Source organism: Mustelus asterias, chromosome 3 (genome assembly GCF_964213995.1).
Source record: "Mustelus asterias chromosome 3, sMusAst1.hap1.1, whole genome shotgun sequence".
In the NCBI taxonomy this organism is placed as follows: Eukaryota; Metazoa; Chordata; class Chondrichthyes; order Carcharhiniformes; family Triakidae; genus Mustelus; species Mustelus asterias.
Window position 1 is genome coordinate 69008575 of NC_135803.1, and position 72089 is coordinate 69080663.

The 72089-nt window shown below is 42.3% G+C and overlaps 1 protein-coding gene and 1 non-coding gene across 3 annotated transcripts; one reads left to right on the forward strand and one right to left on the reverse strand.

Annotated features, from left to right (window-relative positions):
* The first annotated feature begins 26360 nt into the window (after nucleotides 1-26360).
* Nucleotides 26361-52080, forward strand: fam168b (family with sequence similarity 168 member B). 2 transcript variants are annotated; one of them, XM_078209107.1, is made up of 7 exons: nucleotides 26361-26472; nucleotides 37070-37154; nucleotides 37820-37903; nucleotides 40867-41009; nucleotides 45289-45466; nucleotides 48319-48450; nucleotides 51321-52080. In XM_078209107.1, exons 2-6 carry the CDS (start codon nucleotides 37085-37087, stop codon nucleotides 48429-48431), a joined length of 588 nt encoding a protein of 195 aa, XP_078065233.1. In that variant the 5' UTR covers nucleotides 26361-26472; nucleotides 37070-37084; the 3' UTR covers nucleotides 48432-48450; nucleotides 51321-52080. The 2 variants fall into 2 exon arrangements, with proteins under 2 accessions (XP_078065233.1, XP_078065234.1); XM_078209108.1 differs by having other exon boundaries at nucleotides 37823-37903.
* On the reverse strand, nucleotides 36390-36588 carry LOC144491996 (U2 spliceosomal RNA). Its single transcript, XR_013497553.1, has one exon. It is a non-coding gene; the product is annotated as a U2 spliceosomal RNA (small nuclear RNA).
* Nucleotides 52081-72089: the final 20009 nt, after the last annotated feature.

The window sequence follows — 72089 nt, forward strand, 5'->3', positions numbered from 1 at the left end:
TGGTTCTGCACTCCCCCACCATTGGGAATATCCTCCCTGCATCTACCCTGTTTTATTTTTTTTTACCCTGTTCCCTAGTCGGTTCCTCAACATTCTGGTCTAAAATAAAACTTGTACAGAGTCCAGGAATTTATCCATCACAATGTTCTTGCTAATTTGATTTGCCCAATTTGTATCAGTGCTTGGTCCTCTGCTCTTTGTGATTTTTATTAATGACTTGGAGGAGGGGGCTGAAGGGTGGATCAGTAAATTTGCTGATGACACCAAGATTGGTGGAGTAGTGGATGAAGTGGAGGGCTGTTGTAGGCTGCAAAGAGACATAGATAGGATGCAAAGCTGGGCTGAAAAATGGCAAATGGCGTTTAACCCTGATAAATGTGAGGTGATTCATTTTGGTAGGACTAATTTAAATGTGGATTACAGGGTCAAAGGTAGGGTTCTGAAGACTGTGGAGGAACAGAGAGATCTTGGGGTCCATATCCACAGATCTCTAAAGGTTGCCACTCAAGTGGATAGAGCTGTGAAGAAAGCCTATAATGTGTTAGCTTTTATTAACAGGGGGTTAGAGTTTAAGAGCCGTGGGGTTATGCTGCAACTGTACAGGACCTTGGTGAGACCACATTTGGAATATTGTGTGCAGTTCTGGTCACCTCACTATAAGAAGGATGTGGAAGCGCTGGAAAGAGTGCAGAGGAGATTTACCAGGATGCTGCCTGGTTTGGAGGGTAGGTCTTATGAGGAAAGGTTGAGGGAGCTAGGGCTGTTCTCTCTGGAGCGGAGGAGGCTGAGGGGAGACTTAATAGAGCTTTATAAAATGATGAAGAGGATAGATAGAGTGAACGTTCAAAGACTATTTCCTCGGGTGGATGGAGCTATTACAAGGGGGCATAACTATAGGGTTCATGGTGGGAGATATAGGAAGGATATGAGAGGTAGGTTCTTTACGCAGAGAGTGGTTGGGGTGTGGAATGGACTGCCTGCAGTGATAGTGGAGTCAGACACTTTAGGAACAATTAAGCGGTGATTGGATAGGCACATGGAGCACACCAGGATGATAGGGAGTGGGATAGCTTGATCTTGGTTTCAGATAAAGCTCGGCACAACATCGTGGGCCGAAGGGCCTGTTCTGTGCTGTACTGTTCTGTGTTCTATGTATGTAGATTAAAGTAATTCATGATTACTTTAGCACCCTTACTGCATGCATCTAATTTCCTGTTTAATGCCATCCTTACCTTACCACCAGAGTTTGGAGATCTATAGACAACTCCCACTAATGTTTTCCAGCCCTATTGCTACTTAGCTCCACCCAGACTGATTCTGCAACTAGATTTTCTGAGCCAATACCCTCTCTCACAATTGCACTGATTTCATCCTGAACTAACAACACCACCCTGCCTCCTTCCTCTTTTGTCTTGTCCTTCCTAAATATCAAATACCCTTGGACATTCAGTTCTCAGTCGGGTCACGCCAGAAACAACTGGTTGAGCAGCACGCACCTCCAGGAGGACACGAGGCTTATGCAGCAGGATCTTCCATAGCATTACGGAAACCAAATTCATTCCAAATGCACCCTCCCAATTCATGCAATCAAACAACTACCTGTGAGTAAATGGTGTTTAATTCACGGCCCAATTTCAGGCAACTGCAGGCACTCAGCCAAGCGATATTCTGCTGAGTCTGAGCATGAAAACAGGACCAGATCTATTTTTTCCTGTGTCTCTTGTGTCATTTGAAAAATTGACAGACTTAAGTACATTTATAAAAGCATCTCAAAAAGCATATCATCCAGAACAAAATATAGTGACTGAGACACCATGACCCACTCACAATTTATTCAAACACATTTATTCACTCAATGCACATTTGAAGGACATAACTGATACATACTCACTAACTGATTGAGTCTGGCATCTGACGGATTCATACAACAACCAAGGACCATTAGCTTTGCATTGCACCCTGTGAAGCATCAGTTACATTTTTAGATTTAAAATGAAGCTGAATAATATCATGTAATAAAAATTCCTCAGCCAAGCTTGGGCTCATTGGACTTCCCGCGCATCATTGAATATATTACATTATTAATGATCATGTTGTGCATCTCTTGGTAATTTTCAAAGGATCAAAGGTGTAATATGAATAATTTAAGGACATAAAATGAATTTGGACCAAACTGAAATAAATACATGTAAAAAGCAAACTAATAAAATTAGGAATGGGTACTAGCAAATTACTGGGGAAATATAACTTACCTTTTCCAAAGGCCACCTGAAAGATGAGTGACAAGCATCTATACAAAAACCTGATAGCAATGTACACAAGGATAAAGGTTATCTAGTTTGTAATGTCAACAGAAAACTACTGGATGACCTGCGCTTTTGTCTGATTCCAACAATGCAAACATAGCCAAGGCTATTCTTGTATTTTTAATTGATGCATAGCAAGTTAAATCAAGATCCAACATACCAGATTGCTAATTAATCTCCAGTCCCAAGCCCCCTTCAGTAATTCAGAACCTTACCAGAATGTGAAGAGGTCCCAGCTTATTTAATGGGGCACTAATTGTAGCAAGTCCAGTTCTCATGTGTCAAGAAAGAAACCATTATTTGCCTCCTGACTTTATGGGTGGAATTCTCCCACCCCGCCCAGAATGGGTTGGTGGTGGGCGGATGTGGAGAATCTAGCGAAGGCGTGGTCTGTCAGTAAATTATGAATTTTTACATTTGCATTTCAGGGAAATGCTCTGATAAAGTTTAGCAGTACCGACCATTGTAGTATGTTTTATTCACTTCTTAAAAATAATTTATATACAGATATCATAATTCTCTTGTAGACTGCTTTTGACTTGTATCTGCATACATGTAACTAAGATAAGGCACACCAATCTGGATTAGTCAGAGTGATGGACAAACTTGAACACATCTTATCCATCATTTAATGGCAGGCCAGCTGTGAAGTTCAGTGATGTTCTGAATGAGTGGGAATGTATAACTATAGCCTGTTCACTCCACTCATGTCTGAAAATAGTTCCCCTTATAAGGAAACATTCATGTCAATCCTTTGAATCCTTTTATCACAACGTGTATTTTTCTACATATATACTTCTATCCACAGATGCAGCACAGCAATTTAAATGATTGCTAACTACGATAAAGGATTTAACTGAACATTATGGGTAGTGGGTGTGTAAAACCTCAATACCATAATTTAAACTGTGGGTCTCTTCCATGACTTTGCATCACACTTTTTAAAGCATCATAGTGCATCATGAAATTTTAATCCATGTCAGTTGCATATCACTTATATTTCTATTTAGCAATAAGCTCTAATGTGTGTGCTGTTCATATTTATATAATACTCAGGGAATATGATGAGAAAATTATTCTGTGTATCTGTCTAACTACGAGACACGATTACCAAATGCACTTGTACTTGTTCAAATCTGCCTATTATTTCAATGTCGCCTCAGCCTCATCTTTCTTGTGCCAGGTTGGCTCTGATTGCTGCCATTCTGCAATCCCCGGGACCAATTAAGCAGCACTGCTCCTTTGACATTCAGGTGATAGGGTTGTATGTGTTCCTAAGGTGTGATTCTTAGTTGACATGATGGACTACAGCCTCGTTAAAAATTACAAAAACAAATTTCGCTTCACCTCCTTCCACCGCCCCCCTCCCCCCCAACCCCAAAACCCAAAACTCCCCCAGTACTGGTATCACCTAGGTGTTTCAAATTAATCATTGCTACAGCAAAGATCTCATATTACCATTGCATGTTGACTGGCACTGACTCATTCAAATTAATATAAATCATGAACAGTGCCAGAAGACTGGAGGATAGCAAATGTTGTCCCCTTGTTCAAGAAGGGGAGTAGGGACAACCCTGGTAATTATAGACCGGTGAGCCTTACTTCTGTTGTGGGCAAAGTATTGGAAAGGATTATAAGAGATAGGATTTATAATCACCTAGAAAGGAATAATTTGATTAGGGATAGTCAGCACGGTTTTGTGAAGGGTAGGTCGTGCTTCACAAACCTTATTGAGTTCTTTGAGAAGGTGACCAAAGAGGTGGATGAGGGTAAAGCGGTTGATGTGGTGTATATGGATTTCAGCAAAGCGTTTGATAAGGTTCCCCTTGGTAAGCTTTTACAGAAAATACGGACACATGGGATTGAGGGTGATTTAGTGGTTTGGATCAGGAATTGGCTAGCTGTAAGAAAACAAAGGGTGGTGGTTGATGGGAAATATTCATCCTGGAGTTCAGTTACTAGTGGTGTACCGCAAGGATCTGTTTTGGGGCCACTGCTGTTTGTCATTTTTATTAATGACTTGGATGAGGGTGTGGAAGGATGGATTAGTAAATTTGCGGATGACACTAAAGTCGGTGGAGTTGTGGACAGTGCGGAGGGAAGTGGCAGGTTACAGAGGGACATAGATAAGCTGCAGAGCTGGGCTGAGAGGTGGCAAATGGAGTTTAATGCAGAAAAGTGTGAGGTGATTCACTTTGGAAGGAGTAACAGGAATACAGAGTACTGGGCTAATGGTAAGATACTTGGTAGTGTGGGTGAACAGAGGGATCTGAGTGTCCATGTGCATAGATCCCTGAAAGTTGGCACCCAGGTTGATAGGGTTGTTAAGAAGGCGTACGGTGTGTTCGCTTTTATTGGTAGAGGAATTGAGTTTCGGAGCCAGGAGGTCATGCTGCAACTGTACAAAACTCTGGTGCGGCCGCATTTGGAGTATTGCGTACAGTTCTGGTCGCCGTATTATAGGAAAGATGTGGAAGTGTTGGAAAGGGTGCAGAGGAGATTTACCAGGATGTTGCCTGGTATGGTGGGAAAATCGTATGAGGAAAGGCTGAGGGGCTTGAGGTTGTTTTCGTTAGAGAGAAGAAGGTTAAGAGGTGACTTAATAGAGGCATACAAGATGATCAGAGGATTAGATAGGGTGGATAGTGAGAGCCTTTTTCCTCGGATGGTGTTGGCTAGCACGAGGGGACATAGCTTTAAATTGAGGGGTGAGAGATATAGGACAGATGTTAGAGGTAGGTTCTTTACTCAGAGAGTAGTAAGGGCGTGGAATGCCCTGCCTGCAGCAGTGGTGGACTCATCAACGTTGAGAGCGTTCAAGTGGTTATTGGATAAACATATGGATGATATCGGAATAGTGTAGATTAGAGGGGCTTTAGATTGGTACCACTGGTCGGCGCAACATCGAGGGCCGAAGGGCCTGTACTGCGCTGTAATGTTCTATGTTCTATGACCTTTTAAAAACTTTTGACAGCCACAAAAGCAGATCAAGTTAGCCTCTGTGGAGAGAGAATAGAGCCAATGTTTCGAGTCAGGATGACCCTTCATGAGAGTGGTAAAGTGTCATCCAGACTCGAAACGTTGGCTCTATTCTCTCTCCACAGATGCTGTCAGACCTGCTGAGATTTTCCAGATTTTTCTGTTTTTGTTTCAGATCCCAGCATCTACAGCATTTGCCTTTATATCAGCTCAAATTAGCATATGTTATATGACAGAGGACAAGATAGGTTTCTGCCTGCTCCAGTAATTGAGCTGCCCACTGAGGCACAATAATAAGCAGACATATGGAGGGCACACTTTCATTTTCCATCCTTGCCAGGCACCCAATAGAAAGCATTTGAAATGTTTCCAGATGGAAAATAACTACGACTATTGCAGTGAATTAATGCAATAATTTGTATTCAGGCAAAGAAAATCAGTGATCAGGAAGACTAAGCAAAGAAAATATCTGACTTGTGTGATCTCAGGATTATGGGCTCTCCATTGACTATTTCTGCCAACGGTGGTGCGGAATTGTGGGATTGATCTCACAAAAGAATTTGCACATCTGATTCTGCACTGCTGCAAAGCAGATCTTTTCAGATGAGTTTATTTTTCTTCTAAGTCCCTCCATGTCCACCTCCATCCAAAGTAAAGTTATTAAAAGTTTATTTATCAGTTACAAGTAAGGTTTATATTAACACTGCAATGAAGTTACTGTGAAATTCCCCTAGTCACCACACTCCGGCGCCTGTTCAGGTCAATGCACCTAACCAGCACGTCTTTCAGAATGTGGGAGGAAACCAGAGTACCCAGAGGAAACCCACGTAGACACGGGGAGAACATGCAAACTCCACACAGAGTGAACCAAGCCAGGAATCGAACCTGGGTCCCTGGCGCTGTGAAGCAGCAGTGCTAACCACTGTGCTACCACGCCGCCCCTAAAAAGGGGCTATTTCAGTTTGAGACATACACCGTTCAGCATCTCAGTGTATTGATGCACTGCATCTTGGAGTGTCAATCCTTAGTCAGCAATTGCTCACTTGGAGAATTCTTAAGATGAACTAAGTCACAAGAAAAACAGGGGGCAGAGAAAAAAAAACATTCCAAAGGACACATCATAACTCATGAAATTACTGATTTTATGCAAAAAAAAATAGCTTCAGCCGGCTGTACCTTGGGAGTGGGCATCCGATTTTTCTGTGGCAAAGTTAGTTGTGTTTCAGTAGTAAAAACAAGAAAATGCTGGAAAAATTCAGCTCTGGCGGCATCCAGCATTCAGTATTGTTTCACAGGAATATTTTTCAATCAGTCAAGTGCAAACATTTAGCACATATGAACACTTAGTGTGCTTCTATTACATTCCCCTGTGCTTCAATTCTTTTTCTAAGCATTAATCTGTTTCCTTCAATGCATTTACATCAGCTAGCAGGGGAACATTACTGACAATCAGACATAGTCATTTTGTGCAAAAGGAAATATAGATGAAATTTCTTTGTTGTTTCAAGACCATTATTCAGAATTAATTTCAGTCAAAAGTTGCATGGTAGTTGGAGCAGCTTAGTTGAAAAGTTAATCTATTAATATTGTCAGAGACTGAAAAGGCAGATTCTGATGTTGCTGAATGTTAAGCCAATAGGAACATTTACAGATGAATGACAGCAATAACTCATCCCACAAGGATTGAAATATGACTCACAGCCTATTTGTTTAGTTTGAAGACATCACTACAAAAGCCATCCAATATCACATCTCTAGTTGCACAGCTTTAATTCTGTCAGGAAACCTGAGCTTCACAGATAAACTGGATATATGCACATCCAGTATTGCAACTTCAAAGTCTACCATTAGACAAATCTTTCTGTTTCATCTGGAAATCCTATTGCTTGATGGACCTTGTTAGTAATGCATGCTATGAAAAGACTGGTTTTACTTTAGTTGTATTTTAAATATGGTGTTCTTTCAGTAACTGACTGTATTTAAGTGTTATTGTATCGTTTAACCTATAAATATTACCTAGTAATTTTAACCCACATGTGCTAATCTAACGGCATGTAATTTTCTGCTTTTGGGACGAGACAGGGGAACAGGCTGAACACCACGCAGTGATAGTTTTTGATGAGTCTTATTTCTTAAATCTAAGAATGCTAACTCATGCATCGCTCATAAAAGGACAAAGATTCCAGTTCACAGGAAACTGCCTTTCATTTGCGATTGTTATGAACACCAGACTTGCCTTAAAATCAAGAGAAAAGGTCGGGAACTCCAAGTCCCAACAGACCTCAGGGTTTCTGTGCCAGTGTAAACCAGAAGGGGCTACACATGTGCAGTTTTGCATTTTGAGTTCTTTGGGCTGACGACTGGTCTGCGCATGAAAAAAAGGTGCAAAAGTACAGGTCATGTGACTGAAAGCAGAACGCCATTGAAAACCAGTGACCACGGCAGGGGACAGGGAGAAATCCCAAAGGGAGAGATTCCAAAAGAAGAGTCGCAGACAGGGAGATGGACAGGAAGAGGTCGTAGTTAATTTAGAAAGTAGGAAAAGAGCTGTAGCTAGCAGACTTTAAGTGAAGTGGGCTTAGAAGAAGCCCGAGCAATCAAAAAGGGCTTGGGAAACGCACTGGGGATCCAAGACGGCAGCAGGCATTGATGAATCCATATTGTGGGCCACTGGGGTGAAGATACCCCTTTGGAGCAGAGGTGGAACAGCTGAAGTTGCACTTGTGAATTGGTGCTTGAGTGCAGGTTCAAGAATCCAGGGCAATGGAATCTTGGGAGATGAGATTGAATCCCTGTGAGGTGGGTCTTCATTGAGGCCGTCTGAGTTAAGAGTGACAATTGGAGAGAATTGCCTGGTTAGATCTTCAAAAATGAAGACTATCCCTCTTGAGAGAGACGGAGTTTCAGTGAGATTGGTTGACTCACAGTTGTTGAGAAATCTGTGGACTCCATCTTGGTTGCATTTGCCATTTATTGTGCAGTGTGGTTTATTCGACCACAGTTTGCCTATTAATTCACTTGTATCTTGTATAAACCCTGAATGTTAGAATATAAGATATTGTAAATTATTTTATCTTCTGAACTTGTAAAGTTATTTCTGTTTGTTCAAAACCCATGAAATCTTGTGGTTTTATTCCCTGAGCAAATATCTTGAATCTCAAATGTTGTCTTCTTCAAACAAAATGTTATTGGTGACTTACACATTCAAGAGTAGCTGAAATTTCAAATCATAAGATGTTGACTTGGAGCTTTTGGTGACTCATAGGTTGTTGTGGGGAATTTCTCCGTTGGTGGCCTGATTCTCTTAAAAACTTAAGAAAACTTAAATTAATTTCACAAAGGCAATACCTTTCAGTTTTAAGACGTGAATAAAATTTATTTTAAAAACATAAAAGACATACAAGACAAACAAGCCATTCACCTCAGCCGCGGGAGTCCTTCAAAAGGTCAAATAACATCGGCTGATGCGAAAGACCTCTCCAACGATCTGAGACACTAAGCCAAAACTCATTACAATTATATCTTTCTGATATCTAAGGTACTCCTTCTAATTAACTTAGACTTGATCTCATTTCATGTTAACATGTCAGTCCGAAACATGACGGACACCTCATCCAATTGCAAAACGCTGCTTGACTTGGTGATCTTTTATTTGCTAACCCAAAAACCGGACATCCACCCCCTGGCATGATTAACTTCCTTGTTGCTATGTCTCGCTAAGGACGCCACCGTTCAAATATGTTTCCCATCAGCGCTTTGCCAAAACAACTGGCCAAATCAACCCGGGCCCTGGGACTGATATTGTCCTATGCCTGGACAATAGAGCCTTTCAATTTGATATTAAATGTTTCATTAAATGTTTCAGCATTTGTCCTGCGTTTGAAACTTCATTATATTTTCTACTGACTAATTATCTTTCAATTCTAAACTTTTGAACTTCTATAGTCTGTGCAATATTTGTACATTGGCTGTGGTGAATATTTTTAAACTTATTTTATATTAATACACTATTATCATTCAATATAAAAATACATTTTTAACATTAAAATCATCTTTCATTCATTTTAATAAAGTTTAGCATTCACGTGAGCAAAATGTTAACATTATCTTGTTCGGTGTAAGTCATTTTAACTCTTTTCCTGTTACTGAACCTAAGAATCTACCTATGACTCTGCTTATTAATCCAGAATCCCTTTCCTCATAGGTTACAGGATATCTCTGGCATCTTAGGTACCATTTGTGTCATAATGTATTAATAATACATTATCTGGTCTGTAGTGAGGAGATCTGGAAATTAGGTTCACCATTACTTCCAATGAAGGTTCACCAGATTTATTCTTGGAATAACAGCATTGTCCTATGAGGAGAGATTGAGGCGTTTCGGCCTAAATTCTCTCAAGTTTAAAAGAATAAGAAGTAATTACATTATAGTACACATAATTATGACAGGCTTCAACATTGTAGATGAAGGAAGGATGTTACCCTCGGCTGCGGAGTCAAGAACCAGGGGACATGGGGGGGAAGAGATTTTCCGCTGCCATTTTCAGGGGATGGGAGCGGCAGAGGGGGTGGAAAATCAAGTGAAAGTCCCAAAGTGGCTTTTATGCCAGCAGAATTTCCACATTCGATTGTCCCTGGCTCCACCAAAATGTAATGGGATCCCATATTTAACTATGCATATCAGGACTTTGCTCCTGATAATTACCCCACGTTAAATTGCCCATTCTATGAATCATGACAGGTTCCCCACAACATGCCATCAGAACCCAACAGAGATGCACAGGTGAGTCCAGTCCCCATAATCCATCATTATGAAGTGCTTCGAAAGATTAGTCATGGCACGGATCAATTCCGGCCTCCCAGATTGCCTGGATTCAATACACTTCATGTATTGCTGCAACAGGTCCACAGCAGACGCCATCCAGCATAATCAAGGAAGTGTACAGTAAGGCCTTTGATTAAGTTCCACATGGTAGGCTGCTCTGGAAGGTTAGGTCACCTGGAATCCAGTGAGAGCTGGCAAATTGGATATACAATTGGCTTGATGGTAGGAAGCAGAGGGTAATGGTGGAAGGATGCTTGTCAGACTGGAGGCCTTTCACTAGTGATGTGCCTCAGGGGTCAGTGCTGGGCCCATTGCTGTTTGCTATCTATACAAACGATTTGGATGACAATGTACAAGGCATGATCAGTAAGTTTGCAGATGACACTAAAACAGGTGGTATTGTAGACAGTGAGGAAGGTTATCAAAAATTGCAGGATCTTGATCAGCTGGGGAAGTAGGCCGAGAAATGGCAAATGGAATTCAATACAGATAAGTTTGAGATGTTGCATTTTGGAAAGTTAAATCATGGTAGGATTTTCACAGTGAATGGTAGGACCTTAGGGAGTATTGTGGAACAGAGGGACCTTGGAATTCAGGTGCACGGATCTCTAAAGGTGGAGTTACAGGTAGATAGGGCAGTGCAGAAGGCTTTTGGCATGCTGGCATCAGTCTGGGTACTGAGAATAGAAGTTGGGAAGTTATGTTGCAGTTATACAGGACATTGGTGAGGTCACACCTGGAGTATTGTGTTTAGTTTTTGTCGCCTTGCTATAGGAAAGATGTTATTAAACTGGACAGAGTGAGAAAGAAATTTACAAGGATGTTGCCAGGACTCAAGAGACTGAGTTATAGGGAGAGATTGGACAGGCTAGGACGTTTTTCCTTTGGAGCATAGAAGACTGAAGGGTGATCTTATAGAGGTGTATAAGATCATGAGAGGCATGGATAGGGTGAATGCACTCAGTCTTTTTCCCAGGATTGGGGAAACCAAGAACTAGAGGGCATACGTTTAAGTTAAGAGAGGAAAGAATTAATGGGAACCTGAGGAGCAACCTTTTTACACAAAGAACAAAGAAAATTACAGCACAGGAACAGGACCTTCGGCCCTCCAAGCCTGCACCGACCATGCTGCCCGACTTATCTAAAACCCCCTACCCTTAAAGATGGTATGTATGTGGAATGAGCTGCCAGAAGAAGTGGTTGAGGCAGGAACATTGACACCATTTAAAAGACATTTGGACAGATACATGGATAGGAAAGGTTTAGAGAGATATGGGCCAAATGCAAGCAAATGGGGTTAGCTTAAATGGGCATTTTGGTCAGCATGGATCAGTTTGGGCCGAACGACCTGTCTCCATGCCGTTGATTTTATGATTCTATGAAGGACCCCACGCTCCCTGGACATATTTTCTTCCACCTTCTCGCATTAAGTTGATCTTTCTCCACACCTTAGTTATGACTGTAACACTACATTTTCCACTCTCTCCTTTCCTTCTCTATGTACAGTATGCTTTGCCTGCAGAGTGCGCAATAAACAATACTTTTGCTGTATACTAATACATGTGACAATAATAAATCAAATCTCCCTGGCCCTACACTCAACCCTGGAACACCTAGATAACAAAGACACCTATGTCAGACTCCTATTTATTGACTACAGCTCAGCCTTCAACACCATTATTCCAATAAAACTCATTTCCAAACTCCGTGACCTAAGGTTCGGTGCCTGGATCCTAGACTTCCTAACCCACAGATCGCAATCAGTAAGGATAGACAGCAACACCTCCTCCATGATTATCCTCAGGACTGGTGCCCCACAATGCTGTGTCCCCAGCCCCTTACTATACTCCTTATACACTTGTGACTGTTTGGCCAAATTCCTTTCCAACTCTATTTTCAAGTTTGCTGATGATAACACCATAGTGGGTCGGAACTCAAACAATAATGAGACGCAGTACAGGAAAGAGATAGAGAATCTGGTGAACTGGTACAATGACAATAATCTCCCCCTCAATGTCAGTAAAATGAAGGAGATAGTCATAGACTTCAGGCAGCGGAGTGAGGACATGCCCGTCTACATCAACAGGGACGAAGTCGAAATGGTTGACAGCTTCAAGTTTCTAGGTGTCCAGATCACCAATTACCTGTCCTGGTCCCTCCATGCCGACGCTATGGTTAAGAAAGCCCACCAACACTTCTATTTTCTCAGGAGGCTAAGGAAATTTGTCTGCTATGACTCTCTCCAACTTTTACAGATGCACCATAGAAAGCATTCTTTCTGGTTGTAACACAGCTTGGTATGGCTCCTGCTCTGTCCAAGACCGCAAGAAACTACAAAGGGTCGTGAACGAAGCCCAGTCTACACTTCCCGCTGCTTCGGAAAAGCAGCCAGCATAATCAAGGACCCCACACACCCCGGATATACTCACTTCCATCGGGAAAAAGATACAAAAGTCTGAGGACATGTACCAACCGACTAAAGAACAGCTGCTTCCCTACTGCCATCAGACTTTTGAATGGACCTACCTTAATTGATCTTTCTCTACACCCTTGCTATGATTGTAACACTACATTCTGCACCGTTGTCTTGCCTTGTTTGTGTCTGGTATGCTTTGTCTGTATCGCACGTAAGAAACAATACTTTTCACTGTATACTAATACATGTGACAATAATAAATCAAATCAAAATCAGGAGGAGAGGTCATGCCCGGGCAGTACCCAGGCTGTCGCTGAAAAAGATCTTTTGAAAGCAAAATGAGTCAGCCCACCAGCGTGATATTGTGGAATCTGCCCCTTGCATTTTTTTTGGTCCAAGAGTTTAAAAATCTGGCAGCGCAGCCAACAGGCTACCTTCACCATTTCCTGCCTGAGTTGATAGTCAAAGACATCAGTAAATTCTTCCCACAGTTTGACAGTAACAATATTAAATAAATCAAGGGATATGGGGATAGTGCAGGAAAATGGCATTGAGTTAGAAGATCAGACATGATATAGTTGAATGGCAGATCAGGCTCGAGGGGCTGAATAGTTTACTCCTCCTCTTATTTATATGTTCCTATGTTCCAGCGTACACAATGTTGAAATAGAATTAGGAATTCATTGGTCAACCAGACCCAGAGATTCTTTCCCCGCCCCCCCCTCCCCCGCCCCACCATGGTCTATCAACCCTACCTATGCGAATCCCATAGGTTCAAGAATCGCCCTCACCACCTGCAAACCATGGGAACGGAGAGGGAGTCATTGCTCTCTGTCTGCTTGATATACCTTATCAGTAGAAGCTGAATACTTCTATACTGCAACTAGAAGCTAAATACCTCCATTCATTTCAAAACTTGGTAGCTTGCAGTTGCAGGGTCTCCTACTGATAATAGAGAATAAATTCTATACCTTATTGTTTCCAAAGAATGTGGCCTGTCTAGTTCTTTGGAGATAGTGCACTTTGGAGATAGTGACCACAATTCGGTGTCTTTTGTTATTGCAATGGAGAGGGATAGGGCCGTACGGCAGGGCAAGGTTTACAATTGGGGGAGAGGTAATTATGATGCGGTTAGGCAAGAATTAGGGGGCATAAGATGGGAACAGAAACTGTCAGGGAAAGGCACTAATGAAAAGTGGAACTTTTTCAAGGAACAAATACTGGGTGTCCTTGATAGGTATGTCCCTGTCAGGCAGGGAGGAAATGGCCGAGTGAGGGAACCATGGTTCACGAAAGAGGTGGAATGTCTTGTGAAAAGGAAGAGGGAAGCTTATGTAGGGATGAGGAAACAAGGTTCAGATGGCTCGATTGAGGGTTACAAGTTAGCAAGGAATGAGCTGAAAAAGGGGCTTAGGAGAGCTAGAAGGGGACATGAGAAGTCCTTGGCGGGTCAGATCAAGGAAAACCCCAAGGCTTTTTACTCTTATGTGAGGAATAAAAGAATGACCAGGGTGAGGTTAGGGCCGGTCAAGGACAGTAGTGGGAACTTGTGTATGGAGTCAGTAGAGATAGGCGAGGTGATGAATGAATACTTTTCTTCAGTGTTCACCAAGGAGAGGGGCCATGTTTTTGAGGAAGAGGTGTTACAGGCTAATAGGCTGGAGGAAATAGTTGTTCGGAGGGAGGATGTACTGGCAGTTTTGAATAAACTGAAGGTCGATAAGTCCCCTGGGCCTAATGAAATATATCCTAGGATTCTTTGGGAGGCAAGGGATGAGATTGCAGCGCCTTTGGCGTTGATCTTTGGGTCCTCACTGTCCACGGGGATGGTGCCAGAGGACTGGAGAGTGGCGAATGTTGTTCCTCTGTTTAAGAAAGGGAATAGAAATGACCCTGGTAATTATAGACTGGTTAGTCTTACTTCGGTGGTTGGTAAATTGATGGAAAAGGTCCTTAGGGATAGTCAGCACGGATTCGTGAAGGGCAAGTCGTGCCTCACAAATTTGATTGAATTTTTTGAGGAGGTAACTAAGTGTGTTGATGAAGGTAGGGCAGTTGATGTCATATACATGGATTTTAGTAAGGCGTTTGATAAGGTCCCCCATGGTCGGCTTATGATGAAAGTAAGGAGGTGTGGGATAGAGGGAAAGAAGGCAGATTGGATAGGTAACTGGCTATCAGATCGAAGACAGAGGGTGGTGGTAGATGGAAAATTTTCGGACTGGAGGCAGGTTGCTAGCGGAGTGCCGCAGGGATCAGTGCTTGGTCCTCTGCTCTTTGTGATTTTTATTAATGACTTAGAGGAGGGGGCTGAAGGGTGGATCAGTAAATTTGCTGATGACACCAAGATTGGTGGAGTAGTGGATGAAGTGGAGGGCTGTTGTAGGCTGCAAAGAGACATAGATAGGACGCAAAGCTGGGCTGAAAAATGGCAAATGGAGTTTAACCCTGATAAATGTGAGGTGATTCATTTTGGTAGGACTAATTTAAATGTGGATTACAGGGTCAAAGGTAGGGTTCTGAAGACTGTGGAGGAACAGAGAGATCTTGGGGTCCATATCCACAGATCTCTGAAGGTTGCCACTCAAGTGGATAGAGCTGTGAAGAAGGCCTATTGTGTATTAGCTTTTATTAACAGGGGGTTGGAGTTTAAGAGCCGTGGGGTTATGCTGCAACTGTACAGGACCTTGGTGAGACCACATTTGGAATATTGTGTGCAGTTCTGGTCACCTCACTATAAGAAGGATGTGGAAGCGCCGGAAAGAGTGCAGAGGAGATTTACCAGGATGCTGCCTGGTTTGGAGGGTAGGTCTTATGAGGAAAGGTTGAGGGAGCTAGGGCTGTTCTCTCTGGAGCGGAGGAGGCTGAAGGGAGACTTAATAGAGGTTTATAAAATGATGAAGGGGATAGATAGAGTGAACGTTCAAAGACTATTTCCTCGGGTGGATGGAGCTATTACAAGGGGGCATAACTATAGGGTTCGTGGTAGGAGATATAGGAAGGATATCAGAGGTAGGTTCTTTACGCAGAGAGTGTTTGGGGTGTGGAATGGACTGCAGTGATAGTGGAGTCAGACACTTTAGGAACATTTATGCGGTTATTGGATAGGCACATGGAGCACACCAGGATGATAGGGAGTGGGATAGCTTGATCTTGGTTTCAGATAAAGCTCGGCACAACATCGTGGGCCGAAGGTCCTGTTCTGTGCTGTACTGTTCTATGTTCTATGTTCTAAAACGTAACGCTGGAAATACTTAGTAGGTTGGGTAGCATCTGAGGAGGGTGAAATAAAATTAAGACTTTAATGACTTTTTAATGACCTTTCATCGGAATTTTGGTCTTGTGTATAATAATATCCTGAATTTGAAAATCTGTTTCATCAAGTTTGGCACCGCTTTAAAAGAAGCTATGTGCAGCATTTCTGGAGGTTGAGTTGGGGGGGAAAGAGTCAGGCAGTGCCTAATTTCACACCACTGGCTGGTGTACCAGTTTGTTAACACCATCCTATCCTAAGCCATTTTCGAGAAGACCAGAACAGAGACAGAAGTGGCAGATGGCTTATTCAGGTAATTAAAAGACCAATTAAGGCCATTGATCAATGCCTGACTAGACTTTTCCACTCAGTCTATTAGCTCTCCATGGTGTCGAGAACACAACAGCTGACTGGAGGCGGCTTCCAAGTGTCTATCAGGAGAGCCAGCACTTGGCCTTTGATGCCCCCTCTCATTTCCCCCTTACCTGGCCACAGTCCTATGGAGGAGAGAATGCCCTCCACAATGGTGGTCAGGCAACAGTGGCCATTATTTTAGTTCAAAGCTAAATACTGAGAGATTCCTCAAGATGGAGGTGCCCTGTCTGTCTCTTACTGCACCTCTTTTAAAGTAACTGTAAACCAAATTCTCCGTTCACTAACATTCTCACACTGCTACCCCATTGGCTGCAGCATTGTTGGTAGATTCAACAGCCCAACCAAAAGTTCATTGACTTTCGGTGGGACTGAATAATCTTAGCAGTGGGCAGGGCCTGGAAAATCCTGTTCATAAAGTCTAGGAGTCCGTTGGTTCTGTGTTTTGGAATAAGCTTCAAACATTCAGAATTTTCCCAAAGTTTCATAATCTATATTGAAGTACAAAGAACAAGAACAAAGAAAATTACAGCACAGGAACAGGCCCTTCGGCCCTCCAAGCCTGCACCGACCATGCTGCCCATCTGAATGAAAAAACCCCACCCTTCCGGGGACCATATCCCTCTATTCCCATCCTATTCATATATTTGTCCAGACGCCCCTTAAAAGTCACTATCTTATCCGCTTCCATTACCTCCCTGGCAGCGAGTTCCAGGCATCCATCACCCTCCATGTAAAAAACTTGCCTTGTACATCCCCTTTAAACCTTGCCCCTTGCACCTTAAACCTATGCCCCCTAGTAATTGACTCTTCCACCCTGGGAAAAAGCTTCTGACTATCCACTCTGTCCAAGCCCCCCATAATCTTGTAGACTTCTATCAGGTCACCCCTGAACCTCTATAGTTCCTTTGAAAAAAAAACAAGTTTCTCCAACCTCTCCTCATAGCTAATGCTCTTCATTCCAAACATCTGGTAAATCTTTTCTGTACCCTCTCCAAAGCCTCACAACCTTTTGGCAGTGTGGCAAGCAGAATTGAACACTATATTCCAAGTGGCCTAACTAAGGTTCTATAAAGCTGCAACATGACTTGTCAATTTTTAAACTCAATGCCATGGCCGATGAAGGCAAGCATGCCATTTGCCTCTTGCCTACCTTCTCAACCTGCATTTCCACTTTAAGTGACCTATGTACCTGTATACCCAGATCCCTCTGCCTATCAATACTCTTATTGTCAGCCCAGTAATACTCTTAAGGGTTCTGCCATTTACTATATATTTCCCATTTGTATTAGACCTTCCAAAATGCATTACCTCACATTTGTCCAGATTAAACTCTATCTCCGCCCAAGCTTCCAACTGATCTATATTCTGCTATGTCCTCTGACGGTCCTCATCACTATCCACAATTCCACCAACCTTTGTGTCATCCACAAACTTACTAATCAAACCAGTTACATTTTGCTCCAAATCATTTATATATATATTACAAACAGCAAAGGTCCCAGCACTGATCCTTGAGAAACGCCACTAGTCACAGCTCTCCATTCAGAAACGCACCCTTCCACTGCTACCCTGTCTTCTATGATCCACAGCCAGTTCTGTATCCATCTTGCCAGCTCACCTCTGATCCCGTGCAACTTCACCTTCTGTACCAGTCTGCCATGAGGGACCTTGTCAAAGGCCTTACTGAAGTCGATGTAGACAACATCGACTGCCCTACCTTCATCAATCATCTTCGTCACTTCCTTGAAAAACTTGATCAAGTTAGTGAGACACGACCTCCCCTTCACAAAACCATGTTGCCTCTCGCTAAAACATCCACTTATTTCCAAGTGAGAGTAAAGCCTGTCTCGAAGAATCCTCTCCAATAATTTCCCTACCACTGAGGTAAGACTCACCGGCCTGTAATTACTTGGATTATCCTTGCTACTCTTCTTAAACAAAGGAACAACATTAGCTATTCTCCAATCCTCTGGGACATTCCCTGTAGCAAGTGAGGATACAAAGATTTCTCTCAAGGCCCCAGCAATTTTCTCCCTTACCTCTCTCAGTATTTCGGGGCATATCCCATCATGTCCTGGGGACTTGTCTACCTTAATGCTTTTCAAGATCCCCAATACCTCCTCCTTTTTGATTTCAACATGATTCAAACTATCTACACACCCTTCCCCAGACTCATCATCCTTCTTTTTGGTGAATACTGATGCAAAGTACTCATTTAATACCTCACTCATTTCCTCTGGATCCACACATAGATTCCCTCCCCTGTCCTTGTGTGAGCCAACCCTCTCCCTGGCTCCCCTCTTACTCTTTGTTTATGTATAAAAAGCCTTGGGATTTTCCTTAATCCTGCTGGCCAATGACTTTTCGTGACCCCTTTTAGCCCTCCTAACTCCTTGTTTAAGTTTCTTTCTACTTTCGTTGTATTCCACACTTGCTTCATGTGTTCTCAGCCTCGTATTCTTGACAAATGCTTCCTTTTTCTTTTTGTAGTTGCCACCTGACCCCTTGGCAGCTATCCGGAAGCTTCCATGTGAGCAACACCCATGTTTAAAGTTATGAATATGACATGCTTTTACTGGGCTGACAACTGCCTTTCTCTTGTCCCTGCACTGCCTGGCCAGGCTGTATGTTTTTGGAGTCTTAAAGGTAAAATGTACAAGGATAAGGTATGGTTATTGGGGCAAGTAAAAAGTGCCTTTTTACACCATCTGCAGCTCATAAACCAGAAGAAATTATGGGATGGGAGGGTTGGGATGGAGGAGGAGGATTAGGTATGGATACCGATAATCTTTGATGTTTTCAGTCCCGCTGCTGCCTCCAATAGGAATTCCAATAACGGCCAGCGTTGCTTCCTCCATGGGGGTCAGGATATGCATGTCTGCCTGTCCCCCTCTGGTTAGGTCCTGCGGCCTCCTGTTATGTACCACCTCCTCCTGCAAGAGAAAGGCAAGTGTGTCAGAGTGTCATGCAATTTTCCAGGGCGGCTGTTATAATTAAATCGCTGACAGTGTGTGCAAGCTGTGAGTTATGGGTGTGAGGCTTACAGGAGTGCTAATTGTGTGCAGGTGTAGTGTATCATATGGATTACAATTACATTTTGAGTTCTGACTGATCGAGATTACTGGCTTTTGGAATTTGAACCTTGGCACTAATTCCCACGGTTATCTGTTCCGACTACCTCCTGACTGTGTGTCTGAAAGGACATTTCCTCCTTTGAATCTTATCCACCAATTGGGCCTCCAGTGTAGTGTGCAAAATCTTGGAGCCTGTGCTGTCCCAGTTTGTGTCATTCTTCTGCCTTTCCCAGGTCAGATTCCGCTCCCACAGGACTGTGTTAGCCACACTGCAAGCTACATTTAAGCACTGTGGGCTAACTTTAATTGGAACCACTCATGATATTGGCCTTTAGCACAGGCAACCAGCCAATCAAATGTGTGCTTACCGCTGGTTGGTTACTTAAATAATTTAAAATTGCAGGCAGCATTAAGTTCTTATGTTGTCTGTGTTTCAATCAATGGGTGCAAGTTCAACGCATCCAGTTTTGGGGCTATTGAATTTAGCTCCTAGGAACACCATGGAGACATTTACTTAATTTTTGTCTTTTAGGGCAAACCAAATAAACCAACTCAAATGAACTCAGGGGCAAAGTAAAAAGGGCAGGTCCCCAAAAGGAGGGGGAACAGCCCGAACAGAACAGAAGTACAAAGGAAACTTAAAACATCAAATCAACATGTGATTATCGGGGTCTATAATGCACCGCAGCCCCTGCAGTGCCCAACAAGCGCGGGAGGTGTCAACTGCGCCCGTGGATACCGCATGCTCCCTCTCCAGGGACACCTGGCCACGAACGCAGCCGCGGTAGAGGGGCAGACAGTCAAGATGGACGACCCCATCAATCGCCCGCTGCCTGGACCTTTTAATGGCGCGTTTTGCCAGGCCCAGGAGCAGGTTCACGAAGAGGTCGCCATCCCGACCCGCCCCTCTCCGCACCAGGTGTCCGTAGATCAGGAGCGTTGGACTAAAGTGCAAACAAAACATCAATAAAAGATTCTTTAGGAAACCAAAAAGGGAGTGCAACCTAAGACACAAAACGTAGACACGGTCCACAGACTCCACAAGGCTACAGAAGGGGCAAACTTGGGAGCCCGTGAGCCCGTGAAACATACGGTTGTACGGAACTGCTGCATGCATCACCCTCCACCCCAGGTCCCCAAGAGAATTGGGGGAGATCCCTTCATAGAGGGACCTCCACTGGGGACCTCGGCCGCCCGGCAGCAACAAGGCCCGGCAAGGTGTATCCGGGCGACAGGCGAGGATGCGGTAGTGGAAGGTGTGCAGCAGCAGCCCGTACAGGAAACGCCTCCGCGGGTGGAAAAAGGCACGGAGGACATTTCCGCGAGGCAGCACATGCTGTTGCGCACCTGACCCGGGAAGGGGGGCATAGGCTTTGGGCCAATGTGGAATTCCGTCCGAACAGGGGAACGTTTGGGCGGGATCCCACCGCACGCCTGCACCGCCTCGAGACCGCGTGCTCATTCGGGGCCGAGCACGACCGTTCTGAGGTCTTGGATGGCTTTGGCCGCGCACCAGACGGGCACCTCCGTGCACTCAGCCAGCATGTGGGCGTCATCCAGCCCGCTCCTCCGCCATCCAGCACGTCCCCGATCCTGGTCACCCCGGCGTTCACAACTCTCCTCTCCGCCAGCCACCTGACGTTATACGGCTGGAGGGGCAGATTCCTGAGCAGCGGCTCTCGCACGAGAGCCGCTACTCCTGACGGGGGAGAGCTGCGTCACGAGGCGACCGTGTTCCAGACAATGAGGAGGTCCTGGTAAAAGACGGGCAACTCCTGCAAGGAAGTCGAAACGCGCCTCAGATTTATATGCAGGAGCTGCACGTCGTAATTCAGGCCGTGCAACTGGCGGAAGAAATACGTCACCAGTGCACACCATCGTGGGGAAGGCTCGACGTAAAGGTACCTCTGCAGGGTCTGAAGGCGGAAGGTCGCCACCTGTGTGCGAAGGCACACGAGACCTTGACCGCCCTCCGCAAGCGGGAGATGCAGAACCGCAGCAGAGATCCAGTGCAGTCGGTTGTCCCAGAAGAACCGCACGAGGGTTTTCTGGAGATTGGTGACAAAGCCAGGGGGAGGGGTCAAAGGGACCAGCTGGTACCACAACATGGAGGCGAGCAGCTGGTTTATGACAAGAACTCGTGCCCTGTAGGACAGCACTCGGAGCAGTCCTGGGCCTCCAGCTCCTGCCAGTTCGCCGGCCAGGATTCCTCGGCTGGGCAGAGATGGGCCCCCAAGTAGAGGAGGTTGGTCCTGCTCCAGGTGAAAGGCCTGAGCTCCTCTGGAAGGGGATCCGTCTCCTACGGACCAACCCCCCAGAAGTCCGGAGCACTTGGCCCAGTTGATCCTGGCGGAGTATACGGTGGAGTACACCGCCTGGCATTCTCACATCCTCCGCAGGTCAGCCGGGTCCATGAACATGAGGAGCACGTCATCGGCATAAGCCGACAGGACCACCCCTACATCCAGGCTGTGCAGAGCCAAATCCGACAACCTCCTCCGCAAGAGGCGCAGGAATGGCTCCACGCATATATAATATAGTTGGCCGGACAAGGGGCAGCCCTGCCATACCCCTCTCCCAAAGCGAAGGGGCGCCATCAACCTTAATTTGACACTTTGCGGCAGAGTACAGTAATCGGATCCAGGCGACGAAATGCGTCCCGAACCCGAATGCCCGCAGAGTTCCGAGTAAATACTCATGCTCCACCCTGTCGAACGCCTTCTCCTGATCTAATGACAAGAAGGCGCTCGACAGACCAGCACTCTGGGAATGATGGATTAGGTCCCGGACGAGATGGAGACTAAGATGTGTGAGTTAGGTGGATTGGCCATGCTAAATTGCCCCTTAATGTCAGGGGGACTAGCTAGGGTAAATGCATGAGGTTATGGGGATGGGGCCTGGATGGAGTTGTGGACGGTGCAGACTCGATAGGCCGAATGGCCTCCTTCTGCACTGTACGACTCTATGAAGATTTGCACCCTTTCTGGTGTATCACAATCACTCCTTTTACTGTAGCTGATATTTAAAATGATGAATTGGCAACAGCCAAGGAACATGCATTTGGACATATGGCTCTTATGTGTGTTGTTCAAGAGCAGCATCATAGAAATAATAAGTTACTTCCAGAGTGATTAACCAAGTGGATTTAATTTTTAAGGATCATAATGCCTGAAAGTAGAGCATTTCAGTTCCAAATAAAGCAAGGCCTTTTTTTGTGTTCCATTATTATTGATACATCTTGGTGACCAGGACTTCAGTATATAGGTCATCATTTCAAAGTTCGCTGATGATACAAATATATTTTACAATGAAGATAGTAACACAACTTAGAAAGAAAAGGACTGGAAAAATGGGCAAATATGGACTAAATTTAATGCAGAGAAGTGTGAAGTGATATGGTTTGGTAGGAAGAATGAGCGGAGGCAATAAATGGGTTCAATTTTAAAGGGGGTGTAGATATGTACATAAATCTTTGAAAGTGGCAGGACAAGTTGAGGTGTTAAGAAAGCATATGGGATCATTAATAGAAGTACAGGAGTAGAAATAAAAGGAAGTTACACTGGATCTGATTAGGTGTCAGTTCAGTATTGTGTTCAGTTCTGGGCACCACACTTCAGGAAGGATGCCAAGGCCTTGGAGAGGGTGCAGAAGAGATTTACGAGAATAGTACCAGGGATGAGTGACTTCAGTTACATGGAGAGACTGGAGGAGCTGGACTTGTTCTCCTTAAGATAGCCAAAGGCTAAAGAGAGATTTGAATAAGGTGTTCAAAATCATGAATAGTTTTGATTAAGAAGAAGCTGTTAATAGTGCCAGATGGGTTGGTAACAAGAGTATACAGATTTACAATCAAACAAAACAGTGGCAACATGAGGAAACTTTGATTTACATGCGAGTTGTTGTGCTCTGGAACACAGTAGCTGAAAGAATGGTGGAGTCAGATTCAATTGTGACATTCAAAAGAGAATGGATAAACATTTATAGACACAAATCTGAATGCCGATGGGAAAAGAGCAGAGGAGTTGGATTCATTGGATCGTTTATACCAAAAACTTAGCACAGAAATGTTGGTCCAAATGGCCTCTTTCTCTGCTGTACCATTCTATAATTTTGATGTAGGCTTCAAATAGGATTTTTTCAGTGGGCTCAGTAACATCCTATGTTAAAATGACCTTCTGCAATTTATCAGGGACACTTCATTGTAAAAATTATACAAGAACTTAAAAATGTTTAGGAACAGGACAGTGAAAACGCAAAACACTGAGCACCTTTCAGAATCTATTTGCACCTACTCATCTGGCCATGTACATCCCTGCTAACTGAGATGTACAAGATTATGACAAGTTTGGAGAAGGTGGACAAAGAAAAACTGTTCCCATTAGCTGAAGGTACAATGCTGAGGGAGGCACATATTTAAGGCATTAACAAAGGATTGCAGGGGGACTATGAGGAAAACCGTTTTTGCACAGTGAATGCTATGACCTGGAACTCACTGTCCACGAGAGTGATGGAAGCAGAAACAATAAGGTTAACACCTCTGGCTGGACATATTCTGAGAGATATCGGTGGAGGTAATGTCACAGAAAATCACAGAAAGTCGGTGGCATAGGGAAAGTGGCTTTCAAGGGACTGCAAGAGAGGAAGACAAATCAACTTTAATTATGCAGACAGGATAAATTTGCAGTGAGAGTGAATAATGATACCAGTTTGGAGGGAAAATAAGCTTTACTCACTTTTAATGCAAGCGATTTCAGTGATATAAAATCTGCTAAATCTGAAGGGAATTTTTTTTGTCTCTACCTGTGTTTTTAATGAACTTAAATGATCTGAACTCCCGCTCGCATCAATTGCACACGGCCTAACGCCTGCTGCTTGTGCACAATCTTTAAATGAAATTCAAACAGCAGCAATCCCAATGCAGCCACCAAAATCCCAGCCAATCAGACCCTCTTCGGTGACACACTGATTAGCACTGCTGCCTCACAGTGCCAGGGACCCTGGTTTGATTCCCGGCTTGGGTCACTGTCTATGCGGAGTCTGCACGCTCTCCCCATGTCTGCGTGGGTTTCCACTGGGTGCTCCAGTTTCCTCCCACAATCCAAAAGACGTGCTGGTTAGGCCTCTTTTAGGGCAAACCAAATAAACCAACTCAAATTAACTCAGGGATAAAGTAAAAGGGGCAGCTCCCCAAAAGGAGGGGAAACGGTCCGAACAGAACAGAAGTACAAAGGAAACTTAAAACATCAAATCATAATGTGATTATTGGGGTCTATAATGCACCCCAGCCCCTGCGGTGCCCAACGGGCGCGGAAGGCGTCAACTGCGCCCATGTACACCGCATGCTCCCTCTCCAGGGACACCTGGCCGTAAATGTAGCCGCGGTAGAGGGGCAGACAGTCAGGATGGACGACCCCATCGATCGCCCGCTGCCTGGACCTGTTAATGGTGAGTTTCGCCAGGCCCAGTAGCAGGTTCACGAGGAGGTCGCCATCCCGACCCGCCCCTCTCCACATCAGGTGTCTGTAGATCAGGAGCGTGGGACTGAAGTGCAAACAAAACATCAATAAAAGGTTCTTCAGGAAAACAAAAAGGGAGTGCAACCTAAAACACAAAACGTAGACATGGTCCACGGACTCCACAAGGCCACAGAAGGGGCAAACTTGGGAGCCCATGAGCCCGCGTAACCTACGGTTGTACGGAACTGCTGCATGTATCACCCTCCACCCCAGGTCCCCAAGATAATTGGGGGAGATCCCTTCATAGAGGGACCTCCACTGGGGACCTCCGCCGCCCGGCAGCAACAAGGCCCGCCAAGGTGTATCCGGGCGACAGGCGAGGAACGTGCTGGTTAGGTGCATTGGCCATGCTAAATTCTCCTTCAGTGTACCTGAACAGGCGCCGGAGTGTGGTGATTAGGGGATTTTCACAGTAACTTCATTGCAGTGTTAATGTAAGCCTACTTGTGACAATAATAAATAAACTTAGCTCTTGGCTTTTATTTTTACAGTTTAAGTTTTGAATTTGATTGGGCAGCACTGTGCTGGAGCTGATTTCACCTTGTGGCAATGCCTCATAATAATGGGAGCTGTAATTTCTTCCCCTTCTTGGTGGTTGCTGATGATAATGGGGTTGAATTTTTAAAATGTTTTAAAATCTCTTGGATTGCAACGATCTTGATAGATGTCATTTTGAGAGGATTGGTAATCTTTAGAGAAGATCAATGATTTCAAAAGGAATTTGGATGTGCACATGAAGGAAATAAACTTGCAGCGTTACGAGCAACAAGCAAGCAACGGGATTGACAGGATTATTACACAGAGAGCTGGCAGAGTTGAAGGGCCAAATCTCCTTGAGTGCCATAAACTCAATAACCCCAGCAATTACCAGACTGTGCACTGAACCTGTGTGCTACCCTCAAGTTCCACTCCAAGCCACACAAAACCATTCTGATTTGGAACTATATCATTCAGTCACTGGGTCAAAATCCTAGAACTCCCTCCCTCAGAGCACTGTGGGTGTTCCTACACCACATGGACTGCAGCGATTCAAGAAGGCAGCTCATCATTACCTAAGAGCTGCAGTTAAGAATTGACAATAAAAACTGGCCTAATCAGTGACGCCCACATCCCAAGGATGAATAAATAAACAAAAAAATATAATCTGGACAACACATCGGAACATATAACAGTACAGACCAGGACTGGCCCTTTGGCCTAAGATGTTGTGCCGAACATGACGCCAAATTAAACTAATCCCTTCTGCCTGCACTTGGTCCATATCCCTCAGCTTCTTCCCTGCTTTTGAATGAACCTACCTCATATTGAGTTGATCTTTCTCTATAGTTAGCTGTGACTGTAATACTACATTCTGCACCTTCTTTCCTTCTCTATGTACGGTATGCTTTGTCTGGCGCAAGAAACAAGATGTGACCATAATACATCAAATCAAATCTATTCCTTCCATTTTTGCCTCCCCTGCCATTTTGATCCATTGGATCCAGGTTCAGCCGTGAGGAAGCCCACACAGAGTTGGTGTTGTTGTTGTTGTCGTCTGGCCGCTGGCCTCACCCTGTTGATGTCATCGCGCCGCCTGCGTGGCGACGCTGCGGCGGGACCGGAAGTGAGGTACGGCCCGCGGGCCGGCCGGAAGTGGCGATGTGGGCTGGCAGTTGCTGCGCAGCGTCGCTGATGTGAGGCGGAGAGAGAGAGAACGGAGGCTGCAATCGCTGGAATCGCTCAGTCAAGGTGGGTGCCGTTCCCTTGCTCCTTCCCTGCCCGCCCCGGGCCACGGCTCCGACTAACCCCCCCCCCCCCATCTCCCGATCCCGGGCTCCATTGCTGGGCTTGGGCTTTATGATTGTTATCATTGGACGCCGAGGCCTGGCGAGCCCGGGCTCCCCCTTTCCTTCCCTAGGGGAAGATAGGCCGCCCCACCCCCCTCACCGCTCTGCGCATCGTTGCACCCCGATCCCCGGGGAGGAGTTGGCAGCGACAGAGCGCTTGCTCTCCCCTCTTTGTTTTTGGGAGGTGGGTGGGTGGTTGTGTCGGCCCGGGTGGGGAGGGCGGGGGCGTTTCCTTACAATGTCCGCGCTACCTCCTGTTCTGTGTTTGCGGCCATTGACAATTGGCCTCCCACTTGTCACTCTCGGAGCCAGAGTAGCATCGGTCTCGCAAACTGAGACCAGCTGATGGGTAAAATAGGACGTATAGATATTGGAAGGCACATTCGAGAAGGGCTTGTATTTCAAACTTGAATATTGGCCCTTTCTGTGTGCGTGTGGTCTTTGTTATTGTCGACAGTTCCATGTCTTGCAAAGTGGGATCTTAAGCCCCACATCCGAGATTTTAATTGCACGGATCGTTATTTTGACCCCCTCCGATTTAGGCGAGCGCTGCTACTTATTGCAACGAGTGAAAAGCTTAATTCACCGTAGAAGAGGGAAAGAAAGGCAATTTGCAAGCCCAGCCATAAATTTGGATTGAGAACAGAAAATGATGGAAATACTGTGCAGAGTTAGCGTCACAAGTCAACCATCTTTCATCAGAGTGTTCGAAAGTGTTTCACTTTCGATAACGAGGCCTTCCTGAAATTAATGTGCCATTGCTTTTCACTGTGGTGCATTCTTGCTTCAGGTAAAAAGGGATGGATTTATTTTTATAGCAACTGCAAGATATTTTTGTTTACAAATTGTGTGGTACTGTGACCAGTTGTGCCTTCCACTAATAAATTTGTGAGATTAAAAACAAGAATTGTGAACAACTGTAAAAGAAAATTCAGAATGTGCTCTTCCTAAAACTCCACACAATTGAGGGTGCCTCACCAGTATTCAAAATCCCAATTTTTCAATTTGGTGTTGCCCTGAACCCTCTTTCGAGAAATTGGTCTGTGAGCCCGTCAAGCAATCTTTGCTGTTCAATTTGATCCTGGCTGAGCTGTACCTACACTCCATTTACCCATCTTAGCTCCCTATCCGTTGTTACCCTTACCTAACACAAATCTATGGGATTTCAGTCTTGGAATTGGCCAATCATCTACAGCCTGGAGACTTTGAGATTTTAGCGTGAACCCAGTAGGTTCATGTTGTGTTGGTTATTTGTTCTTAATTCATCACACATTTCTGCCGTAACTGAAGACTGAACTGAAACCATCAATACTTTGCTTTGATCTTGTATATTTCATGTTTGCTGCCTTCAAACAAGTTCTATAGTTTCTCAATGGTTCAAGTAGACATAATGCCACACATCACTGTGCTAAAATACCAATGGCAATGTGTGTAATTCATGGTTACTTTTAAATTCAAATGCTCCATCATCATAATTAGCAAACTTATGTGGTAGGAAAATAGGAACTCATGTTTGAGTCTGTGATTTGACTGTCGAGCCATATTTTTGATGTAATGTGGATGGCAAAGTGAGCAGTAGAGATTGTCTTTGTGATATGACTTTGTTTCTCTTTGTGTGCTTTGGGTTCGTCTCTCACTTCCTGTAAATAATTAAATTTTTTAACCGTATTCATTAAGTCCTTAATAGCAGTATTTCCTGAAACTTGAGGATGCTTGGAAGGAGTTGACTGATTTGTGTAAGGTATAGATTTGAAAAGCAATTGGAATAAAAATGTGAAGGATTATTAGACTTGTGTTTTCAGTGTATGAGATCGTTATGGGTGATTTGAATTGTACACTCTATAATAAGTTCCCAGGTGTTATGACTTCATTGAATATAGTAGCAATGCTTAGATTGTGGCAGACTGAAATGAGCAGCCTTTTGTTTTGCATAGATATTAGTTTTCCTGCTGATAATGCAGTAAGCAACTAATTTTCAGCATAAATGGAATAAAGTGTTTTTAAAAAAATTACGCTTAGCTACAGTTAAACTATGATTGGCCTTTGGATGATATTTAGCACTGCGTCAGTGCTAAATGTGTATTACAGAACCGTAGGCTTTGCGCCACAATTGAAATCCGCTTATGTAAGTGGTTGGTACTGAATTTTGTAATTGAAGAAAACACAGGGAAAATAGATGTTGGTCTAGTCAGATATATTTTCTATCATAGGAGATTTCACTTGCTGATAGGACATTTCTTAGCAGCTTCTATGTGTAGCTTGAGGTTGTGTGCGTTGAGTTTTGATTATTCCCAACAGCAGTATGAACCATATGAAACTTTATTTGTCTGTTTTTATTGTTACTTAAGCTTAAGACCATGAACTGACCATGTACCTTGCATAATAACATTACCGACCCACTTTAAGATGCAAAATTGCAATATTGCACCCATGTCCCATTGATATTGTGTACTCAATTGCAGCTGATGCAAGAAAAGGACGTGCTTAAGTTTGCACAGTTTTAGATTGTGACTCAACCTACCCCAATAGCTGAGATTCAAATTTTAATATGGGTGTACATGGCAGAGTGACCCAGTGCCATAAAGCATTGATGGTATCTAAGCAATGTTTACATTGCAGTTGGAGCTATCTACTATTTTTGGAATTGTCTGCAAATTGCCTCCTATTCAGTCTTGGGTCCTCTTAGTATTGATGCTACTTTGTTCATCAAACCATCAGTATAACTGGATCTAATGTGTATTTACATTTGATTTAAATACAGCATGAATTGGGTATTGCCTTATCATACCACTGACGTTACATTCACAAAGATCTTGGTGGCTTCCTTTTTTGTATCTTATTTTAAAAAACATTGAAAAGTGTTGCGGTACAATGAAACATGAATTGTGCATTAGTGATTTGCAGCCCAAATTTGTTTCAAAATTGGCTAAGTTTTCAAAATCATAAGCTGCAGCAATTAATTCCTTTGTTTTCCCCTGTTGTACCATCCCATAAATCTACAAAGCAGCTCTCTTACTAGAAAATACCAGTCATTGCTGAGTATGCATTTGGTCTGTTCTGCACAATGTAATTGGCAAGAATAAAGCAGAGATGCATGTCTTACTGAGGGAGAGAAAACCTTTATTATTACACTGGGCAACAATGTGTTTGTGACTTCCATCTGTAGTATCACCCATACTAGTGTGAAGTGGACAATCGTATCAGAAATGCTGTTTTCTTTCGAGTCTAGATGTTGACATCTTTATCAAAGATGAAAGTTACCTAATTGCGTTCTTATTGCCATTGTACCAGATGTAATTTCATCAATTGCAACCTGTCAGTCATGCGGAAGGATTTCAATTGTTACTTCTCACTGTACTGGGCACCAGTTCCCAACATTTGGGCAAGCGTGTAATACCAAAGTTTATGATTGCTAGAATTCCAACCCCTCCCTAACCATTATCCCAATCCTTGGTCATTCTGCAGTGTGTACTATCTGGGCCAGTGTGCAAATGGGTTATTGTGAAAGCTAATAGTCAAATGGAGTTTAAAATATATTAATCAATAAATACCAAGGTTTTAGAATTTTTTTGGATCCTCTTTAGGAGTCCAGGGCCTTAAGTGAACCAGTTCAATTGGGTCACCTCTGAGATGCAGTTGTATTATACAAGTGATGCTGTTTTAATTTGGAGTTATTAAATGCCTATTGAATTCAAGGGTTAAACATTTTCTTACCTTCCTGTGTTAAATAAACTACTTGTGAATTGGAGTTCTCATTGCTGAATTTCCAATTCATGATTTAAAAAGAATTCAAAACAAGAACCACCAGACAGCAACAATTTCCAATACGAAGAGTGGAAGGGTAACCAAACAAATCAATTTTTTAATTGAAAAAATATTTTTGGTCACACTTTACTTAGTTAGCCACTATGTATTTATAAATGCATGAATAATGCAGTAGGTTGGCTTCAGGCCAGATTGGTTAGGACAGAGATTGTCTACCTATCTCATAGCACTGCCAAACCACAATAGCCTTCTGACCGTGGTTGTTTGGTGCTGTCAAGTTCAGGAGCTTCCCTACTTTTGCCATGTGTTCTGCAACCTCGTTTATTGTTTTCTCTATATCAGTTCTGCAAAAAGAAGAACCTTTCTTGAAATCCTGCCAAATCCTAGAACCGTCTCTCCAATAGCATTAACCCAAGAGGCACCAACTCACCCTCCCAACATTTAAAACTATAAGAATTATAGATCAGTTATCTTGACATCCGTCTTTGGGAAGCTTTGTCAGTTTTCAAAGGGCTCCTGACCATCCTCTTTCTAATAAAAATTGTTTTTGATAACCGTTGCAAATTCCTTTTAATACACCGTTTTTGTAGCCCTTTTGTCATCCTTTGCTATTTTTAATCTTTCCCATTACCCAGTAACAGTGATATTTTTCACATTTTTGCAGACTTTCTCTTTTGGTGCTATGTTTTCTCTTACCTCTTTAGTTGTCTATTTTTTGGTCAAATAGAACTCTTGTGTCTTAGGCTCTGTATAGCACAATTACTTTTTGAACACATACTGTTCTTGAGTCTCTTTATGCATTAACAGTTTACTGTGGAGTCTCTGACCTGGCCTACTGAAATCAATCTTGAGTAAATCTAGAACGTTAGTAGCTGTTTTGTGTTACTCCTTTTCAAAGACAAAGTTGAATCGATGATACATAATCTGGTGTTCTTACCCTAACTAGCCTACATGTAACTCCAGACTCAGAACAACATGATTAATTCTCCATTGCCCTCTGAAATGGCCTAGCTTGACATTCATTTGTATCAAGCACTATGGGCGGCATGGTAGCACAGTGGTTAGCACTGCTGCCTCAGCGCCAGGGACTCGGGTTGAATTCCCGGCTTGGGTTACAGTCTATCTGGAATCTGCATGTTCTCCCCATGTCTGTGTGTGTTTCTTCTGGGTGCTCCGGTTTCCTCCCACAGTCCAAAAGACTGGTTAGGTGTATTGGCCCCACTAAATTCCTCGTCTTATGTCCTGCACAGGTGCTGGAGTGTGGCAACTAGGGGATTTTCCCAGTAACTTCATTGCAATTTTAATGTAAGCCTACTTGTGACACTAAAACAGATTGACCATCTAGCATCAACCTAGGTGTGTCCAGCCTGCACTCACATCTGAGGATCTATTCCAAAGGTAAGAGAGCTGTCCTACAGGCTAGCCTAACATAGTCACACTCACTGAATCTTACCATAAGATCACTGTTCCAGACTCCTCCATCAACATCCTTGGGTATGTTCGATTCTGTCAGCAGGACTGATTTGCCGCAGGTAACAGAGTGGTAAACAGTTGAGAGTGATCCTGGGAGTCCTCAACATTGATTCCAGATTTGATGAAGTCTCATTGCAACAGGTCAAACAGGGTCAAGGAAACCTCCTGCTGATGACCACCTGCTGCACTGGTGATTCGGGAAATTATATTCTGAGTGGAGGGGCTACAATATCCATTCCCTGGAGTTGCTTGGCAGCATCACTACTGACAGAGCTGGCAGAGTCCTGAAGGATATAGCTGCTACATTGTGTCTGCAGGCATATTGTGCTCCAGACATGGCTTCACATCTAATAAATATTTTCCAGTGCAACTACAATATTGGCATCTACCCAACAATGAAAAAATAAACTAAAAATTACTAGAGATGTTCACATCTGGCAGCAACTGTGAAGAGAGAAACAGTGTTAATGTTTCAGATCAATGACCTTTCAACTGAACTGGAAAAAGTCAGATGTAGCAGGATTGAGCCAAGTACAGAGGTAGGGAAAGCTGGGAGGGAAGGAAAAGAACCAAAGGGGTCTGTGATGGGGTGGAATACTTTGCACTTTGCTGAATGAATGCAACTCCCAAAAACACTCAAAGTTGAACACCAGCCTGGGCAAATCAAGTGGGCTTGATTGACACTCCATCCACCGCCTTAAATATTGACTCAATCCATTGCTGTTGCAGCGTGACCAGAGTAGATGCCATTAAAGGATGCACTGCAGCAACACACCGAGACTTCTTCAATGGCACCTTTCAAACCTGCAGCCAATGTAATCTAGAAGGACAAGGGCACTAAATGCTAATGATGTCCACATATGGGCAGCACAGTGGCTAGCACTGCTGTCCCTCAGCTCCAGGGACCTGGGTTTGATTCCCGGCTTGGGTCACTGTGCAGAGTCTGCACATTCTCCCTTTGTCTTTGTGGATTTCCTCCCACAGTCTGAAAGACATGCTGGTTAGGTGCATTGGCCATGCTAAATTCTCGGTCAGTGTACCTGAACAGGCATCGGAGTGTGGGGACTAGGGGATTTTCACTAACTTCATTGCAGTATTAATATAAGCCTACCTGTGACACTAATAAATAAACTTTTGAACTTAAAAATCCCAGGAATGAGTAAAATACTGTATCCTGTTGCACAGAACTTTTAACTTGGTAGTTCTTCTCGGATGCTGTTAGGATAATATTTTGGAGAACTTCAGTTTAGTGAATTTCTGGCTTACGGTTGAAATGCAGAATTTCTGAGATTAGACTTAACTGTATCAGATGAATTTAAACTGAATTGGAATATTTGGAGCTTCTGACATAGGAGAGTTATCAGTTTAATTGCTTTGGTAAGAACGGGTACGGAACAATTCAAAACCAATCCCACTCTCCTCCGGTCATATTTTTAAATAGACCAAAAGAGGGTTGCCTAAGGTTGTTTATCATTATGTACTGAAGCTTTTTAATAAAATGATATGAAAATAAAATTCTGAATTACTGAAAATACTCAAAATAATTTAGTTAATTGTGGATTGTTTTAATAGTTATCCATTGGAGGTAGTAGCCAAAAGTGAGCTGGGTTCCCAGGGAGCAAAAACCACAACGGAGGTAGAGTGCTTGAAGCATCAAACTGGACAGGGACAACTCATGACAATGTGGAAAGGGGTTTTGGTAGAGGCTTAGAAGTCATTAAATATTGCACTCTTGGTTTCTTACCCCTGAAGGAAGAAAAATAATTTGGGGAGAATTATCGATGTAGAAAAATGTATTGCGATTGCATTAAAATGCATTTTTTTTTAAGGTAAACTAGGCTAGTTTCACAATTTGATATTCCTTGCATTGATGTATACAAACACTGGTTGGTATGTATTAATTTAAAAATGTACTCAAAATTCACTAACTCGTATTAAATTTCTGTATTCAATTGCAATTAACCCGAGAACCTGCTTGTAAACTCATTTAAGTCAATGAAGTGATTTTTGATCATGTGCTGAAATGATTGCTCCAAGATTGCTTCTGATCAGACAGTTGATTGCCCAAGAGCAGTTTTGAGTTATAGTTCAGTGACACAGTACAGCAATGGGAATAAATGTCACTTGTATAAAAAAAGCCATTGTAATGTAGATCATGGGTTAGATTTTAATTTTTGTTGAATATTGACACATCATATTTCATGAAGCTTTCCATTGAATTTTGTGTGCAGGTTTATGCTCTGGAGGGCAAATAAGATACAGAGAATTCAGAGGTAGCACAAAAGAAATAGTAAGATGTTAAACAGGGCGAGTGTAAGAGAGAATGCAATAACTTCTGAGTTTAGTTTACTGTTCACGTATATGAAAGCACAAGAGTGTGGTAAACTGCAGGCTCTTCTCCAAGGTGATAAGAGATCACAGATTTAGGAGGTGATGTCGAAGGAAGCTTGGTAAGATGCTGCAGGGCATCTTGTAGGTGGTACAGCTGCCACTGTACACCAGCAGTTGTGGGAATGAATGCTTAAAGTGAATGGGGTGCTGGTGAGTGGTTTGATTTATCCAGGGTGGTGTCCAGCTTCTTCAGTGTTGGGATTGCATTCATCCAGGAAAGTGAAGAGTATTCCATTACGCTCCTGACTTGTGCCTTGTAGATGATGGACAGGCTCTGGGGAGTTTGGAGAGGAATTACTGCCACAGAATTCCCAGCCTCTGACCTGCTCCTTTAGCTACTGAGCTGATGTGACTGGTTCAGTTAAGTTTTTGTTCAGCACTAACTTCCAGGATGGTGATGGCAGAGAATTTGTTGATGGTTAAACCATTGAATGTCATGGGGAGGTGGTTAGACACACTATTGGAAATGATCTTTGCATGGCGCTTGTGTCATATTAGTGTTACCTCCCACTTAGTGGCTCAAGCTTGGATGTCCGGGACTTGCTGCATGTGGGCATGGTCTGCTGAGTTGCCAATGGGACTCATCACTTAGCAGTCACTGTTCTGACTTTATGATGGAAAGAAAGTCATTGATGAAGCAGCTAAAGGAGATTGGACCTAGGACATTACCCTGAGGAGCTTCTATGATGTTTAAGGGGCTCAGGTAACTGTCCTCCAATCACTACTACTTTTTTTTTCACGAGGCATAACCAGTGAAGAGGTTAGCCCCCATTGATTTCAATTTTGCTATGCCTCATTGATATCACTGTTAAATACTGCCTTGATGTCAAGGGCAGCCTCTCGCTTCACATCGGAATTCAAGCCCTTTGCCTTTGTTTTGACAAAACAGCAATATTATGGCAGTTTAGCATTTGCTCTGTATAAATTCTATTCACAAATGGTGGTGCATTTTCAATCATAATGTAAGGTGTGTTATTGTGTGGTGCAATACAAAAATATACAGCAGGAAAGATTTTTTAGATGCCATCTATTTTTGGCAAAACAGTTGATCTTGGTCAGCAGGATTAGAGCAAGGACTTAATTAATCTCATGTCTCTCAGCTAGCAAGGGGAAGAGTCAATTAGGGTCAGTGTTCCTGATAGTCCAGTAATGCTGGGAGGAACACATCTGTGATGTCAGATGCCTATCGGATCAGGTTCTGAGGTAAATATTAGAAGGCAGCTGGAGATCACATGGTTCAGGGGGAAGATCACATGTAAACTGGTGTCCCACAGTGCGAATTTTCTAGTCCGTGACCATTCTACCTCCATTTCCTTGTTTTCCCAAACCAACCAGTCCTCTTTCAAAAAATCAGAAAATAAACAGTTAAATCTTATTTGCTCGAAACTGCAGTTGATTAACTGACACTAGCCTGCAGTTTTAAATGTAAAAATGACAGAGGTACACAGAATAGAGATTTTGATTGTACTGTAACAGAATTTTGCTATCTTGCAAAATAGTGTTGTAAAATTCACTTGTTTATAATGGGAAAATAATTTCAGTGCTGCTCCATGTTATCGCAAGAAAATTTGGCATATAGTATGTTTCATTTTTAATGCCTCTTCAAGTTTACTGCTGATAGTGTAGTTTTTGATTTGAAAGTCCAGACTTAAAATGTCAAAAACAAATATCAAAAACCTGCTTTTGCCAAGTATTATTACAGTGCTGTTGCCATTATCCACCTTCTGATTAAAAGAAATGAGAGCTATTTCCACTGCAACCTGCAAATGTGCTTCATCAAATCTGGTGTCGTTTTCTCTATACACCTTAGCTGATCACTGTCTGCCTTGAGTATAGCACAGTTAGATGTACTTCTACATTTTTGAATTTACTGGTTGTACAGTAATTCACAGGGATTTAGAAATTTACATGGCGTTGACCCTCACAGTCAATAATTATTATTACAATATTGAAATTTGATTTCACTTTTATTTGAGACTTGGCGAAAAGCTATGACTAATTGTATATGGTAGCCATTGGTCCAACACAGAAGTGCTTTAACTATTGGCAGAGTTATATACCTTACGAAATCGGCCTTTTTTGTTTTTATTCCAATTCAATCAAATCAAGTCCAATTCAGAGTCTCAACAAGTTGAGACATTCCCGATCCAAGCTGACAAGGCAGGGCTCTCACCTCCTCCTGTCTTGGGCTTGATCTACATGATCCAAGCTGATTGGAGTAGGCATAGCTCCTCCTCCAAGGCTTGGTCTCATTTGCATCTTAGCCAAAAGGTCGAGATGCCGCTTTTAAAAATTGCTTCAAATGAAACTAAAATGTAACCTAATGACTTCAACCAAGTACAGCATGTCGATACTACACTTGATCTTAGCCAAAAGGCCGAGAAGCGATCAGTCTTTTGTTAGCACAAATTTTGTGTAGAAGTTTTTAACCCTTTTAGTTGATTAAACCAAAATATTTATGGTGAAGTTGCTGATTTATCTGTTGCATATGGAATTGAAGCTAGTGGCTTTCAAATCTTACTGTATAAGGGCTCTGCTGATATTGTTGTTAGTTTCCTGGGTTTCTTTCTCTTTCAGCTTTTCCCATGTTACATGGCATCGCCGCAATGCTAAATGCTATATTTACAGGGTCAGCCATTTTGTTTTGCCATTGTTGCTCATCTGAAATTGTATCAAATTGTCTCATGCTTTGCTTTTAGAGGAACAACTTACAGGAAACAGTTTCAGGAGGAACAAGAGACTTTTTTTCTACTCTGGTTTAGTTTTGACCACAAGTTTGTTGCTTTATTTTATAGAAATGGATATTTCATTGTTTGAATTTTTACAGTGGAAACAGAAAGATGCTGAACATGTATTTTTTTGTTGCACAGCTCCTGAGAAACACCATGAACCCAGTATACAGTTCAGCCGCCTCAGGGGTTCCATACGCAAATCCAAAAGGAATTGGATACCCAGGTAAGTTGATGAATTAATGTTTCAAATATGATTGGTTAATAAGAAATATAGTTGATTATTGTTGGGGAGTGAGAGAGATTAATGGAGAAGATTAAATCAAGTATTGACTGCTCATGACTTTATCTCAGGAACTACATTGGATAAATTAAAGCGGCCTGACCAAACACCAAATTCATGTACCCTGGATAATGTAGTGTCGCTACTGTCATTGGGATTGGATTTGAAACAGGCTATTACCAAGTCACGTTTCATTGCTGTGACTTTAATCTTCCCATAGTCATGTTCATGGCTCAGATTCAAGTCACTTTTACACTGTAACTGGAGTTATTTCCTCCAACCTCACTTTATTTGAGTCCACCCTGTCATCACTTGAAGTTTGAAGAAACGTACTTGAAGACAAGGATATTAATTGATGATCATTGAATTGTTTATAAAGGGGAACTGATATTCATTTTTGAACCTTTGTTCCTTCTGTCAGTAGACAGTGATTCTGAAATTCTTGGAATGTAGTAAGCAGCATAGTCTAGTTTTATACTGAATAGTATTTAAATTTTAGTTTCATGGGAAATCAATTTTTGTGTAATGTGCTTGTGCATAACTGTGCTTCTTTGGTAATCAATCTAATTCTTTTGACTAATTTTAAATTTGATCTCTTTTAAACAAAGCAGGTTTTCCGGTGGGTTATGCAGCAGCTGCTCCTGCCTTTTCTCCTACTATGTATGCTGGTACAAACCCAGCCTTCCCTACAGGTATCACACTTGTTAATGATTACCTTGTACATAAGTGGTCTTGCATAGCAGAAGTGTCTGTTTAACGTTACAACTCTAATTGATTTAAAAGATAGACAATTATTTCCTTAATATCTTAGTACAGACTGGAGCTGAGTAATTTGAAATATTCTGCAATTATGTAGATTTAATCTTTAAAGGTAAAAAGTAATGAGTGAATGGTCACGTGTCTCTAAATCAGTAAAGGCCGCATTATTTGAGAGTTGATGTACCAATTTAGTTGAGTGATATCAGTTCTGTTTTGACAGGTAGCTTAGCCCCAAATGTAGGAGACATCTACCTCATGAGTGAGTTTAAAAGCTTGCATCCAAAACATTCCAAAATCAGAATTATTTAAAGTGCATTAACTGTTGTGGGCAAAAGTAACAGTCATTTTACATAGTCATATCTCACAATATGTGATGGCCAGTAAATTTGATTTTTGACAATTATGGTTGGGCCAGTGATGTTAGCCAGATTACTGGCAGAACCCACTGCTCCTCTTCAAATAGATATGCCACTTCCTACTTGCTGAAATTTAAATATTAATTATGTGCTGAAGTTGATTCTGCAAGCTACTGACTCGAGACCGCAACCAATGAGCCACATTAACACTCTTCAAGGATTTTAATTTCTTACATCCTTGTGACTTCTTGGATCATTGGGTAACTGTAACCATTGCTGTGTAGAAACTGGGTTGAGAGCGCTCCCAGTTAACTTGCTGAAGAAATTTGCAAGAGGTAATGGACTTTCAACCCAGTTCAGTTTTTGGTTCTGCAAGTTAAAGGGCTAACCAACAGCACCACCTTGTGAAGTTCATATAAATCCCACATCCATTAGAGAATAGGCATTTGATTTTACTGACTTATGTTGGGAAGCTGCGTACTCCAAAAGGAGAAACATTTGAATGGGTATGTGCTATGAATTTCTGAGCCGAACATTTCTATAATTCCAGTAATTTGGATTTATTTAACACTTTTGAATTGGTAAATATGGTGAGGTAGCAGAGATCCTGAGTAGTAAACAAGAATTAGAAAATGCAGATGTTAACATAACTCGAGTATTAAGGGTAAAACATCTGTAGTTTTATGGAGTTAAAACGTAAGGTTCGTTAAGAGATGTTAGGTATTTCCTCATCCCATTGTTCATTTAGATGGATGAAATGAGGTGCCAACATTTGTGTGCAAATCAATTTCATACGGCCACTTATCAGTCAGCCTGCAGACTTATGGCCTAAAGCACTATATTGTTTGCTTTGGAAGAGGGAAGTTGGAGAATCACTGTCAAATCTTCATGTCTTCACAAAAGCAGGAATGATGCAGACATTGTGGTTGAGGAGGAGTGTGAAATATCGGATGAGCTGAACATAGTGAAAAAAAAAATACTAAGGTGTTCACTGTCTTTGAAAGTGGATTTTTCACTGGCCTAGTTGAATTGTATCCCAAGTTTCTAAAAGATGCAAGAGAGCTTCAGCCTAATTTTCCGATTCTCTCAGGCATGATGTTGGACACTATTAACTTTATACTATTGTTTTAAAAGAGAGAAAGGGATTAATTAAGTCATTATAGACCAGTCAGCCTAACCTCGATGCTAGGACAATTGAAAAAGAATTGAGGGACAGTATAAAACATAATTTAGAAAGACGAGGATTAATCAGTGACAGTTGTGGATTTGTCAAGGGAAGGTCGTGTTTGCCTAACTTAATTGAACTTTTTAAGGTAGCAAGGAAGGTCAAATAGGGTAGTGTATGGGTGCCTGGATTTTAGCAAGGATTTTGACAAGAATCCCAGTTGGCAGTCTGATCAGAAAAGTAAGAACCTCTGGAATCCGTTGACAAGTAGAAGATTGGATCCAAAATTGGCTCCCTTAGAGAAAGCAGTGGATTATGGTTGGTTGTTGTTGTGACTAGTAGGCTGTTTCTTGTAAGATTCTGCAAGGCTCAGTACTGGGTCCCTAGGTTTTTGTGATTTATATCAATGTTTTAGACCTAAATGCTAGCAACATGTTAATAAGCTTTCAGTAGATATGAAAGTTAGTTGCTGATTGGTAGTGAGGAAGAAAACTAGACTGCGGGAAGAATTTCCTGTCAGGCTGACAGGAAATTGGTAAATGGAATTCATTCTGGAGATTTGAGAGTTAAGGTATTTGGGGGAGGCTGAAAAGTGTAGATTAACAGATGGACCTTGAAATGAGTGCCTGTCCACAGATCAGTGAGGGTAACAAGACAAGTAGATAAGGTGATTAATGAGGCACACTTTATTAGCTGAGGCATAGAATATAAGAGAGGGTTAGTTTTGCTAGAACTATATAAAACACGACTACAGTTAGATAACTGCTTACCATTCTGGTCACAACATTGCAGAAATGATGTGATTACACCGGAGAGGTTACAAAGGAGATTTATGAGGATGTTGTGAGAAATGAAGTAATTTAGTTATGAGATAAGATTGTATAAGCTGGAGTTGTTTTCTTTGGAGGAGGCTGAGGAGAAATTTAATTGAGGTATACAGAATTAAATGAGCCTAGAGTGGATAGGAAGGACCTATTTCCCTTTAAAGGAGAGGTCAATAACTAGGGGGCATAAACTTAACATAATTGGTAGAAGGATAAGAGGGGAATTCAGATTTTTTTTTCCACAGAGGTAGTGGGGGTCTGGAGCACACTGGCTGAATGGAAAGTAGAGCCAGACCCTAATTGTATCTTTAAAAATATATATATATGCACATAAATTGCTGTAACCTAAAGGGCTATGAACCAAGGGCTGGAAAGTTGAATTGGGCTTGATAGCTCTAATTGGCTGGCACAGACAAAATGGACCAGATCAAGGCCTATTGTGCTGTAAACATTTCCATGTTTCTCTTTCTGCCACAAGCTTTGCTTCTTAGTGAATTATGAACACCTGGTTGGTAATTGTTCTAACATTACTGAATTATGTTTTGTTTCAGGTTATACACCAGGCACACCTTATAAAGTCTCATGTTCTCCAACCAGTGGAGCGGTGCCCCCTTACTCCTCTTCTCCAAACCCATACCAGACAGCTGTATACCCGGTTCGAAGTGCCTATCCACAGCAGAACCCTTATGCACAGGTCAGGATAGACTATTTGCTTAACAAATCTATTAGAAATTACATGACTTTCAAAGTCAAGTACTTGGGCTTTGTCATTCAATCAAACATAACTAAGATCTCTGTTAAAGAATGGAGCAATCATTTTGCTGTGATATTCAAATTGGTTCATATAGACTGTTCATCAGTTGCTGCAATGCAGATACTCTTGACTTATAGTTAGTTATACAAAGAAAAGTACAGCACAGGAACAGGCTCTTCGGCCCTCCAAGCCTGTGCCGAATATGATATCGTAACAACTTTTAAAAAAAACCTTTTCCTTCTGCCATTACTCGGTCCATCTCCCTCTATTCCTCCCCTATTCATGTATCCATCCAGATGCCTCTTAAATGTTGCTAATGTGCCTGCTTCCACCACCACCTCTAGCAGCACGTTCCAGGCACCCACCACTCTCTGCGTGAAAAAACTTCCCCCACACATCTCCCTTAAACTCCGCCCCCCCCACCTTAAATCTGTGCCCCCTTGAAGTCGACACTTTCACCCTGAGAAAAAGCCTCTGACTATCCACCCTGTCCATGACTCTCATAATTTTGTAGACCTCTATCAGGTTTCCCCTCAGCCTCCATCTTTCTAGTGAAAACAATCATAGTTTATTCAACCTCTCCTCATAGTCAACACCCTTGAGACCAGACAACATCCTGGTGAACCTTCTTTGCACTCTCTTCAAAGCTTCCACGTCCTTCTGGTGATGTGGTGACCAGAACTGCACGCAGTACTCTAAATGTGGCCTAACCAAGGTTTTATATAGCTGCAACATGATTTCCCAACTCTTGTATTCAATGCCCCAATCGTTAAAGGAAAGCATGCCATATGCTGCCTTAATTATTTTGGCCACCTGTGTTGCAGCTTTTAGGGAACTGTGGACCTGCACGCCCAGATTCCTCTATGTTAATGTTCCTAAGGGCTCTTTCCTTTACAGTATAAGTCACACCTAAATTTGATTCTCCAAAATGCATCACCTCGCATTTGTCTGGATTAAACTCCATCTGCCATTTCTGTGCTCAAGTCTCCAATCTATATCCTGTTGTGTCCTCTGGCAATCCCCGGCACTTTCAGCAACTCCTCCAATCTTCGTGTCATCCGCAAACTTACTAATCAGACCACCCACATTTTCCTCCAGATCATTTATGTACACTATAAACAACAAAGGTCCATGCTCTGATCCCTGCAGAAACACCACTAGCTACAGATCTCCATTCTGAAAAACACCCTCCCACCGAAATCTGTATTCTGGCTCAAAAATAGGACCATTTTCAACTGTACAGATTTCCAATGGGTTATCAAGGCTGCCTTGATTACTGTTCTTAGGCTTTTCTTTGGTCCCTTGGTTTGTGCAATCTAGAAGCATTTTAGAAATCCTGAACACTTAATTTGTGAATTTAGTTCCACTGCATTATCCAAGTTTGCACGAGATGCTTCTTAAATATTAGTCTCTAAAATCTGTCCTCCTTTGTGTATCAATATGGTTTGCGGGAATAAATCATCAGGCAGGTTTATTATTGAAGACTGAGAATCATTGCCTGTAATGGTGTTATTGCATTACACACAACGTCTTGAATTCCCATTAAACAATTGCTAATCAGGAAGTTAGCTGATTAGCTGGTATCTTATTTTAAAATGCTTCAGGGTAGACCTGAGAATGGGCCACCTGATTTGACTTTTGGAAGCTGAGGAACATATTTATTTCATAAACATGGTGGCTGGTTGTGTGTTGTCTGACATCGTCCTTGCAGTTCATGGCTGGGATGTAGAGATGTTAGCAGTTTCAGACCCTCAATTTCCAGTACATCCCCTATTTATCAAGATTTTTAACTTCTGCAATCAAGAATTCAGGAATTTACTAATGTGTCTTTAAAATGGAGAAGTAGCTGGCATGAATTCCAACAAATGATTTAAGCTAAGTCTTTGGGTATTTCTATTTTGGGTTGTACCAAGTTATTAGAATTCTTGAATAGGTTCAATCTACTAGCATTGAAGACAAAGTGAATGAAATATTTTTTGCATAAACTTTGGTGGGTGGATAAAAGACCAGGCATTGTCTGCAGCTCAACTTAAGTTGCTGTACAGGATCATTGACATTGTTGGCTGTGTAGCCCATGTATTTGAAAATGGGCAGTGTTTCTGCCCTGATTCTTAAATTCTCTGATGCTGAACAGTGGGGGAGTGTGGGGAACTATAAGATTTGACAAAAATATTCTGGATTTGCTTGCACAATGAGCTACATCTACAGTGGTGTAGGCAAAGGAATGTCATATTCACAACTTTACACGCGGACTGGGCTCATGGGTGATTTTCGAACTGTCATTTATTTAAAATAGACACTAATGAATTGTTAAGATGACTGCCAATGGGTCAGGTGAACTTTGCTTAGTTAACACAGACTTATCAAGCTTCCAGAAAATTCCAAATCGATTAACTATGGGTGTAATGAACATAAGACAAATAAGTGGATAACCTGCAATTATTTGAACCTTGCTCAAAACACAATCTAGGAGTCCATTGGCTCTCTCCAGATCTGTTTTCAGAAAATGAAAGCTGACGAGACCAGTTATCGATCTGTTAAGTGTGAAAGCTCACCATGCAACTCCTATTGTACATCAGTGATCATTTAACTTTGAGCCATTCTGGGTGAACTGTGGCTGTTAATCATTATACCAAAACTGGCTTCTGACACTGAGATCCCTATTATCCCAAGACCTAGAAGAGAACTGGGCAGACACCAACAAGATGACAGTTGCAGAGAAAGTCTGTGCCATTCTTGCCTTCTAAGAGCAATCAGTTGCCAGACGGTTTAAGAAGCAGGCTCTGAAACTTGCTGCAAATCATCAAGCAGCCAAAGTACTTGATCTGTTCCACTTCCAAAGTTTACCTGAGAACCAACCTCTTGGATATTTGATTACAAGAAGCTTCACAGTTTGCCGTGAATCCTTTGCTTTATAAGACCTTCACATCAACTTGAAATCATTGAATGCATTCAAGATACCATGACCTGCAACGAGGGAGACTAGAAGTTGTAAATCAGAGGCTGAATTAACTGTAATCTTAAAAAAGGTGTTATCTATCTGTATCTAATCTTTGAGCGTGTGCGCATGCGTGAGACGGAGTGTGTGACATTGTGTTCATTTGGGGTAAATGTGGAAATAAATAACCTTATTTTAAACTCATGAAAGCTTGCTGCTAAATAATTTAATTAGAATACACATTCAAAGGGTAAAGAAAGGTACATCTCTTTCCATACAAACATCCTGATTAGGGATAATAGAGCAAATACATTCACTCTGTGACACCTGCCAGGGTCAGCTGTTCATGGACCTAAAAGGATGATGAACATAAAATGACAGGAAATCAAATTAAATAGCTCATAGTAAATTACCTTATTATGACCAAGTGCAGTTATCCTCCTGAACCAGAGAATTGTAATAATCTCTTGACCTGTAAAGTACTGAAGAATGCTGAATCTTCAAATCATTAGGAGCATTAAGCCATTTAAATCCTGAAATCCAACTTTACAATGACAGGTCAAATTTAGAAAGTATGTTTAATGAAGCAGGATTTAAAATTGTAGTTACTGAATCTGAATTTGCCATTGCAAATTGTTCTGATGAGAATGGAGCATGTTAGGAAATAACTGATCTCAGTTCCTTCCTATTGCTGAAGAAGAAGCAATATTAAGATGTGGTCTGCATACCCCCCCCCCCCCCCCCTCCCCCTCGTTTAAGACTCAAAGCGTTCCACAGAATTTATACAGTATGACATGTTTGCAAAGAAATGGGTTAAACAAGAGCAGTAGCATTGAAACAAAATAAACTATCCAGGCACAGTTCATTTTGTACTGTGCCTTTCAGGCTGGCCAGAATTGGGTTTCTGCTCCTCCATTCCAAACTCTTCAAATCTAATGAGATAATGAGGGATTTACTTACAAATTAGAGGTACCTGTTAATAAAAATATTCCTACCTTCAAAAACACCCATGTGTTCTAGAGTACAGATTTTTTTTTTTCTGGTTGAAGTAGCTGTATTAGAATATCATAGTTTAGCATGTGACTAGGAAACGGGTTGTTGTCTCAGACTTTGCATGCTTGTGTTGCTCTGTCTCCAATGTAGTATTTTATCTATATGTTTGCAGCCGCAAGATATTTGAAAGAGAATTATGTAGTTTGGGATGCAATTTAAAGTTTTTAATATGTCATGGATTCCACCAGTTGTGTTAATTTGTTTACTTTATTTTGCTCCTTGTAACAGCAAGGCACTTACTACACACAGCCACTGTATGCAGCACCGCCCCATGTAATTCATCACACCACAGTTGTTCAGCCGAATGGAATGCCTGCTGCCATGTACCCACAACCAATTCCTTCACCCAGAGCAAATGGTGTTGCCATGGGAATGGTAGCTGGGACCACTATGGCAATGTCTGCAGGTGAGTATCAGCATAAGCTCGACTCTTGTACCTTGGCTTTTAATTCTCTCAATGCCTGCATTTTGGATTTGGCAGTCAACTGTATGTTTTGTACAATGTGCTACAGATGGAACAGCCTGGAGATGTATATGTTAAAAGGTTAAATAAGAGCCAGACATAAAAAATATTAGATATCTCAAGTTATCCAGCAAAAGGTACATTTTCTAAAAAATGAAATCATTGAATGCATTCAAGATACCATGACCTGCAATGTGGGAGGCTAGAAGTTGTAAATCAGAGGCTGAATGAACTGTTATCTTAAAGAGTTATCTATCTGTATCTAATCTTCGTGCGCATGTGTGATGGTATCAGTCATGTAATGTTTAACTCTTAGTTGGAAGATTGAATTTCTACCCGAACGGTGCATTAACATTGTCAGCTCTCCTATTTACAACTTGTAAAATTGCATAAGGATCAATTACAAATTTAGCACTGTTGACTGTCAGTTCCACACCCATCTTTCCCACAGCTCTCTGTTAAGTCCCTCCAGTCATATTTCAGCTCCCACCAGAATACTGAAATGGTTGTTGTCCGAGTCACAAATGATCTCATTAAACTATCCCTCCTCATGCATCTCAAATTGGCTGTGACGATATCATTTTCCTTCAGTGCTGCTCCTCTGTTGCCCAGCTGGGTAGAACTGACCTTGCCTAATTTGGATCTGCCCAGTTGCTACTGATTTGATTTGATTTTATTGTCAGATGTATTGGGATACGGTGAAAAGTGTTTCTTGCGCGCTATGCAGACAAAGCATACCATTCATAGAGTACATAAGGGAGAAGGAAAGGAGAGGGTACAGAATTTAGTGTTGCAGATACAAATAGGGTGAAGAGAATGATCAGCTTAATACATACTAGATCCATTCAAAAGTCTGATGGGAGCAGGGTAAAGGCTTCTCTTGGGTTGGTTGGTACATGACTCAGACTTTTGTATCTTTTTCCCGATGGATGAAGGTGGAAAAGAGTATGTCCGGGGTATGTGAATTCCTTGATTATGCTGGCTGGTTTTCAGAGGCAGCGGGAAGTGTAGACGGAGTCAATAGATGGGAGGTTGGTTTGCGTAAATAACTGGGCTATGGTCACAACCCTTTGTAGTTTCTTGCGGTCTTGATCAGAGCAGGAGCCATACCAACTGTGATACACCCAGAAAGGATGCTTTTTATGGTGCATCTGCAAAAATTGGTGAAAGTTGTAACAGACATGCCAAATTCCCTTAGCCTAACGTCAGCGTGGAAGGCCCAGGTAGAAACTTGAAGATCTCAACATTTTCATTTCATCACTGTTGATGTAGACAGAGCACGTCCTCCACTGTTTCCTGAAGTTGATGACTATCCTTCGTTTTACTGACATTGAGGGAGGGATTATTGTCATCGCACCATTTCACCAGATTCTCTATCCCTTTCCTGTACTCCATTTCATCATTGTTTAAGATCCGAGCAACTATGGTGGTGTCATCAGCAATCAACTGTAATGGCTTCTGCTCCCGCTTGTGCATTGTTGCTCCCAGAGTCATCCCAAGAATCTATCCTTGACGTTTTCCTATTTCTCAACTATATGTTGTCCACATCATCCGTAAATACAAATTCAGTTTCCACATGTATGCTGAAGCACTCGGCTTAACCTCATTACCACCCCTTTTGACCTCCTCCACTCTCTCTGATAGGACCACATTGCTGTGCCATCACCAAAATTGACTTACTTCCACTTCTATTATATTGCCTTCCCTTCACCATTTTACCTCATCTGCTGCAATTCTCATCCATGATTTGGATAGCTCCAGAATTGACTATTTAAACACTTTCCTGGCTATCATCCACTCTACATAAACTTGTCTCATCCATTTTTCTGCTGTTCATACTCGAACCCACTCCATCCCATTCACAAAACTTGTTGACCTATGTTGGTTCTGGAAATGCCTCTACTTTCTTTTTCAAATCCCTCCATGGCCTTGCTCCTCCATATCTCTTAAGCTTCTGCAACCCTCTGAGACTTTGTGTGCTTCACTTCTGCATTTTAAATTCGAGCATCGTTACACTTTTTTGTGGCTGTGCTTCCAACTGCTTTAGCTACAACCTCGCTACCTCTTCTCCTTTAAGGTGAGCCTTAAAATAGGCATATTTGACCAAACATTTGGTCATCTGTCCTTGTATCTCCCTTTGTAGTTTAGCATCAAATTTTATTTGTAACCCTCATGTAAAGCACCTTGGGATATTTTGCCATGTTAAACATTTTATATAATGTGAGTTGTTGATCTGCCGTTGTAATTGGAATCCATCATATGATTATGTATGGACTGCTTGAGTTGGGCTTCTGGCCCATGTCAGGAGTGTTTATAATCTGGTATGTCAGACTTCCTTGCATGTGCCAACTTGTTTCTTGAAGCTGAATCAGTGTGATTTCAAACAGAAATTGTGGTCAAGGATAGTTAGAGAATTGTTTACTTAAAAAAAAAACAGCCATACAATTTTGAGTGATAAATACAGTTGATTTCCATCAAATCATTTAATTTTTTTAGGCCATAGGTCTCAGTTGGTCCATTTAAAAAGCAATATTGACTTAAATCTAAGACTTATTTATCTTCAACGCACAGCAATGTCAGTATAATATGTGTTATAAGTTTGTGGAAGGAAGAAAAATGTGTACAAATAAGTATTAATTTTGTCGTAATTATATTTATTTCCTTGAATGTATCCAGCACTTCAGTTTTTCTGAAGATAAAGTTTTTTTATAACTCTCACCTTTTGAGCACTTCTGGTGCTTGAACTGGATCTGACATTGAGATTGAATTTCATTAAAAAAATTATTTTCTTGCAGGTACTTTGTTGACGACTCATTCCCCAACTCCAGTAGCTCCACATCCTGTTTCCTTGCCTGCTTATAGGACTCCAGGAACACCTACCTACAACTATGTACCCTCGCAGTGGTGATCACCCAGTCACTGGAAATGCAAGTCTGCCTTCCTTAATTGTAAAGTAGTCATCTTTTAGAATTTGAGCAACAACAGCTGATTAAGAAATCTAATGCTTATGGTTATATTAGATATCAAATCAGACTTGGATTTAAGTTCAGCTGAAATTCGACTTCGAGAAGTTCATTCAGACAGATTTACACTGTGCTTGAAAATACATTATACCTGGAATTTTACACTTCCGGATTTGCCATTGTACCTGGACATTGAATTCGCAAGAGATTCAGTTCAGTTGTTGGTCTGGCTCTTTTTGGTAGGTTTTAAGCTCACTCCGTTAAAATGGGAATGAACACTTGCTACCTGTGGCTCAGTTGTCCTTGTACGCTAGTTGATGACGAGGGTTGTTGCGCACAGGGAATCTCAACTAAATATAGTCATCAGGTAAAATGGTTAGAGGGTAGGGGATCAGTGGAAAGGACATACTAATAACTTCCAGTCTCCCACTTTTAAGTCTTGCATTCTGCGAACTGGAAATTGCTGAAAGCACATAACATAAGAAATAGGAGCAGGATTAGGCCATCTAGCCCCTCGATCCTGCCCCGCCATTCAATAAGATCATGGCTGATCTGAAGTGGATCAGTTCCACTTACCCGCCTGGATAGTAATGGTCCATCAATGGCTTACAGCACAGCATAACTACGACATGGATTTTGCAGAATATTGGGGCATGAGTGATTCAGGTCACCGTGACGTGCCAGCTACACCAATATTTTCTGGGTCTTTCTGGTCCCCCAGGCCCTTCTTAAAATGTGAATAGAATTTCCTTGGCTCCATCCTCCATAAAAATACTGATGGCCAATTTGCTGGATTAGCACACTTTGTTACAGTTGCCACTTCAACAGTGCCCTTTGGGTTCAGTTCACCTATCAGATGTGTATTTATTGCTCCAAGATCACTTACCCTTGAGCATAGTTGGCTTTTTATCAGGTTTTGCTGATTTATTTAGCTAATACAAAAGAATTGACTTTTGCGCATACTGACTGGAATGTGTTCAGCTAAATGAAATCTAATTTTTAATAGCTCGAACGTTTATGTCTATTCGCTTGATCCTTGATTTTTTAACATTGTTAATCATTAATTTGGAATATTAATCTATTCAGAGTTAAGATGACTGAAGGAACGTACAGCTGCTCTGAAGTTAAGTGTAGCGATGTCTGAGAAATGAGCTTTGAAATAATTACTCCCCTCAGAGGTTGTATTTAGTTTTTAATATAATTCCTCTGCAAAACGCAGGACATGTGTTTTGAAATGAATGTCTCCACCAACATCTGGAAGTGATTACAGTTTAGAAGCGTTAGGTTACCTCAGGTACGTGCTGCTACATGTGCTGCCCATATTACACCCAGAAATTGCATTCACACAGCTTTAGAGAACAACATAAATAACCTATCAGATTTGTAGTAACTTCATATGATGGGGCCCACCAGTCAAACATGAATTTATAAACCAGAATAAAAATTGGAAGAGTACTACACTACTGCTCATATGATCAAAATCACAATTGATGGTGAACAATCTCAATTTGGCACTACTGGATTGCCATTATCCCCACTGTGGCATATTCTGATGAGTTCAGTGGCAAATCCTGTCTCAAATTCAATACTGAAGAATCACGCTGCTCAACATTACAAAAGCACTCAGGGCCCTTTTGGCATTCAGACAATTTCTAAGCTTCTGTCTTTATTTTTATAACATTTGGGTTTTACATTATTTAGTTAAACAGTAGATTTTGATATTCTTGGCAAAAGTTAAAGCATTAGAGTTTCTTTTGCGCATAATCTGAAGACCTGGGAGGCACAAAACTAAAGCAGCACTAGTACAAGTTTACAACTACAGGAAGACAAGTTTACATCAGCACTTGCCAGTACAACTGTGGACTTCAAATTTATACTGGGAAAAATGTTATACCACGGTGGCAAGTATGTGGCAACATAAAGGAAGGGCGTGTGAAATGGGAAATGTGCACACAGGATATTCTCCTCCTCTCAAAGACCTGGGCGCCTCTGTTTAGAGGCATTGGCTGAAGTAAATTCAAGCTTCAGAACCATTCTCCTCTTGTTCAGCAGAGTACACGATGAGCACTTTCTGAACCTTTCTTAAGCACTGTCCCACTTCAAGATGATATATGCAAAGGAAAACCTCAGGTTTATCTAAATGGATTACGCAATTATAATTTACCACCCTTTGTGATAGCCATTTCAGCATAGACTGGGAATCTAACCTGGTTTCTGTTCATCTGTATTGCGCAGTTGTTTGTTGCTCAATTAAACTTTGACTGTATACCAATTTTAGAAGCCTTATTTTTGAATGGAAGAGACCAGTTAATGTAGAAAAGAAATGCCAATGAAAGCCAAAGATTTATGTATCCAGCAAATACATTTTATTGTTGCTGGTAACACTGCTTTGTATTTGCTGACACAGCCTTCTGACAAAAGTGTAGCTGCACTGGTTGACACTTTCAACACTTAAGATACTTGTAATGATTCCTGAGTGGAATCCCTATGGTTTGGTCTTGAGCTTGTTTGTGAAAAGTGGAAAGTTCAGATTCCAACTTATATTAATGTACCCTGATGCTTTTAATCTTATAACATTTGGAAGAATAATGTGGAAAGATAAATCCATGATTTCTCAAATGGTCTTGCATAGAGTTTTGACGAGAGTCACCCATACTGGAAATTAAGTATTTCACAGAAATGGAACTCTGACATTTTTTTCAATAAGTACTTAAATTTACATCTTATGATTTTATACTTATTGAAAGACTGCTTCTATATACAATGGTTGTTTCGATTTGACTTGGACATTAAGAAAATTAAGAACTAAATATTTAAAATACTCTTTTTCACAGGTTGAAAGGTGGGAGATATGCAATCAAACAAGTCTTAACACTTGGTGCTGATTCCCACATGCCTCCAACCAGGATCCTTCCTTCCAGTACATCAATGCTCTCAACACTTGCCAAACACTACCAAAAAAAAAACTCGGAAGATTATCATGGCTGCATATCTTGCATCTTGGAACTCGGCAGTGCTCAAGTCTTATGACAAAACCTGTTTTGTGGACTGTCTTGCAATTTTATAGATTACACAAAAGGGAGTATAAGCATATTTGGATTCATATCTAGTTCAATGCATGTTACAAAATGCTTGCTCAAATCTACCTGCAGTGACTAATGCAAACCATCATATGCAAAATCCAAAGGAACCGAGGTTCAAAAAATATTTTGCAACTTAATTTCAATAATACGGCGTCTTATTGTATGTAATGTTTAAAAAAAGAGTTGTGCAAGTGAATTTCTATAACTGACCAGAAAAACAAAACTTCTGGCTGATCTGTCGGACTTGATGTTTTTTAATGGGAACAGTTTTGTTTCTTTAGCCAGATTATTCATTTACATTCTTGGTAGCAGATGCATTTACAGCACAGCACCTGGTGGTGGTGTTAAGGTAGGCATGAAATGAAACCTGCAGGCATTGACATGACAGTCCTTTTTTTCATTTTAAACTGCATTAGAGTGTAATAGAGAAAAAGGCAACAGTAGAGATTAAAGTGAGATGAATGGAGGAAATGTGCAGACATTTTTTAAATGAATTTGGAACAGCTAGTAGTTGGGGAAAATAGAGGTATTTTTATATTCTTTGATTTAATATTGCAGTAACATGTTATGAATGCCTCTGACTTAAAATCATGACATTTGATGGTTTGTAGGCTTTTAGTTTGGCAACCATTTTATATATATATATATATATATATATATATATATATATACACTTTTTTCCATATCTCAGAATTTTCCATGGGTTTCCGTAGAGTCCAAATCACTGATTATCGTTTTGGATAATAGTATAAAATATAATTTTTCTTTTCAAATTTGTCTATTCCTCACAGAATTCCTCATTGTTTTGAGCGTTGGATGTGTGATTGGTTGCTGCCCAGTAGTGGACAATAGGTGACATTGTTTTTAAAGTCTGCATATAATTTTCATCACTGTCTCATTTGATTTGTTCCAGGTTGTGTATTACATAGGATGACTTCATTGGTCAAGCAAGGTTGAATAACGTTTTTGAAGGCATTTATGACTAATGCTTCTGAATATTCAAACTGTAGTATGAAACCAAAGGAGGTAAATGTCTTAATATTGCTTTAGGGAATCTGTCCATTACATAATCCCATAATTTTCATTGGATTTTCATAGGGCTTGCTGGTTTCTACAGCAGTCACATTTGAACTGGGCAATGGATTGCTAGTCAGATAATCTTTGATCGCTAAATGGGAGAAAAGGCAGACCTCCTTTATTCAGCATATGTAGAAGCTTTCTCCCCAATCTCTACATGCAATTCACTGAGCAATAGCTGTCCTTGGTTCCCAGACCCCAGATAATTCCCCTCTTGAGCTTGCTGTTGGAAGATATTAGTGAATAGTGTAGGTCGACTTATCTTTCAGCTTTTCCTATTTGGGCTAATTGCCTTAGCCAGATGGCTTGGCTAAAATCCAAACCTCACTGTATTGGATTAGGAATTACAGGGAAAACAATTTGAGACGCTTGAATTATGGTATCCAATGTAAAAAGCACGAATGCCACTTGCATTCTTTTTTTTAAAATTGTTCATTGCTGTAAAAGTAAATCAATAATGCAGATCTAAAAAGTCAAGTGGACAAATTGGCAGGCATTTATGTTTATAATGACCAAGTTATTTTGGTTAGGAATCTCTTTAGTTTTTCTATGTTTCGTGGCCCCTAGACACTGCACAACAGTTTCAATATTTAGGGTGTTTATTCTTTTGCAATAGGAAACGCATTGATAAAAGGGAATAAGACACTGCCCATCTTGAGTTCCAGTCCCACTTAGAGATTGATAATCACATCCTTCAACTATCGTGAAAGTTCATTTCAGAAATTACCCCTAATCTGTGGTGAAATTTGGTGTATCTGTGGATTAGGATTGTCTAACAGTTCAGATGAGAGCATTCAGCTGTCTTCCTGGCTGTGCTTATGATATGAGTAATGCAGGGACTATTTTGGATTGCTGCTGGCACTGTACATGATGCAAGAGGATCCAAATTCTTAAGTTATGTTTTTTCTAGACTCTTTTATCAAATTTTACCTGAATTAGCACAAATTGAGGAAAATAGTTGTGGAAACCATTGAACAGCTTAATTTAATGTAGAGGAATTAGTTTAATGAAGTAGAATTGTTTTTTGATAGTAGCTAGCAAAGAAATATTTGAGGGGAACAAGCACACAACTTTTAGAATTCGTATCTTTCCTATTCCATTTTTCTATATTGAACTTTTATAATGGATTTAGCATGTATGTTAACTTCATTTTAAAATACTCCCATGACCAATTATTGACCTATTTTCAGATAGCCAGCAGCGTTACTGCTGGGAATAGTAATGATAAAGACATTTAACTTTAAAAATTGAGCAGTCTGAAAATTACTGTGTTGTTTACTGAACATAAACTCAAGTTTTAATATATCAGATTGCACTAACTGCAATTTGTGTGTCCAATGCAGTGGTTTTGCGAAAGCTTTCGCAGAGAGTGGTGTCCTGCAGTCCTATGGAGTAGTTCCTTTTCAGAATAACCCCGTGCGTGTTTTGACTGGTACTTCTGAGGTTGTCCTTTGCAAACCCTGTATTAAAATAGCATGAGCAAGAAAGGAGTTTTAAAATTGAATGTGTTCATAATCTTCTTATTCCTCTTCAGTTTGGACTGGGTTAGGTTGTGAACTCTTCACTCATTTACAAAGGAAAATTATGTCCAATGTTGCGTCAGGAGGGGTTGTTTTCTGACCTGGCATTACAGGGCTTGGAAAATTTCGGATGCTTCACTGTAATATGGTTTTTCAAGCTTTAAACATACACTGTGACAGACTACATTGACATTCTAAAAGATTCCCAAAAAAAGACAGGTTGCAATTTTAACAGAAGTTATAAACATGACTACAAAAGAAAGTTTAAAGGAAAGTGTATTTGTTGATAGTTTCTTTAAAAATGTACAAGTCACAAGTCAGGGCTTGGTATGAAATGAAGATTGAACCTAAAGTGAGTAACCTATAATCAACACTGTACACTGGACTAACGTTTTGTTTGTTTCCCTTTTTAAATGTCATCTTTTTACATTCTTCTCCCTGCTTCAGCTCACCTGTTATGCTGTGATGTATGCTGAAATAGTTTCAATATTGGCATCAGTGTGGACTGTGTAACTGAGTGCAGCATGGAAATTTTATTAATCGGTGTGGTTTTTCAAATATGCAGCCCCTACTAGCTTCACTTGGAATCAGTTGTACTTCTGGAGTAATATTGCATTACAGAAGTTAGTAGTTGATCCAAATAGTGAAGGCTAAATTAACAGTGCAAAGCTGCTGAGACAGCATTTTGGCGAGCTTGCACAATTCCTTTTCTTCAACGTATGTCTTAAGGAGAAAATAATGGGTACTGAGATAAAGAAAAATCAACCGTGGAAACCTGCCATGGGCAATGTTTAATATAAAGCACTGTTTAAATCTGGGAGTTTCTTCATGTTACACTGCTGTACATGCACTCATTTATGTTGCGTTTGAAATTTAGTAGCTTTTTGTATTTAAAAAAAGACTTGGTAGACCAAATTATGCTTTGTTGCACAAATTAAGACGAATCACACTTTTGGTGCTTTAGCCACTTAGTGTTCACGCTGGTTACTTTTTGCATTTCTTGAGATGATTGCAGTTTTGTTTGTTAAACTGGGTGGAAGAGAATCCAAAATTTCAGTCTCTTAACATCCAGAAACTTGTGGGTGCCCAGGTTTGAAATTCACAAGTGGCCATCCAATTTTCTGCACTTTGCAATGGGAGACATGCAGTCTGGGCTCATGTTGCATTTTTGAAGGAACATGCAAGCTTGGCATACTAATTCTATTTGTTCTCTTCCAAAAGCTCTGTTTGGAGGAGAAAATTTACTGACTTGTAGAAATCTATAGCCTCATGCAATTTTGACAGTTGCTTTAGAATATTTCCAAGCCTCTTCAGGGGCAACATATGCCATATGCTCAGGGACTGATTGAGAATGACAACCTTGTGTTGAGCTAAAGTTTGTGTATTTCACCATGGTTCATGATTGAAGTATACTTTCTATTTAACCTAACGCCTCAACACTTCTCTCACTCAAATTGCGTGCATTCTTTCAATGCAATTCAGTGTTCGACAGAAGTAATTTGAAGTTAACTATTTTAGAATATTGGGTTGGGGCAAAAAAAAGAGCTGTACGATTAACATGGATCTATGGGGCAAGTGTCTCTTTATACATTGTGTATGTTTGCATGTTCTTTTAAAGCAGTTAACAACTGGGTTGACTAACCTTGCAAATATTGGAACCCTGCCAAGCAATGAAATGCTGTTTTTCCAATTCTTTTTATAGGGATGTAAAAGGTTCTGCTTCTTCTCCCTCTCTCTTTTACATGAGCATTTATTGGAAAGCAAACAACAAAATCTAATTTGAATTGAAGAATCATTAAGACACATAACATAAAAGAGCTACCCATCTGTTTTCAGAATCCTCAGCTACCACCCCTCTCCAGCTTATATTCTCATCAGACCCAGTGTGAGTCCATGTATTCAGTCAGCTGCTTGGCAATAGTCTAGGTGGATGTGATCTGAACTATTTCCCTGTTTAATAAAAAAAAATGGGATTTTGAATTGCAGAATCGTACAGGATGAGTAGATTGTGTTTGTTGGTGTGCAGTGTAGTGCTGTATGACAGCTTTTCCGTTCAAAGTAAAATGAGCATATGCAACACATAGGCACAGCAGAATCACCCCATTGAGAGTTATGTACATTTTTGTTAGAGGCACACTTTTTTTAAAAATTTGACTTTTGAACACTATGCTTAATAAAAATATTATTTTGGTACATATTTAGTCTCAGTCAGTGTCGTCTTCCGGAAATCAGTTTTGAAGCACCGTTTTACATTGGATAACATAAACCCAAATTCTAACAATTCCTTTCTGAGCCAGTTCAATTATGTGTAAATTCATACATTGTTATTTTTTTAAAAGCAATCTGACAAGTAGATGAGCTCAGATTTAAAAAGAAACTTCAAGGCATGTTTATTGTAACAAGAATTGTTATGTATTAATACTTAAGTTTTCAATAAAGATTGACTTGTGTTGCTTATCGTGTCTTGTGAACTTATTTATGGTTTTACATTATTGATGTACTGTCCATTAGATGGCATTTGCAGTTTGAGGACAAAACTCATTACAAGTCATTAGATCAAACTGATTAATCCACATTATACAGATATAGAGGAGGTCTTGTGGCACAGTGGGTAGTGTCCCTGCCTTTGAGCTAGAAGCTCCATGTTTGAGTCCCACCCAGCACTTGATGGCTAAGGAAGGTGCATTCATAACATGGCTAAACAGTTGAGTGTCAACCTGCAAATCCTTCCTAGATGCCAATGACTGGCACAAAGAGTAGGAGAAACTCTGATCAGCCATGCTTGATATGGAGTGGCGCTCCTCAAGCTTTAAGCCTCTGGCAACATACTAGTGACCTGTTCCAGGAATAACTAGCTATGGAAACAAGACAAAAGTCTGCCTTAATGCATCACTAGTTGCGGGAAAGGAATTGGAGTACAGATATAGATACCAAGGATAAATCAACTTGTTGGTCTTGCTGATATGGACAAGAAGTATGAGCAAGTTATCTGTACATTTCATATAATATATTGGAACCTGTGAACAAATCAACTCAATAAAGTTTTTGGATTGGATACTATGTGCATTAAATGTAGAACCGAGAAGTCCATTCCATTTCTCTGTCTTGTGTTAAATTTGTCATATGCCAGTTTGAAACATTCCTCATTCTGCTCCATAATTTAGATTAGTATTGTTCCAGATTTACCTTTTCAATCCTGCAATTAGGCAAGAAGGTAAAGATTTACCCCTTCCTAATCTTTGGATTCTCTATGCCAAAAATGAGTGCAGTAGCTAAGGTATGGTACAGTTCGGGCATTATGGTAAGTAAGCATTATAATTTCTCCTTTGCTGTTTTCAGTTGTGAATATTGGTGAGGTAATGGTTCCTCTGGCAAGTGCAGGCAGAATCAATTCCAAACACACGGCCGACTCACTGTACAGGGGACCAGGAGGAAGAATTAGATAGTAATAGGGGATGCTATAGCTAGATGAACAGACAGGCATTTCTGGATCTTCAAAAGTGAATCCAGGATGGTATGTTGGGAGTAAGGAAGGAGGCTTAAAGAGCTGGGAAGAAGACAAGCAAACAATTTCAAAAGTAGTAATTTCTGGATTACTCCCAGTGCAATGTGGTAATGAGTATAGAGAAATGGGGATAGAACAAATGAATGCTTGACTTGTGAGATGGTATAAAAGGGGGAGGGCTTTAGATTTCTGGGACTTTGACAGATTCAAGAAGAGCTGGGTCTGATAAAGGCAAGGCGGGTTGCACCTCAACTGGGCCGGGACCAATGTCCACGCAGGGGTACTTGCCCTCATTGGGATTAGTTTAAACTCACTTGTTACAGAGATGAGGGCCAGGGCGTAACATTAGAATTGGACAAAGTACACAAAGGAACTGGGGAGATAGCACTAGGTAAATCAGAACCAAAGATTGTCAGGCAAAACTCTAATAGCTGCCTTTGAAGAGATGGTTAGGTACCATTCAGGTAGAATCCATGAGGCGAAAAGTAGGACAGTGAAAGTTGGATGAGGAAAGGCAAGACGAAGCAGAAAATGGATTTGTATGACATGTCAGGTTGATACAAATGAGAAACAGGCTGAATATGCAGTTCAGAAGGGAGGTGAAAAAATGTAAGGAGAAACAAAGAAAGTATGAGATGAGACTGACAGCTGACATAAATCATAGAAATCATACAGTGCAGGAAGAGGCCATTCGGCCCATCGAGTCTGCACCGACCACAATCCCACCCAGGCCCTACCCCCATATCGCTACATATTTTACCAACTAATCCCTCTAAACTACACATCTCAGGACACTAAGGGGCAATTTTAGCATAGCCAATCAACCTAACACACACATCTTTGGACTGTGGGAGGAAACCGGAGTACCTGGTGCAGACACGAGGAGAATGTGCAAACTCCACACAGACAGTGACCCGAGCTGGGAATCGAACCCAGGTCCCTGGAGCTGTGAAGCAGCAGTGCTAACCACTGTGCTACCGTGCCGCCCCGAAAAGGAATCCAAAAATCTATTGGCATATAAATAGTAAAAAGTTAGTGAAAGGAAGGATGGGACCGTTTCAAGTTTGTTTATTAGTGTCACAAGAAGGCTTACATTAACACTGCAATGAAGTTACTGTGAAAAGCCCCAAGTAGAGTCCAAAAGGGGATTTGGGCACAGGCAGAGAGTGTGCCCAACAACTACAGGACAGCCAGTTTAACCTTGATGGGAAAGCTTTTCGAAACAATCTGGGATAAAATTAACAGTCACTTGCACAAAATGTGGATTCATTAGGAAAAGCCATCATGGATTTGTTACAGCAATCTTTAGCTTGGTTGAGCTTTTTTTGATGAACTAATAGAGCTGGTGAAGTACTAAATGTATCTTTAACAAGGAAGAAACTTCTAAAGTCATTGTGAAAAAGGAGGTAGCTGAGTCACTGGGCTAAAAATTGATAAGAAATTATTAGAAACGTTGAGTGTTCTTTCCAGGACTGAAGGAGATGCAGCCAAGCATATTGAGAGAAGTAAGGATGGAGATTGCAGAAGCATAGGCAATGATCCTTTAAGTACTCCTGAAGTACAGGGGTGGTTGCAAATGTTACACTCGTGTTCAAAATAAATAAATTTTAAGGAGCAGCCCAACAACTACAGGACAGCCAGTTTAACCTTGAGATGGGAAAGCTTTTTGAAACAATCTGGGATAAAATTAACAGTGACTTGCACTAAATGTGGATTAATTAGGAAAAGCCATCATGGATTTGTTACAGCAATCTTGTTCAGCTTGGTTGAGCTTTTTTGATGAGCTAATAGAGTTGGTGAGAGTCATGCAATTGATCTGCTGTATGTGGACTTCCAAAAGGTTTTTGATAGAGTGTAATAGGCTTGTCAACAAAGTACAAGCCTATGGACTAAAAGACAGTGGCAGCATTTAGGTGAGCGACAGAAAGCAGTAGTGGTGATATGAAGTTGTTTTCAAATTGGATATTGTGGGGTTCCCAGGTATCAGAAATAGGACCACTGTTTTTCTTGACCTGTGGATGTGTGGGGCACAGTTTTAAAATATTATGGATAGTGCAAAACTTGGATAGTGATAAACTTCAAGAGAGCGTTGAATAGCTGTTGGAACTGGTTGATTAAATTTAATGCAGAAAAGTGAGTATGATACATTTGGTGGGAAGAACGAGAAGAGCCAATATAATGTAGAGGATACAAGTCTGCACCGACCACAATCCCACCCAGGCCCTATTCCCATAACCCCACATATTTAACCTGCTAATCCCCTGAAACTAGGGTCAATTTAGCATAGCCAATCAACCTAATGTGCACATCTTTGGACTGTGGGAGGAAACCGGAGCTCCTGGGGGAAACCCATGCAGGCACGGGGAGAATGTGCAAACTCCACACACACTGACCCGAGGCCGGAATTGAACCCAGGTCTCTAGTGCTGTGAGGCAGCAGTGCTAGCCACCACACCGCCCACATTGGTGTGCATGAGCACAGATCCTTGAAAGGGGCAGGCTGAGAAATTGGTTATTAAGGCAAATGGCACTGAGCTTTTTAAATCGATGCATGGAATACAGAAGAATGTGATCGTGAATCTTTATAAAACTGATCAGCCTTGACTGAAGTATTGTGTACAAATTCTGGACATATTTTAAGAAGGATATAAGAGCATTGGAGAAGGTGCAGAAAAGATTTGAGTGTTTCCAGGGATAAGGAGCTTCAGTGCATAGATTGGGGAAGCTGGGGCTATTCTCAAAGAGAAGGTTGAAAGGAGATTTATCAAAGTGCTCAAAATCATGAGGTATAGACTGAGTGAATCAGGATAAACTTCCCATCGACAGAAGAATTGAGAGCCAGAGGATATGAATTTAAGGTGAATGGCAAAAAACCATAGACAATGTGGGAGGCATGGTGGCACAATAGTTAGCACTGCTGCCTCGCAACACCAGGGAGGTGGGTTCGATTCTAGCTTTGAGTAACTGAAGTTTGCATGTTTGCTCCGTGTCTGCGTAGGTTTACTCCAGGTGCTCTGGTTTCCTCCCACAGTCCAAAGAAGTGAAGTTAGGTGGATTGGCCATGCTAAATTTCCCCTTACTATCTCGAGATGTTTTGTTTGGGGGGGATTAGCTGGGTAAATATGTGGGATAGAGCAGGAGGGTGGGCCTGGATACAATAGTCTGTTGGAGTATCAGTGCAGACTTGATGGGTTTGAATGGCCTCCTTCACTCTCAAGATTCTATGATATGAAGAAAAACATTTTTAAAGCTATCTCTCTTTAGGATCTGGAATACGCTGCTTGAGCATTGAGGACACAGATTCAATTGTGGCTGTCAAAGATTTCTACATGGGAGAAATGATCAAGTGTTGTACTGGGAACAAATCTCCCATTATCTTTGAGGATAGTCAGGTGAGGAAAGAAGGAACACCAAATTCAGTTTGTGAAGTTATTGCATATTTCTAAGCTGAACTGAGTGTATGACGGCTTGAATTTTGCTTGTAATGTGACGACCTTGATGGAAAGAAAATGGGAAGTACTTTTTTCTGCACTTGGAGGTCTCAATTTTTGCTCCTCATTGCAACGTAATGAACCTATTTCCAGATTTTACTCTGAGCTCTAACATCTGAAGTATTGAACTGAAAAGTGCCATCTGGAACTGAATATTAACTGGCAGTGTTGTGGAAGGATATAATTAATCTTATGGGATTCTTGTGAATGGTGCCAGATGCTTGGGTAACACTCATGATTACTGCAGCCTTGAAATGTTTTACTATGTTAAAGGTGCTATATAAATGCAAGTTGTTGCATTCCTGGGTTTAAGTTTTAATTTTAAACATTGTCAGAAGATAATTTAACATGTGTTTATTGGCATGCATGTTTTAGCCATTCCAAATCCAGGAGCATTACTTATAGCTCCTATTTCTCTCTCTGACCTCATCTCCCTCCCCAAGACCCCATTTTGTTATTCTTGGACCTTCTCTCCTGTTTCCTTCTCTTAGCACCCAATCATGGTACCTTTTCTTCCTAAATCCCTGCCCAAACCGTTTCACTGCTTCCTATTCTGTTGCCACTATTCCTGCTTGATTCCCCTTTAGATTGGGTCACAGCTATTCTTTGTTCTTCTCAGCTCCCAGTAAACAAAACAACGCACCCCAGCTGTGTCTTGCACATCTCCCAGTGTACTTACTAAAGGCTACTCTTGCCAACCTCATTTGATCCACAGCTCTACCCTCATTGCCTTTGGACTCTGCCAGCAGACTGAGCCCCCCCAACAATGTCCAGCCATTCGGGCCCTTGCCAATGATTGCATTAGTAAAATGACTGGCAAACTTGAGTCACAAATGGCAAAATCATGACCCTTTCTAATGCATTGCCATCCAGCTATACTATTCCCAAATCGCTACAGCGCTAGTGTGACCATTTCACTATATCACTCTCCTTCCTGCTCTATTATATCCTCCTTCGATCATTATCATTATTACTATTCCTATCCCATATTATCCTTCAGTTTGAAAACTGCTGTTATCATCTTTACCCCCCACCCCCTCCATGCTCCCTGCCCAAATAAAGGATCTTGCTTGCATCTTCAATGTCTATGCCCACCTCTCTTCCACAGGACTTAAATGCCCTCAATCAAAGTCGCAAATGGCATGCTTTGACAGTGGTACATCATTCTGCAGAATTGGGCTGAAAAGTATTAGCTAATCCTAAAATGATGATTGGAGCATTAAGACTAGGCACAGCCTCCATTCCTCTACTATATCTCTGTAGCCTCTTTGCGATTTCCTCAGAGCTTCCTTTCCCATGTAACTTTGTCAACAATTTTAAACACATTATTTATTAAATTTACATTAAATATAAAAAAATTCTATTTCTATATTTCTAACTTGATTGTTACCAGAATCTTCAGTGTTCAAAATCTGTGACTGTGTCGTATAAGAAAGCTCTGTTTCATAAATTTCAGTGAAAGCCTTTCTCCTGTATTTCTACACTTTTAGTGTAGGAAAATATCTTGAGACACCTCACTGAGGAGTAAGCAGGAAAAAAAGGATATTGACCAAAGATGAGATGCTGAGATCATCAAAAATTAAGTTAAAGAAATGGGTTTAGAGAAGGTACACAGGGTTTGAGGGAAACAGTTTCAATGAGTGGGACCTAGGTGGTTGAAAGCAATGGTGGAGCACGGGGAAGAGTGGATAATGCACAAGCAACCAGAGTTGAAATAAAATTCAGATAACACTGGAGGGGTTGCAAAGAAGAGTGAAGGCTATGGAGGATTTATATTTCAGTTGCTGGCTGGGAACTCCCGGAAATCAGTTGTAGTCGCCCTTCAAGGGGCGTTTCTCTGAAAGGGTCATGTGATCCACTAGTCCAATTGGGAACTGAGTTGGGGACTCATTCCAACTTGCTTGGACTTGTTCCAGTCACCAGAGTTTTGGGCCTGTGCAGTTTAGACCTTTTTTTTTCTTGCTCTGTAATGTGTCTAGTTATTCTGTTAATAAACCTTTGTTAATTCGCTGACTGGAGTTCGAGCCTTCCCTTGCTACACTACATTGGCTATGAGGGTAAATTGGAAGACCTGCATGGCCAGCTACAATTCAAGACTTTGGTTCTGTCTTCACAAAAGAGGACACAAATCAGATGCCAGAAATGTTGGACAATGCAAGATTTAGTGAGAGGGAAGAATTGAAGGAGATCAATATTAGTAGAGAAATGGTGCTGGGAAAATTGATGGGATTGAAAGCAGATAAATCCCCAGGGCCTGATAATCTACATCCCAGAGCACTTAAGTGGTTCTAGAAATAGTGGATGCCTTGGTGGTCATCTTCCAGGATTCTATAGACTCGGGAACAGTCCCCGCAGATTGGAGCGTAGCTAATGTCACTCCAATATTTAAAAAGGGAGATAGAGAGAAAACAGGGAATTAACGACCAGTAAGCTTAACATCGGTAGTGGGGAAAATTCTCAAATCCATTATCAAGGACTTTGTAGCAGAGCATTTAGAAAGCAGTGGCAGGATCAGACAAAACATGGATATATGAAGGGAAAATCATGCTTGACAAATCTGTTGGAATTCTTTGAAGATGTAACTAGTAGAGTTAACAAGGGGGAACCAGTTGATGTGGTATATTTGGACTTTCGGAAAGCGTTTGACAAAGTCCCGCACAAGAGATTATCATGCAAGATTAAAGCGCATGGGATTGGGAGAAATGTATTGAGATAGATAGAAAACTGGTTGGCAGAGAGGAAACAAAGAGTAAGAATTAATGGGTGCTTTTCAAATTGGTAGGCAATAACTAGTGGGGTGCCACAGGGATTGATGCTGGGATCCCAGCAATTCACAATATATATTAATGATTTGGATGAGGGAATAAAATGTAACATCTCAAAGTTTGCAGATGCTACCAAGTTGGGTGGAAGGGTGAACTATGACGAGGATGCAGACATCCTTCAGAATGATCTGGACAGGTTGGGTGAGTGGGCAAATCAATGGCAGTATCATTTGGATAAGTGTGAGGTTATTCACTTTGGAAGCAAAAACAAGAAGGCAGATTACTACCTGAATGGCTGTAAATTGGGAGAGGGGAGTGCGCAGCGGGACCTGGGTGTCCTTGTGCAACAGTCACTGAAGGTAAGCATGCAGGTGCAGCAGGCGGTAAAGAAAGTAAAAGGTATGTTGCCTCCATTGCGAGAGGTTTTGAATACAGGAGCAGAGATGTGTTGTTGCAATTATATAGGGCCTTTGTAAGGCCATACTTAGAGTATTGTATGCAGTTTTGGTCTCCTTTGCTGAGGAAATTTGTTCTTGCTCTCAAGGGACTGCAGCGAAGGTTTACCAGGCTGATTCCGGGGATGTCGGGACTGATGTATGAGGAGAGATTGACTAGGTTAGGATTGTTTTTTCTGGAGTTCAGACGAATGAGGGCGGAATCTCATAGAGACTTGTAAAATTCTAACAGGACGAGACAGGGTAGATGCAGGGAGGATGCCCCCAGTGGTGGGGGAGTCCAGATCCAGGGGTCACAGTCTGAGGATTCAGGGGAGACCATTTAGGACCGGGATGAAGAGACATTTCTTCACCCAAAGAGTGATGAGCCTGTGGATGCCAAAACGTTAAATGTATAGATGTAGCATTTGGAGCGATGGGATCAAAGGTTATGGGGAAAAATCAGGATTAGGCTATTGAGCTGGACAATCATCCATGATCGTAATGAATAGCAGAGCAGGCTCGAAGGGCTAAATGGCCTCCTGCTCCTATCTTCCATATTTCTAAGACGAGGCTTCTACAGGATTTAGGTGCAACAGCAAAATGTGAGTTAAGCCTTTGATTAGGAAACCTGAAACTTTTGATCCCAATGAGGATTACTGGTGTCAATACATGGAGCGCCTTCAATTATTTATTAGAGCCAACATTGTAGAGGGGGAGGAGAAATAGTGAATTATCCTGTTGTTAATACGTGGAGCCCAAACATATAGATTGATCAAGAGCTTAACTTCTCTGGAGGTTCCTGATACTATACATTTTGAGCAGCTGGTGGCATTGTAAAGGAGTACCTTCATCCCAAACTGTCTAATCATGCAGCAGTATAAATTTAACTTAATTAGCAGGAACCTGGGAGACTCTAACGCAGAGTTTGTGGCCAGATTGAGACAGCTGTCAGAGCAGTGCATTTTTGGAATCATGCTTTAAGATATAGGCAGAGACAGACTAGTCTGTGGGGTGAACAATTTGACCATACAGAAAAGGCTGTTGGCTGAAATGATGGAGTTTGCACAGGTTTTGGAGGGTGCTGAGATGAGTACTTTGGGACTACAGAGTGTGCAGCATTGTGAGGTGAATAGGCTTGGGGGAGGGGCCCCTAGTGATTTTGGCACCAAAAATGAGGGAGTGGAGGGCCATACAAGCCAGGGCATTGGAACAAGAGACAAAAGGAACAGGAGATGGGGTCAGTCAAGCCGGAGAGTGGAAGAGTGTTACCAGTGCAGGGGAGAGCATGATCAAGAAGTGTGTAGATTTAAGAACGTAGTGTGTTTTGAATGCAACCAGAAATGCTACATCTGCATTCATTGCAGAGAGTGAATGAACCGATTGGTGGAGGGTGGTGAACACAAAGAAAACAACTCCAAGTGTGTAATATGAAGAGCGTCTCGAAGGGCAACTCCCAAGCCAAGCCTGTGGTAATACAGTTGAATAATTTAAGTGTGTGTAAGTCCTATCATAATTGAGTTGTTGCTAAATGGCCGCCTCTGCATGGAAGTAGATACTGGAGCTTCAGCTACGGTGATGGGAGAACATGCGTATAAATATTTAAAGGGTAGTATCCAACAGATCAGGTTGAAAGACACCTTGGTGAGGTTAGCTACATGTACGGGAGAATCCCTAAAAATATTAGGAACAACTTCCATGCCAGTGATGTACCAACATCAATTGGATCAACTACTTATCATCATTTCAAAGGGCCAAAGGCCCAGCCTATTGGGACGAGATTTGTTGAGCCAGACAAAATTAAATTGGCCAGAAGCCGTCAGCATAACTGACAATAGATTCCAAGAGGTTTTAAGGAAATACCAAGAGGTATTTTGTAGCAAACTGGGGAAAATATGGGATGTCAATGCTAAGATCTATGTTAATTCAGACTCTACTCCCAAATTTTTTAGAGCTCGGCCAATTCCCTACACTGTCAGTAGAGATGGACTGAAGTGGTTAGAAGAGTTGGGAATAATAAGACCAGTACAATTCTCAGAGTGGGTGGCCCCTATTGTCCCTGTGGTGAAGCCAGGCAGAATGGTTCCCATAAGCTGAGATTAAAAATTAACCACAAACCAAGTGGCCAAGATAGATGGTTATGCAATCGCGAAGATTGATGACCTATCGGCAAAGTTAGCAGGAGGACAAAGATTTACCAAACTTGACATGAGCCAAACATACCACAGTTGGAGCTGGATGAGGACTCAAGTAAGTAAGTGACAAAAATTATCTCAGGGGTCTGTACCAGTACACCCGGTTGTCCTTTGGAGTTTCACCAGCTTGTTCCATTTTCCAGCGAAACATGGAGAGTTTACTGTAGGGTATACCTAGGTTGTTGGTGTACCTAGATGATGTGTTGGTCACAGGGGTGTCCCAAGTGAAACAGTTGGTGAACCTCAAGGAGATACTGAAGAGATTTAAGGATGCAGGAGTAAGGCTCAAACAAGAGAAGTGTAACTATCAGGTCTCCGAAGTTCCACCCGTGTCTTGGGCATGGTACATTATTATGGGTGTTTCATACCCAATCTGTCAACACTATTAGCACCTCTACATCAGCTGCTGAAATAATACCAACAATGGTATTGGAATGAGCCCCAGAAAGAGGCCTTCGAAAAAGTTCAAATTGCCCTGCAATCTTCAGACTTGTTGGTGCATTTTGACCTGAAAGCAAAGATTGTGTGAATGTCAGATTGTCACTGTGTGAAGTAGGGACAGTGTTGTCACACCAGATGGGAGATGGAACAGAGCGGCCCATGGCCTTCACATCCAGGACCTTGGCAGATGCAGAGAAAGGCCACTCCCAGATTAAAAAGGAGGGTTTGGTGGTGGTGTACGGGGTGAAAACATTTCACCAATACATATGTGGGCGGAACTTCAAACCATTATTGGGCTTGTTCAAGGAGGATAAAACCATTCCTCCCATTGTCTCAGCCAGAGTCCAGCATTGGGCGTTGCCTATGAGTACTCATTTTACCATAGACCGAGTACTCAGTTCAAACGCAGTTGCCTGCCCTTACCACAGAGTGATTCACCACCGACAGCGCTGCAAGAGATCATACACGCCCTGAACCTTCTGGATACCCTACTGATTTCTGCCCAGCAAATCCAGACCTGGACCCAGAGAGACCCAGCACTGGCAAAGGTAAAAAGAATGGTCCTTTGCGGTTAGAATAATGACAAGTCTGAGCAGTATCAGACTTATCAATTCCAAAAAGAGCAGTTGAGTGTAGAGTGAAACTTGCTTCAAGGTGGTAACACTTGACACCTTGCTAAAACCTACTGGCCTGGCAAAACTTTCTATCTGCTGCCCCATTCAAGCTGCTGTAGTGATGTGGACCTGACCTTGAAGCAACAAATCAGTTTCTCATTGAGCTCAACAACTTGAGAGCATGCATCTTCCGATTGGGCACTTTACAGCTTTCTGGACTGAACATTGAGTTCAACAACTTCAGAGCGTGAGCTCTCTCATCCACCGTCACCCCATTTCCATTTATTTTATCTCATTTTGTTTCATCTCATTCATCCATTTTATCATCCTTCTTTCTCATTTCTATTTTTCCACTTCTCCATTTCAGCTCTCCTTCTTCACCGCCCCCCCCCCCCCCCGACCCCGCACGACCCCTCCCCCCACAACACTTTCAAGGCAACTACCATAATCCCTTAACCATCTGTCCCTCTGTTCTGCCATTCACGCATTCTGATCATTTAGTGGACACTTTTAGCGCTTTCTCAGTCTTCTGCATCCTCATTTACATTCCCTTTGTCCCATTTTATGCCCCACCCTCATAGTATAAATCTTTGCAGATTCTCTTAGCTCTGACGAAGGGTCATCTAGACTCGAAACGTTGGCTCTATTTGCTCCCCACAGATGCTTTCAGACCTGCTGAGATTTCCCAGCATTTTCTGTTTTAAGTCAGTTTCTTTGTCTATTTCTCTGATACCTTGGCCTCCTTGGCGTTCCTTATCTTGTTCCAGTCCTTTTAAAACCAATCATCATTCTCCCCTGAGTCAGGGAGGCGCTGCTACAGGAGTTATATGCAGCCCTACCCTGGTATGACTAGGATGAAGATGCTGGCACGCAGCTGCATCTAGTGGCCAGGCCTGGACAAGGACATTGAGTGTGTGGTCAAGCGATGTGACCTATACCAGCTGCAGCAGTGGCAATCCCCGGCAGCCCAGTTTCACCCTTGGGAGTGGCCTAGCCAACCGTAGACACAGATCCATATTGATTTTACGGGATCATTTCTAGGTGCCATGTTCCTTATCATTCAAAATGGATGGTTGTGTATGTGATGAGATTCACAGCCTCGATGGTGATGACAGAGAAGTTGCAGCAGACGCTTGCTAATCATGAGTTGCCAGATAACGGCTCGACTTTCACCAGTGAGAGTGAGTGAAATAACAGGCTTTTATTCGCAAAGAACAGGAGCACACCTTTGTAGCTGACCTGGCCCAGACCGAGGCGAGGAGGAGGAACCATCACCTTTATACCTCGCTCTGGTGGAAAGGGAGGAGTCTCAGGTGGAAAGGGAGGAGTCTCAGGCCAGGTGCAGCATGGGTGTGTCCAGGCATACACATGTAGTTACAGTGGTTCACCACATTCACCCCTCCTTTAAAAAAAGAGTCCAGCAGGGGTGGGTGAAACAATATGTAGAGAGGTATGAAGATATATATATATACACAAGAGTCACGAAACTGAGGTAAGGCGTCGTCCCTTCACAGGTGCAGCCTGTCGGGCGGCTTGATCAGTCGCTGTGATTGCCATAGTACCAGTTGAGGTGTTGCTTCCGATGGCAGGATGGAACTGCTCGAGTCCACCGTCGTCCCTTCTGGTCGGGTCCTGTGTGGTGATTCCGGGGGCTCAGGAGAGCTGTGTACAAGGGGCAAAGATGTAAGCGGAACTGGTGCTACCTGAACAGAGGGGTCTAGGGATGTGGGGTGGGGGGTCATAGTGGGCTCTGGGGCACCCGCAGGTGCCAGGTCCCGGATAGAGACCATGTCCTCCCGCCCATCGTGGTATGCCACATAGGCATATTGGGGGTTGGCGTGGAGGAGCTGGACCTTTTCAACCAGGGGGTCCGACTTATGGGGTCGTACTTGCCTCCGGAGCAGAACGGGGCCTGAGTACGCCAGCCATGACGGTAGTGCGATTCCTGAGGAGGACTTCCTTGGGAAAGCAAACATCCGCTCATGGGGGGTGGCATTGGTGGCCGTACACAGGAGGGACCTAATTGAATGCAGTGCATTGGGGAGGACGTCTTGCTAGCGGGAGACTGGAAGGCCTTTAGACCGTAGCGCGAGTAAAACGGCCTTCCAGACTGTGGCGTTCTCCCTCTCTACCTGCCCGTTACCCTTGGGGTTATAGCTGGTAGTCCTACACGAGGCTATGCCCTTAGAGAGCAGGTACTGACGCAGCTCATCACTCATGAATGAGGATCCCCAGTCGCTGTGGATGTAGTTAGGGTAACCAAACAGGGTGAAGAGGCCGTTCAGGGCCTTGACGACCGTGGTTGAGGTCATGTCCGAGTAGGGAGTGGCAAAAGGGAATCGGGACTACTCATCTATAACGTTGAGGAAATAGATGTTGCGGTCAGAAGAAGGAAGGGGCCCTTTGAAATCGATGCTGAGGCTTTCAAAGGGGCGGGTGGCTTTTATGAGGTGTGCCCTGTCCGGCTGATAGAAGTGCGGCTTACACTCTGCGCAGACCGGGCAGTGTCTGGTTATAGACCAGCCGTCCTCAACACAATAGGGCAGGTTACGGGCCTTAATAAAGTGGTAGAGCCTGGTGACCCCCAGGTGACAGAGGTCATTGTGGAGAGTCTGTAGTTGGTTCACCTGTGCACTGGCACATATTCCGCGAGACAGAGTGTCCGGAGGCTCATTGAGCTTCCCGGGCTGGTATAAGATATCATAATTGTAGGTGGAGAGCTCAATCCTCCACCTCAGTATCTTATCATTCTTAGTCTTGCCCCTCTGTGCGTTGTTGAACATGAAAGCCACCGAACGTTGGTCCGTGAGCAAGGTAAACCGTTGGCCAGCTAGGTAGTGGCGCCAGTGTCACACCGCTTCGACAGTGGCCTGAGCCTCCTTCTCGACAGAGGAGTGTCAAATTTCTGAGCCTTGGAGGGTTCGTGGGAAGAAAGCTACGGGTCTGCCCGCCTGGTTAAGGGTGGCGGCCAGGGCGAAGTCAGACGCATCACTCTCCACCTGAAAGGGGATTGACTCATCCACAGCGTGCATCGTGGCCTTCGCGATGTCCGCTTTGATGTGGTCGAAGGCCGAGTGGGCCTCTCCCGACAGGGGAAAAAGGGTGGATTTGATAAGCGGACAGGCCTTATCCGCGTAATTAGGGACCCACTGGGCGTAGTATGAGAAGAAGCCCAGGCATCTCCTCAGTGCTTTAAGAGTGGTGGGAAGGGGAAGTTCCATGAAGGGGCACATGCAGTCAGGATCGGGGCCGATGACCCCGTTCTCCACTACATACCCCAGGATGGCGAGGCGGTGAGTGCGGAAGACACACTTCTCCTTATTGTAGGTCAGATTTAGGAGAGCGGCCGTACGAAGGAATTTATTAAGGTTGGTGTCGTGGTCCTGCTGATCATGGCCGCAGATGGTGACGTTATCCAGGTACGGGAAGGTAGCCCGCAGCCCGTTCTGGTCCACCACTCGGTCCATTTCACGCTGGAAGACCGAGACCCCATTGGTGACTCCAAAGGGAACCCTAAGAAAGTGGTAGAGGCAGCCATCCGCCTCGAAAGCCGTATATTTGCGGTCCTCCGGGTGGATGGGGAGCTGGTGGTAGGCCGATTTGAGGTCAATCGTGGAGAACACCCGGTATTGCGCAATCCGATTGACCATGTCGGATATGCGCGGAAGCGGATACGCATCCAGCTGCGTGTACTGGTTGATGGTCTGACTGTAATCGATGACCATCCGGTGTTTCTCCCCAGTTTTGACCACTACCACCTGCGCTCTCCAGGGGCTGGTCCTAGCCTCAATGATCCCTTCCTTCAGGAGCCGCTGGACCTCGGACCTAATGAAGGTCCTGTCCCCCGCACTGTACCGTCTGCTCTTCGTGGCAATGGGCTTACACTCGGGGGTGAGGTGTTCGAATAGTGGTGGAGGGGTGACTTGGAGGGTTTAAAGGCCGCAAGTGGTGCGCGGTGGGCAGTCTAGGAATTGTGGGTTGTAGACGGAGATTGGGGGAAGAGGCCCGTTGTACTGCAATGTGACACTCCTAAGATGGGTCATGAAGTAGAGCCCTAGGAGTACGGGAGCGCAGAGGTGTGGCAGCACCAGGAGCTTAAAATTTGCGTACTCGGTCCCCCAAACCGTAAGGGTCACCACACAATACCCGAGGACATCCACCGAGTGGGACTTTGAGGCCAAGGAAATGGTTTGCTTGACTGGCCGCACCGAAAGGGCGTAGCGGCGCACAGTATCGGGGTGGATGAAGCTCTCCGTACTCCCGCAGTCAAACAAACAATTTCCCACGCGGCCGTTTACCTGGATGTCCATCATGGACCTGGCGAGGTGTCCAAAATGGTGGCTCCCTTGTCTTGCATGCGGCCGACGGCGTCCAAAATGGCGGCTCCCTTGACTCATACATGGTCGATGGTGTCCAACATGGCGGCTCCCTTGACTCACATGCGGCTGATGGCATTCGGATTTTCGGTTCCCTCGGGTC

What these genes read in the sequence shown, in the direction of transcription:
- fam168b (XM_078209107.1), top strand. Translation starts at nt 37,085, where the DNA reads ATGAACCCAGTATACAGTTCAGCCGCCTCAGGGGTTCCATACGCAAAT. An exon ending in AAAAGGAATTGGATACCCAG is followed by an intron (nt 37,155 to 37,819) that starts GTAAGTTGATGA and finishes TTTTAAACAAAG; the next exon opens with CAGGTTTTCCGGTGGGTTAT. An exon ending in AAACCCAGCCTTCCCTACAG is followed by an intron (nt 37,904 to 40,866) that starts GTATCACACTTG and finishes GTTTTGTTTCAG; the next exon opens with GTTATACACCAGGCACACCT.